A 71,471-nucleotide genomic window follows, 5' to 3' on the forward strand; every position below is an offset into this window, starting at 1 on the left:
TTAATTTAAAGAAAAGTTTATCATTAATTTGTAATCTCATAATCAACTATCATATAATTTAATCAACCTTAATATATTTCATATCTTTTATAAATATTTTTATTATATTGTTATATTGTTTATTATTTTTTATTATGAAATATTTGTTAAAAAATTTGAGAGATAAAAAGTATAGTCTATATAAAAAGTTATAAAAATAAAATATAGATATTTAAATTATTTATAATTAGTATGTATTAATTTTGATGTTAATAATTTAATATTATTTTTATTTTTTTTAATATTAATTAATGCTTATTATTATTATCATTATTGCTAACTTATGACTATTGAATTGAAATGGTCAAATAATTGAAAAACATCTTACTATTATAAAATTTGAATTTAAATTCTTTTGTTATCGTTTTTTCAATTAAATAATATTTATAAAATTAAATTTTTATTTGAATAGTTTCCATTTGTTTGTCCATTTGTAGTATGTCATATGAGACATTTATATATATATAAAGTAAAGAGGTTATTGGACCTAGGGGTTTTAATATGTGTTTTGATGATAATAAATAATTAGTATGTTACTAATCTACCTTGAAAATATTTGTGTTAAAATTGTAGGTCCCAATTTTAAAATTAAAAAATTGCTTCAAATTAATATTGGGAGAGAGCAAGAATTTGAAACAAAGGTCAAGGAGACACTACAATATAAATTTTTTTTTTTTTTGAATCTTTTGAATCTCTATTGATTGGTTATGTTGGCTCAAGTCTAGGTTTTTCTAAATTTTTTAATGTCTCTATTTTTAACTTTTTCTTGACTAAGGGAGAGTAAAATGAAATTTTCACTTACGAGAAATACAAATTTTTTTTTGAAAGTGTTTTCATTGAAAAGTTTATCAAATTAGTTTTCCAACAGTTTAAACGGATCAAAAATCTGAATTCTGATAAAAAAGTTATGAGTTTTTAAAATGTAAGTGCTATTTTGTGCATTTTTATCCAGAGAGCACTTCAGTAGCTGAAGTTCACTTTTTAAATGATGTTTTTTGAGTTTTTAAAGTCTAAGTGTTCTTTTTGTCCAAAGAACACTTCAGTAATTGAAGTTCACTTTTTAAATGATGTTTTTTGGCGCCCCAATCTTTGGCAGCCGAATTTGAGTTTATGCAACTCGATAAAACATAATTTTGGGTAGTTGAACGGCTATATTTATATTTAATTCAACCCTAATAGTTATTTTCTTGTCAAAACTATAAATAGAGACAATTTATTACCGAAGAGAATGGATAATAACTATTTTTTGAGAATTTATTATGTTTAAAAGATTTTCTTCTTCTCTCTCTCCAGAACTTAAGCTATCATAATTGATTGTTAAGAGTTTGATAGTTTGAGCTGTAATTTCTTAGTTCTGAGAGTTAGTTCAAGGTTGTTGTGAACATTTATTGCTACTTGAATATAATAGGGCATTAAATTGCTCTTGAGTGTAAAAGGATTTATAAAAAAGTAAGGGTTTGCTCTTGTGGTGACTGTAAGGGATTTATTCTTCATCCAAAGAAAAATTTTAGTGGAGTTAACTCTCAAGGAGGGCCTTGAGGAGAGGACGTAGATAGCCGAACCTCTATAAATTTTTTGTGTTCATTGTTCTTCTCTCTCTTCATTGTGCTTATTCTCAAAATTCCCTCTTAGCCTTCAAAATTTTTAATTAATACTCAATTCAACCCCCCCCCTCCCCCCTTCTTAGGTTGCTATAAGGGATAACAAGTGGTATCAGAGTAAGGCTCCATTCAACAATGATTTAAATATCTTGGAGCAAAGATCAATGGCAGCCTTCAATGCACAAGAAGGTCAATCGGTGGTAAGACCTCCCTTCTTTCATGGGAATGACTTCTTATATTGAAAAAGTAGAATGTTTTATTTTCTTAAATCAGAAGGAGTTAACTTGTGGGATGTTATAGAGAATGGGCCATTCACCCCAACTAAAATTATAGATGCTATGCATGTAGCTAAGTCAAAGGGTGAATAGAGTGAGCAAGAGAAAGAAGAGTAACTCTAAATGATAAAACTATTCATGTTTTATTTTATACACTAAGTAGAAGTGAATATAATAAAGTGTGTATGAAGTCTACCGCAAAAGAAATTTGGAATACTTTAGTGATTACTCATGAGGGTACTAGTCAAGTAAAGGAGAATAAGATAGATTCTCTCATCTATCAATATGAGTTGTTCAAGATAAAGTTAGATTAAACCATAAGTCAAATGTATAATAGATTTGTGGAAATCATAGGGATAATCAAATCTCTTGGAAAGACATTCACAAATGAGGAGCTAGTTATTGTATATACTAGATCATTAAAAGATAGTACTTCCTAGATATAAATTCAATTTTTTTCTTAATTTTAAAATGGTGGTATTCATGTATTTACAAAAGAGTGATTCATACCTACAATTGAATATATACACCTTTAATTAACCATGGTAGGTTTCATTTAAAAATACATATATGTGATTTTTTTTTGGTTAACCCCATTTAAAAATTATAATTATAAGGCTTGCAATATAATTCTATCTTTGGAATACACACACACACTAGGGTTGTGCACAGTTCTTAGGGGTCTCGAATCGAATCGAAAAATCGTATTAAACTGACAAGAATCGTACCAAATCAAAATTATTTTGATACTTTAGTTCAATTTTGATTATTCACTAAGAATCAAATTGAAACCGTATCGAAAATGTGCTAGGCAAATTGAGCTTATTTCCTTTAAAACATGACGCACGTATATTAATTGAGCTAATTTGAACTTAAACAAAAAATAGAAGGGCTAAATTAGATCAAAAGTTAAAAATATGTTAAATTAGACATCCCTAAAAAGTACAAAAGGCAAATTGAGCTTATTTCCAAAACACAAAAAACCAATTCACGCACCAAATGATGAATGAGTTGCATATAGGGCTAATTATAAATTAAATAGAAAGTAGAATGGTTAAATTGAACTAAAAATTAAAAATGAGTTAAATTAGACATTCCTAAAAAGTATAGGAAGCAAATTGAGCTTATTTCCTCCAAATAAATGAGACAACAAAACTTTCCAATTAATAATTATGATTTTCTTATTGTTGCATCAAGTATTTGGCGGATCAAAGACTGATGTTTTACTCTACTCAATTCAATTCTAAAGGATAATTTAAGAGGAAAAAAAATTCATTTATTAAGTTAAGATGATAAATTAAATTAATTATGTAAGAAAATAATTACTAAAATTTGAATTAAAATATTTAAATTTAATATAAATTATTAATTAATTTTAAATTTTAAATAATACTATTTTATTTATTAAAAACTATTTTAAATGGATTTCAAATAATATCATTTTATAAGGCATCCTAAAATTCTCGCTCACATAAAATATTTTTCATATTTATAAGTTTAATATAAATTTAATCAATTGAAAAAATTTATAATTTTATTAAATTTAAATCCCACATTTTTAAACTTGTCGTCTGAATACAAAGGAAGTGCTCATAAATACTATTTTTGTTAATTTCTAATCAAGATGCCACACTTTTATTTGTTAGTTCATTATTTCCTTAACAACAAACGTATAATGACAATAAATAAGCAATTTTGGGACAATTATACCAGCATTAAATACGATTAATTGCTTATATTTTAATATATTATTCTATAATCTGTATTATTCAGATATTGGTGAAATATATTTGAATAAAAAATTTGAATGAGGAAATTGAAAGAAGAGGATGTTCTTCAGATCTCACGTCCATGGTGAATGAGCATATGTATGAATTTATAAAAATTAGTGCATTTTGATAAAATTGTCATAATCTTATTAAAAATTATGGCTTTTCCTTAAATCAGTATAGTGTATATCTATTTTCTATAAAAAAAAAACAAAATAATGAGGGATGAGTCAATGTACACGCATTCGTAGCAAAAACACTTAGGTTCCCATCCATCAATGGACTAGTTTTTTAAGATTTGGCACATTGTTTGTAGATAAGTATGTGCAGGTGGGGATGAGCAATCGGTTCAAACCGAATCGAATTGAATTAAATTATAAAAATCGAATCGTCAATTTTAGAAATCGAACCGAGTCGAAATTGGTGAAAAATTAAATCGAATCAAACCGTTTTATTTTGATTCGGTTAGGTTTAAACTGATCGGTTTGATTTTTTTATTATTTTTTAATTTAGACTTAATTTTCAAGTTATTTGATCTAATTTTAACTTTGGTTTAAACCTAATAACTATTAATCAATGAAATTAAATAATTAATATATATATAATTAAATATAATTCATAAATTTTTCATAAAAATAAATTAATTTAAAAATTGATTCGGTTCAATTTGACTATATAAATTACTATTCAGATCGGTTTGGTTGAACCGATTTTTTTCTTCAAAACCTAACTGAACCAAAATAACTGAAATTTTTATAAATTAAAATCGAACCGAACAGATTAAACTTTAAAACCGAACTGATTGAACCGAATTGACTCGGTTCGGTTTGATTTTTCGATTTGAACCAAATTCTACTCAACCCTATGTGCAGGGAATTATAAGGGTTTAGGCCCATGTGTATATAACTACGTTCGATAAAGAAAAAATTGAATGATTCTATGGAAGTTATCACTCTCTTGTATTAAAAAATAGTATTTTCTTATATATAAAAATTTATTTTTTCTTTAATTTTAAAATGGTGGTATTAATGTATTTAGAAAGGAGTAAAACCTATCTACATTTGAGGGTATATACCTTTAATTAAAATCATGGTAAATTTATCAACAGGGATTCTGTATCCCTTAAATAAAACTGAGTGTTTAATCCTTATAATGGAGAAAATTTTCATTGAGAGTACGTTACCCCTCCTCAACGCGAGTAGAATTGGGTCTAGTTCAATATACTAAAAGATACCCATAAATATATAAAAATAAATATGTAATTTTTTATTGGATGATAATTTAAAAATCACAATTGCAGGGCTTCCAATATAATTCTATCTTTGAAAAAAAAAAAAAACCCAACATGGATACGGACGTAATTTGTTTCTCTTAAAGAAATGTTGGGCTAATAGCAATGGCAATAATTACAATTAGGTTTCTGTCACATTGTATATAGAAGAGCAGGAATTTAAATATATTTCTTAAGAAATCAATGATATAATATTAATTAATTATCACTAATCACTTATCTAGATTAATAAACTAAACATTCCAATGTTGCAGCTGGGCTCAGAGGCTGCCTGTTGTTGGGTTGATTAATTGATCAATTCTTTCTTGGATTATTATTATTATTTTTCCTTTATTTTCTTCAATGATTAAACAAAGGAGAAAGGGACAGCAAGCAAATTTGGAGGTATATGTGGAAATAATTAATGCCATTATTGCAGGGCTAAAATAATATTAAATTTAATTTATTATAAATTTAAAATATAAATATATATAATTTATATATTTAATAAATAAATTTTATTTTATATTTTAATTTATAATAAATTAAATTTAAATAAAAAATTTTTAAGCAAAAGAAGTCCAATTGACATGAGGGCTGCCATGCGTAAAAGTAAACGATGGAATTGGAAGTTGGAGTTAAATCACCAATAGCATCTCCGCGTTTTCTATTTCAAACTGCTTAGCTGTATGGTTGACAACGTTGAAAATTATATTTTTTTATTATTTTTTGATATTAAAGGACAACAAAATCTTAAAAATAAATTATATATTACACCATTCCCATCATGAAAATAGCAAGCAAAGAATCAAATTATGAGTGCCTATAGAAATGAAATGTAAAATTAGCTTGTCTTTTTTTTAAGATAAAAAAAATTTAGCAATTCATTAACAAATTTTATAATATAAATAATATATATCTTTTTTTAAAAGAAAAAAAATATAATCATAAATAATTAAACATTTTTATTCCAAGATGATACGAGCTAGAAGAATAATCTTCTTATTAATTTTTTTTTAATTTTATACTATTAAAAAAAAATTATAACACTATTTTTTTATAAATTTATTATTTTTTGAGCCGTAAAAGAGATTAAATTAATAAACATTAATAAAAGAATAAACCGCACTATTAAATTCTATTGATAAAAGGTTAGTGCTTGAAGATTTCTCAATTAAAAAAAGTCAATGATATACAGACACTGTATTTTAAACTTCTAAAGAACACGTTAAATATAGCAAGAAATAAATAAAATTTGCTAAAAGAGAGAAAATAGAACCTTAAGAGAATAGAATCCCAATATTAAAAAAGAGAATTTCAAATCTATTCATAACAAAAACAGTTTAAAATAAATAAATTCAAAATTGTTTTAAATGGACATAAATTCTGAGAATTTATTGAAAAAAGAAAACTCAATATTAATGGGGAAATCTAAAGGAGAAAAAGAAAAGAGAAAAAATGGTGTGAACAATGAAGAAGAAGAAGAAAGAAAGGGTTTTAATGATACAGAATATTTATTTTTATTTTTAAAGATATGAAAAACTTAATTTTTTTTTTTTTTAACTACAAAACAAGTATCTGTGTCTAATAAAAATCACAAGAGATCAAAAGCTATGTGAATGATTATCACTATCATTAATTAAGGCTTCCACACAAGAGCTATCACATTCTAAAATAAGACGATGCAAGTTCAAATTTCATGCTAGTTTAAAGCCTTCATTAATTGCCCACAATTTACTCCAATAATAACTAATCAATGCCCTGAAGTGGCGACACAATCATCACACCATTGAAAAAATCTGCCAATTGTACCATAAAAAATATATATAATTTTGTATAATATGCAAATTTTTCAACAAGTCACCAAAAATAAATTGAACTCCCATCCATGCCAAATTGCCCAGGCAAGATGAGATTATACAAGTCAAAACGTTTGAAAGAAAGAACAAATCCAAGTAAAACTAGTCCTTCCACAAGAATAATTCTTACACTTCTTCTTCTTCTTGTGCCTAACTTGTGTTGTCACAATATGCAAATTCAAGGATAACAGAAGAAAAGAGTTTGTATTTACATTAACTTAATTACAGTTTTGGCATTTAATTTCTATGCTCCCTTGGCTTCTGGGTGCAGGGGAGAATCAAACCCATTTCTGTGATTTTGGCGTAGAGCAGTTTCTGAGTGAATGGCTGGGGACCTTGCCGATTTGTGGTGATGCCGCCTATGGCCATGGTGGAGTGGATGCTTTTGGTGGTGATGGCCATTTTCTTTCTTCACATCTTTCTTGGGTTCAGTGCATTTTTTAACATCTTCTTTAGGATTGTCAGCTTCGGTTGGAACTGTGTACACGAAGGGTCCACATGGGATATCATCAAAATCCTTGAGTGGTTCTAGGATCTTCACAACTGTGCTCATTGTTGGTCTCTGTTTTGGCCTGTGGCTCAGGCATTGATAAGCCAATGCAGCGGCCTTTCGAGCCCCTGTTTCCGAGTACTGGCCTTCGAGTCTTGGGTCCATTATCCTCCCAAGTTTTCGAGCTTCATTCAACATGGGTCTTGCCCACTCTGCCAGGTTCTGTTCTCTTTGAGGGCGGCTCTTGTCCACAGACCTTCTCCCGGTAAGAAGCTCCAGGAGCACTACTCCAAAACTATACACATCGCTCATTGCCGTCAAGTGACCTGAAAATAATCCATGTCATGTTAATTTTCAAAACCCTCAGTAGAGTTATAAAAGCAGGGGAAATTATGGGTTTGTTTAATACTTCGATAAATTATAGTTACCTGTCATGATATATTCAGGAGCAGCATAGCCTTGCGTTCCCATAACTCGGGTGGAAACATGCGTATCAGATCCTTCAGGACCATCCTTTGCTAGCCCAAAATCTGAAAGTTTAGGTGTATAATCCTGCAGCCATTAATGAAACCGCAGCATATAATTAGTCAAACAATAATGAAGAAGATTAATTAAGTTGATTATGAAGAGATGCTTACCGAGTCTAACAAGATGTTGGAGGCTTTGAAATCCCTGTATATAACAGGTTTTTCTGATTCATGGAGGAAGGCAAGACCCTTTGCAGCTCCAAGAGCAATTTTCATTCTGCTCGACCATGGTAGTGATGCAGAATATCCTGAACATCAAGAAAATATCATGGGTTAATTAGTACGTTCTTAATATTTTGTTAGTGTGTCTAATGAGTATGGAAAGATTATAATAATAAACTTGTAATCTGCAGAAAGAACATACTTCTAAACAACTGATTCTCTAAGCTGCCTCGTGGCATATATTCATAAACTAAAAGCCTATGTTCCTCTTCGCAACAATAGCCAATTAGCTTCACCAGATGTGGATGCCTCAACTGCCCAAGAAAGATCACTTCCGTCTGCCAGAATCACAAATTAAAATATTTAAGTTTATCAAAACCCAAAATTGAAAGCTACTTCAATTGCCTCAAAGGAAGAGTATAATAATTAATTAATGAATTAATATCGTGCAAGGCGCTCACCAACCACTCCCTATGACCTTGTAAGCCTTCCAGGTCTAAGAGCTTGACCGCAACAGGCTGAGCCTCCAAGCCAGGCTTGACCTTGTCATCAATGAAGCCCTTGTGCACTGGTCCAAATCCTCCTTCACCAATAAAGTTGCTTGACGAGAAGCCCTGTGTGATCACCTTAAGCTCGGCGAGAGTAAAAACGTGAAGGTTTGAACCAGCAAGAGAAATAGAAAGATCCTCGGAGAGTGAACTGGGATTGCTCAAATCAGAGAGTGAAATCCTCTGGAATGAAGTTTGTTTAGTGACCTCCTTCTTGGGTTTCGATGATGATGGTTTCTCTTTCTCCTGTGACTTGAAACAACTGGAAAGCATTGATATCCACGTAACCTTCTCCACAGTCATTGTTATTGATGAATGATTCTGGAAACTCTCGACAAGGAGAGAGTTGAGGAGGAGGAGGAGGAGGAGGAAGAGAAGGTTTGGTGTAAATGAGGTGAAGGAGGCTTGCAAGGCTTAAATAGGAGAGGCTAAAGGCCTAATAATATTCAAATCTCCAACAGTTATCCAAACGCGGAAAAAGAAGGCAGAGGTTTCCAACTATTCCCACCACACCCTTTGATTTTTTATTTGTTTTGGCTTAAATTTAATTGCACTTTTAGCTTTTTTTTTTCACTTTTTATTCAATTTAATCCAGAGATTTCAATTTAATTTTAATTTAATTTAAAAATTAAACTTCTTAATTTTTTAATTTAAATTAAGAAATTAAAAGATTAATTTTAAAATTTATGATCTAAATTTCTTAATTTTTGAGTTAAATTGAAAATTTTTAACTAATTTAGATAAAAAAATAAAAATAAATTAAATTAAATTTCTTCCATAAATATATGAACTAAATTGAATATTTTATCATTTTTTTTATATTTCATTTGTCATCTTTGTATTATTTTATTTTTCTATACAATTAATTTTAATTTAGATTAATTCAGTAGCTAAAACATATCACTCATAAGGTAAAATAAATTTTAAATCTCTACAATTCCACTCTTCCAACTCTAATTCAGATAACTAAGGACCTTCAGTTTACAATACACTAAATTAAAAGGAAAGTGTGATCCAAAGATACTAAATAATGGCTGTGATATTAAGTATTTTTAGAATATTTGATTAATGGGCTATGAATCATAGGTCTACCCAGTTGGTTGAAGGAGGATGATACGGACGGCTACCCCTTCTTGACTTTTGCCTGATTATTAGAAAAAACTAAAAAAGCAAAGAAGGAGACATCACTTCTTTTCATCTCTGGAAGCTTTCCTGTATATATGAAAACAAATTCTATCTACAATAGAGGAATTGGTTCCCAAGCAGTAACAATCCCATCTTGTCTTGTCTCAGTGATCTTAAAATTATTTTAAAATATATTTAAATTTCAATAAAAAAAAAACTAATCTTTATATCAATCAATAAGTGTACGATATAGTGATAATTCCTTAAAAAAAAACCTCAAATTTGATCTTATTATAATTAGAAGTAATTATAAATTTTAAAAGAATTAATTTTGTATAGATAGTAAAATAAATATAAAAAAATATTTTTTTTTATTAGGTAAAATATATATACACCGACTTAGTAATGAAAATTGATAGCGGTTAATTTTAATAAAATTTTTATTTTTATATAAAAAAATATATTTTTTTTAATTTTTATATAAGTAAATTTACTCTTATTTATTTTTTTGAGTTTCAAAAATATATTTAAAAAAAAAAAAAAATATATATATATATAATTGATGAAAAAGACTTTTTTTTTTTTTTGTAATGTTACGTGGACTTTCTAAAAAAACAAAAAAAGAGGTAGGTGTGAGTTTCTAGAGAATATGTCCTAGAAGCTAAAAGTGAAGTAGCCTCTATGCAATGCATGAGTCCATGAGCTAATAATGTGATCACAACCGCAAGCTCTGTGGACTTTTTGTACTCGAGGTGGGGATCAGATGGCCATGAAGCATGAATCCCCCATGCAGTTGACAATTTAAAAATTGGAAAGTGGGGGCAACGGGACATCTAAACATATTGTTCTATCTTGCCCTTACTGTACATGCATGTATACAATCTTATCTCAATCGAAAGAATGAGCTTGGAAATTTAAAACTCTAAAAAAAAATAAAAATAAAAATAAAAATCTTACGCGCATATTTTGTAATTTTGTAAACGAGGGGGTAGGTAAATGGTCCCATTTTGTCAATGTCTCATTCTTAAAACATTCGTACATACACCCATATATATATATTTATCTACTCATAAGTTAATAAATAATTTAAAATTATGATGAATTCTATTTAAAAAAATATAGACTTATTATATATATAAAATTATAATTTTTTTTAACTCAGTATATAATTAATTTATACACTGAGAAGTATATAAAAAAATTACACTGAGAAGTATATAAAAAAATTTTATCTCTCTCTATTTTTATATTTTTTAAAGTTCTGAATAAACGACAATTTCAAAATGTTGAAAGAGATAGTATAGAATTCTCTCAATTTTTTCAAGAAGAGAAACTATACCATACAGGAATAAAAAATGGCCAAAATTATTGAAGAACTTAGACAATCTTCAAAACTTGTAAGAAGAAGGAGGCTTAACAATCCCATCTTATCTTATCTTAGTGACGTTAAAATTATTTTAAAAGATATTTAAATTTCAATAAAATTAAATGAAGAGAAAGAAAAATTAACTAATCTTTATATCAATCAATAAGTGTTTACTCCAATAGTAATTCTTCCAGAGAAAACTCAAATTTGATTTATAGATAAAATATTATTGAGAAGAGTAATTATAAACTTTAAAAGAATTAATTTTTTGTGGACTATAAAATATATATAGAAAGATTTTAATAAATAAAAAAAATATATTTTTTATTTTTATATACGTACATTTACTCTCATTTATTTTTTAGTTTTAAAAATGTATTTTAAAATAATATATATATAATTGATGAAAAAGACCCTTTAAGATTTTTTTTTTTAATTTTTTTATGTTATGTGGACTTTCTAACGGAAAAAAAAACAAAAATAAAAGGTAGGTATGAGCTTCTGGAGAATAAGTCCTAGAAGCTAAAAGTGCAGTAGCCTCTATGCAAGGCATGAGTCCATGAGCTAATAATGTGATCACAACCGCCATTTCTGTGGACTTTTGGGGGTTGTGAGGGTGAAGGGATCAGATGGCTATGAATCTCCCATGCAGTTGAAAATTTAAAAAATGGTAAGTGGGGCCAAAGCGACATCTAAAGATCTTGTTTTATCTTGCCCTTAATGTACATGTATGTATACAATCTTAACCCAATCGAAAGAATTTTAATGAGAAAATGAACTTGGAAATTTGAAAACTCTCAAAAAAAAAAATAAAAATAAAAATCTAACGATAATACGCGCCATGCATTTTGTAATTTTGTAAACGAGGGAGTAGGTAAATGGGTCCCATTTTGTCCATGTCGTCCTCGTCTCCTAACGAAAGCGAGTCAAAGGGCGTTTTTGTCATTTCAAGAAAAACAAGATAACAATCATTGCGTTCAACACGAATATCTTTTAAATAATAATAATAATAATAATAATAATTTGTAAATAATAATTAGGAATTAATAAATAATTTAACAATATGACGAGCCCTATTTAAAAAAAATGTTAAGATTTATTATATATATAGGATTATAATTTTTTATTAATTAAATATATAAATTAATTTATACACTCGAAAATATATAATAAATTTTAAATAAAAATAAAAAAAATAAAAAAAGAAGAAGAAGAAAACTGCTTAAGAGTTGAGACATGATAATCCGAGCAAGATTAAGACATAAAGATTTAATCCCTGTACTAGACATTCCAATCCAATCTGATTAAGACATCATCAACATCGAAGCATGATATAATTCATCATTTGTAATTCGCCCTAACCCAGCCTAAATATGTATTTTTTTTAAATTAATTTCAAAAAAAATTTATTGTACAAACTTACGTCTTCAAGTAATTATTGATTTTAAAATAGTTATGCATACACTTGTATACCATATACATACACATTACTTAGACGATATGAAATTCAAGACTAGAAGTAAGAACATCACGAAAGCACTCATCTATCCACATCATAACTGTATTTTTTTTTTTGAAATTAATTATAAAAAAATGCACACCTATATTTTTTAAAAATAAATTAATTAAATAATATTAAAAATAATTTAATTTAATAAATTTTAATTATAAAATATTAAACTAATAAAATAATTTTTTTAAATTACTTTTTTTTAACTGTTTCTAAAATGATGTTTTTAATGCTCCAACATCGTATGAAAAAACACTTAATAGTTTCATTTAATGTTTAACAAAACCCTTAACACCATTCAAAATGTTAACGTGGTATATTAAAAAATTATTTTTTTAATATTTTTTAGTGGGTTCTCACACTTAATTTTTTTTTTTCTTTTTTAAATCTCTTTCCATGAAACTCACATCATATAAAAATCTCTAACCACTTGAATTTAGCCCCAATTTGTATTTTTCCTTAATCGCAGCTTAATTTAGCCCTAATTTATAGTCTTCACTCTCTGCCTGTAACCCCCACGGTAAAAAAAAAACCCACGGTAAATTTCTAAATTCACTCACCAACAAAGTTAAAAAGAGGCAGTCAACGATTCTCTTTACTAAATCAAACTTGGACCAAGCGCTCCCCCACCTTACTAAAAATAAAAATAAAAATAATTTATTTTTATATATAAATGTATTTAAATATTATAATTTAAAAAAAAATATAAACATGTTATTAAAATTATATTTAAATCTAATATTTTAACTTATATTTTATTTTTTATAAACAAATTTATATTATATAATAATAAATTAAAATAAATAAAAATTTTCGTAAGAAATTCATTCATTTTGATCTCGAACTTCTATACGACAAGGACGAGAAGAGCGAGTCCTCCCTTTCGATCCATCCATTGCCATTTCTACTTTAAAATCTTTTATTGCATGAAAGCTACTAATTTATGTATAATTTGATTGAGAGGATTTGAAGTTTTCTTCCTTACAATCTCTAATGTAATATGAGTTTTAAGAGAAAAATGAATTTTATTTTTTTATTAATTTTTGTCAATATTGGTAGTGTTAAGTGATGAAAGTATTGCCACGCCGCCTCCATGTGCCAAAAGTGAGTGGTTAGTATAACCAAGTAGACATAATGTAAATACAGAACATAGAGAAGGAAAAAAGGAAAAAATATAGGAAAGATAATATAGAGAGGGGAAAAAGAAGATAGGAGAAGGAGGAAGGAGAAAAGGAGTGTGGGAATTGGGAAGGGAGGGTTAGAAACTTGGAGGGGGAGATAAATGCTGGGAAGAATGGAGTGGCTTGAAATGGGAGAGGGAAGAGGAAAGGAGAGAGAAAGAGAGAGTGGTAAAAAGAAAAAGAAATGGAGAGAGGTAAGAGAAGAGAAAGGAAGAGAAGAAAGATGAAAACATTGAAAAAGGTTAGAATAATGAAGAAAGATAAGATAGAGAGAGAAATATAGATAGAAGAAATAGAAGAAAACTAATAAACTAAAGAAAATAATAATAAAATATAAATACTAATAAGACTACAAATAGGAATAGAGAATAGACAAAAAACAAGAGTTTATGGAAAATAAGAAAATAAAAAGAAAAGAAGAGAAAATGAGATGAAAAGATATTAATAGAAAGCATTGAAATTCATTTAGAATGTAGTTGATGGGAGAATGAATTTTTGAACATTGGTTTTGAATATTGAAAAATGGAGAAGCTTTAACAGGGAATGGAAACTGAGGAGGAAAAAAAAATGCTTTATAAAAAATGATATACTAAAAAAAAAAAAAAGCAAATAATATATAAAACAAAAGAAAAAAAAATTAAAGCCAAAGAAGACAAAAAGAAAAAAAGAAAACAGAAAACAAAAAGAAGAAGGAGAAGGCCAGAAAGTAGGATTGTTTGGGTTCTTTACAAGAAAGTTTAAACACAAGTTAAGGTAGTCAAGAAGAGAAAGTAAGAATGTCAAGTCAAATAGGGTATCAAAAAGGAAGGTCAAGTAAGTAAAGTTCAAAAGAAAAAAAAGAGAAAAAAAATGAGCTTCAAAAAAGAGTATGGGAGAAAAATGATATGAAGAGTGATGATATAATGAGTATGAGAGTAGAGAGGAGAAAAGAGGAAGAGAAGAAAAAAAGGCAGAGACCAAGGAGAAAAGTGTATGAATGAGGAGAAGGAAAAAGAAAAGAAAAAAGAAGAGAAAAGAGAATGGTAAGAAAAAAAAAAAAAAATAATAAATAATGAAAAAATAAAATATAGAAATATAAAATAAAAAAGAAAAAAAAAAAAATAAAAAAAAAAATAAGAAAAAAATTTGAAAAAAATATGAAAAAAAAAGAAAGAAAAAAAAGAAAGAGAGATATTTAAAGATTAGAAGGAGGAGAGAAAGAAGAGAAAAGGAGGAGAAGGATTTAAGAGATATTAAGAAGATAAAGAAGGAAGAAGAAAGAAGAAGAAGAAAAGAAGAAAAGAAGAGAAAGAATTAAAGAATGATAGAGAAATAATTAATAAAAAAATTAAAATAGCGTGAATATATATAAAAAAATAATGAAAAAGAAAATGAATGAACTAGAAAAGAAGAGAGATAGAATTGAGAAAGGAAAATAATTAGATTTGAGAAAAATGAAAAACTTAAGAAAGAGATGGAAAAGAAAGTGTGGTGTGTGGAATGAAGTGGGAATGTGAGTGTAATGACAAGATATATTAAATAATGGTTAAGTAAATTATTTTAAAAAAAAATAAAATAAAAGAAAAGATTTTTTTTTTTAATTTTTTTTTTTTTTTAATCTTTAAAAAGAAAAAAAATAAAGATAGAAATCAAACTATAGAGTCAAGAAAGAGAGTTGTCATAGAGGATAGTTGAGCGAGAGGAGAGATGGATCAGCTATCTCTCTCATCTTTTCTCTCTTCATATCAATCAATCAACATCAATCTTTCTTCAAGAACTTGGAATTGGAATATAGAAGAAGAGAGAAAGAAAGGAAATATAGAGAGATGAGAGAAGATATACATTGATTTTTTTTTTTTAGATGTCTTATTTTTATGTTGAGAGAAGAAAGATATGGAATAGAATAAAAGATCTAAATAGTTATAGATATTAGTGAAAAGAACACTATATAATATATAACTAACTAGGAAGGGAATGAAGGGAAGGGGAGGGGAGAGAGATTTCATAGATCTCAATTGGATTAATACATTTTTATTTTTACATTTTTTTATTTTTTTTATTTTTTATAGAAAGATTATTATACAAAGACATATGAATTATGCATGATATGAGAATGATGGATTGAGATGATGAGATAGATGAGAAATGCTAGAATAGTAGAGAGAGGGAGAAGAGAGAGCTTGAGAGTTTTTTAGAGAAAGTTTAAAAGAGTTAATACATGCATTGCAAGCAAAAAAAAGCAAGGAGATGAGGGAGAAGATAAGGAAGTGTTTAGTGAATGAGAGTTGTCCAAAAAAAGTTTCAAAAGTAATCACTTAATCTCCCAAGTATATGGGGTTTCAGAGGAGGGAGGAGGTCATAGGATGGGTTGATTATGGAAAGAAATGAGATGTGTGGTGTGTGATTGATGTGGAGATGTTGAATAAGTAAAATAAAATAAATTTAAAGAAAAAAATTTTTTTTATACAAACCTATATATATTATAGTATATAGCAGAGTGAGTTGCAATCATTGAAACAATATAAGAAGTTTAAGATAAGAGAGAATTATATGAGAATAAAGATGGATATACTAACTATACTATACTAGATATAATGAGAGAGTAGAAAAAGAGAGAGGTAGGAGAAGAATTAAAAGATAAGAGAAGAGAAAGAAGATTGAGGGTTTTTGGTCATGTAGGGTGAAGGACAGTGAGGGCTTAGCTAAGTAAGTAGAGCACATTTAGTTAGAGGAGAGAAAAAAAAAAAAAGAAAAAAATTGACTTGGAGAGGAGAGTAGACTGACCTGACCTACATTATATATATTTCGAGGGTTTTTAATTAAAAAAAAAAAGTTAATCCATATAGCTAATTCTAAATTTTTAAGATAAAAGCTTAGTTGAGTTGAGTTGAGTTGAGTATTAATTTTTGTCAATAAAATTCACTTGAAAATATGTGAAAAAAATTAAAATTTTAATTTGTTATTCACCATTTTAAATAGCTTTAAGAATTTAGCTAAAAATTCTTAATAAAATACATTTTTTTATAGTTCTCATTGATGAAAATAAAATAGAAGGTAATTAATTATTAATAGAATATTTCAAAAATCCAGTGTGTGCATGCAGAACATTCTATAAAGATTGTTATACAAAGGAAGCATACACTATTTAAAGACTTTGTAAGCAGGTCAAAGTCTATACTTCGTCAGCCTGTTTTCTCTGAAAATTTTGGCCCTCTGATCGATTACTTCTCGTTGGGGTGTCAGCTTCATGCCACCAAGCGCCCATAATATATATATATATATAATTTTGATTTCATTTCATTATTGATACACATGGAAATCAACTCCCTATTACATTCCCATGCAGCGCCTTGCAGCCCTCGAAGTTGCTCACAGTCCAGGGGCCAGACCCAGACCCAGACCCAACTTGATCGAACATGGAAGTGGAGACCAGAGAGATCTTTCTACTGACAACCCAAGTTTCAAATCGAAAAGGCCTAAAAGCCCATTCAATGATAATACATTATTCTTTGACATTTATCGCAAAATCAGTAATGTGGGGAGGGTTTCGTAGTGGGTGTCACAGCGCCAAGTCGAACAAATTATGCTGAAAGAGTTATTTTCAAGCCAACTTGCTGGTGACATAGACAGGGCATTCATTCTCCACGGATATTTATGAGCACAACTAGAATCTGGTGGCAGTCATGTCTCCAATTTCATCATTTTCGTTGCAGAGACTGTTACGTTTAAGATTCAGCTGTCATTAGATGACGACAAATTTATCAAACAATTGGAATCTTGACAATTCCATGGGATGGGCTCCCCCTTCTCTCTTTTTTAACTTTTTTTATTTTTTATTTTTTCAGACAAAAATTCCTTTTAAACTTCTGATAAGTATCATTAAAGTTAAATAAATTTTTATTAATTTACTTTATTTTTTTAGTATCTAATAATTAATTTTAAAAATAAATAAATTATTATTAATTTAATTTATCATTTTAAACTTTTCACGATTATTTTTAGAGTAAAATAATATTTAATAATTTAATTAATTTATTTAATTTTTTATAAATTAAAATAGAAAAATTAAATTACATAATGGAGATTAAGCATTTTTTATTTAATTTTTTAACATTTGAACTCTAAGAAAAATTATTAGAGATTTAAAAAGATTAACTAAATTAAGAATTTATTTAACTCTAATAATAATTGTCATGAGTTTTAAATAGATCAATTAAATTGATAAGTATTTATTTAGCATTATAAATAATTATTAAAAATTTAAATGAATCAATTAAATTAATAAAAATTTATTTAACTTTAAAAATAATTAACAAATTAAAAAAGTCTTTTTGCTTTTTTTTAAAAAGAAAAAAAAAAAGAGATTTTATTGTGCGTTAATAGAGACTGATACGTATTTGTTCATAAGGGAATGGCCCACACATCTGTGTCACTGTGACATGGTGCATTTTTGACAAATTTTGTTGTTATTTTCCCCCTAAATAATGCATGCTCAGCCAATGTTCATGTTACGTATTGCTTGATATTGATGCGTATGAGGACGGCCAAACATTAAAAAAAAATGATAATTTATGAAAGAATATAAAGGCAGGTCAGCGACGGTGATTGGTGAAGAATTAATGGGCAAAAATGAACAACATTTTCACGACCTCAAATTGGGAGACGGGCAAGAAAGAGCCGCCGGGGTTGTCGTTAGTATGTTACAACGACGAGCCGGTATGCCACGTCACCGCGTACGTCAATAGAAGTGGTAGTATAATACACGGCTCTCCTACAGTTACTGATTTTTTTAGTACTGGTTATTTTGCTACAATACAAATGTTACTCGGGAATCTTCAACTGTCCTGACCTATTGAAGGCCCACACCCCTCAGATTCTCCGTCCTCAACCCCACAAGTGCCCCTTGATATAATTGGATATCACTCCCCCGCCCGCTCCAAACACACTCCACTTTAGCCTGCTAGGCAGAGGTATGGCTTTCGTTCGCGTTGCCTTCGTTTCTTCGATCCTGCTTCTGCTCTTCTGCGTCGCTGCTGCTGGATCAACCTTTGACGACTCTAATCCTATCAGACTTGTGTCAGATCGTCTTCGTGACTTCGAAGCTTCTGTCGTCAAAGTTATCGGTCACACCCGCCGCGCTCTTTCCTTCGCCCGTTTTGCTCACAGGTGTTTGATCGATCATCACATGGTTATGGATTCCTTTCTTTTTTTTTTTTTTTTATCCTTTTCATTTCATTAATGGTTTTTCGTTGAAAATTTTTAGGTATGGGAAGAGTTATGAGACTGAGGAGGAGATGAAGCTGAGGTTCGCCATTTTCTCGGAGAATTTGGATTTGATCAGATCCATCAACAAAAAGGGCCTGCCTTACGCTCTTGCCATTAACGGTAAAATTAATTTATTTTCTTAAAAAATTGTAGCCCTTTCATTATTTTGATCTAAGACCATGAATGCAAAATTATGGCGCCTAACGCTCTGTTTGGGAAAATTTTTTAGGGGGAGGGAAATAAAGTGTGAGAAATAGAAAACATTTTTTTTATTATTTTTTTACTCTTATTTAAATAAAAAGATAAGAAAATAGAGAGAGAAAAAGAAAATATGGTAAATTTATAATTTTATTTTACATATTTATAGAAAAAAAAACCTTTAAAATAAGGTAATTTTATAATTATAATATAAATATTTTTTAAAATTTTTATTATTTTTTCTTTAAATTTAAAAAATAACAAAAAATATAAATTATTTTTCATCCTCCCTTTATTATACTTTTTTTTCCAAATAAAAAGAAAATATCAATAATTCTTTATTTTCCTTTGCTTATTTTCCTTTCCCTCTGTTTCCACGCATCCAAACTAGGGCTAACTGTCCGTTGACGGTTCAGCTGTGTTGAAGAACTGGCAAGAGTTCAGCTAACAGTCATACTCTTGACCATTTCATGTCTTCAAGTAAATATACTATTATATTTGTTAAATTGGTTTTTTTGATTGCACAGATTTCGCTGATTGGACCTGGCAAGAGTTCCAAAAGCACAGATTGGGAGCTGCACAGAACTGCTCTGCCACCACAAAGGGCAATCACAAGCTTACTGACGCTGTCGTTCCTGAAACGGTGCCTATCCTGTTGAAGCTCTTAATTGTTTAGCTGAAAACTTTTCAGTTTCTTTACTTTTAGAAAAAAGAACCAATTTTTAAATGGTATTTAAATGCCTTGCATAAATAACGTGGAGTTATGGACCCATGAGCCAAAACTTCAATTACGTACGCTAGCATCTATATCATTCGATGGAAAGTTTTTGCCTACACCCAGTAGGCCATGTACCCAAAAACATGTGGAGAGTCGAGTCCATGATGTATGGGTCCAAGCAAGAAATATCCATCATTCGTATATACTTTGTCACTGCTGGAGTAACTATAATTGGTCCCCAGGGCTTCATGCCGCCATTATGTAATGATATTGAAACAGCTCTGATGTTTTCAAGTTAGATGATGACTTAACCTTTGCCATCATCGCTCTATGATATATGGCAAGATACTTTAAGAAACTGGCTATGTTTATAATAAAATTGTTTTGAACTAAAACTATGAGATTGTAGATAAATTATTTGCTTAAAAAATGGTGGTTGAATCCCCTACTTATGCATAGAAAGATCAGGTCTTTAACAGATACTGGGTATGCATCATCTGAATTCTGACCTTGTAAAACTGTAATCTGATGTCTGTATTCTGATGCTGTGGGTATAGAAAGACTGGAGGGAAGAAGGCATCGTCAGCCCAGTTAAGAATCAAGGCCATTGTGGTTCTTGCTGGACTTTCAGGTGAGCGCTGCAACTTATCAAGAAAATGGTGTTTAATTATCCTACTGTGTTTCTAACCATTTGTTGCTGTTTGCAGCACCACTGGAGCTCTTGAGGCAGCCTATCATCAGGCTTTTGGAAAGGGAATCTCTTTGTCTGAGCAGCAGCTTGTGGATTGTGCTGGAGCTTTTAATAACTTTGGATGCAATGGTGGATTGCCATCGCAAGCTTTTCAATACATCAAATACAATGGTGGTCTTGAAACCGAGGAAGCATATCCCTACACTGGAAAAGATGATACATGCAAATTCTCATCGGAAAATGTTGGTGTTCGGGTGCTTGATTCTGTCAACATTACCCTTGTACGTTACATGCACAATTCTCCCAAATAATTTTGTGTTAATTCTGGTGTTTGATGTGGGGGGAAATATCTCATTGAGTTGAGTCGAGTGTGGGTGGAATATGCAATTTCAGAATTAAATGTGGCTGAAATTTCTGATGCATATGGGCTATTTTTATTCTGCTTAGGCTATGTCACCATTGGTGTAGCTTAAGAACTGGATTAAGGCTAACACGTGATACGTTTGTGCTGTCTACTGCTCATTCCTAATGATCTAATGTCATACAACTTGCTCTATAGCACCCTCCTCCACTATTCTTAAAACCACTTTTGAAGCTCCAATGGGCTGGACGCCTTCTATTCTCATCTTTTAGCTGAGCCAGTTCATTCTAATTCGCTTGATAGATCTCATAAATGGATTAACCTTAATTTTTTACTCTGATAAAATATTAAAATTTATTATCCTTTATAGATTCCTTTTAAGTTTGCTTAATGCTGAATTTACATGCAGGGTGCTGAAGATGAATTAAAGCATGCAGTTGCATTTGTTCGTCCTGTGAGTGTGGCTTTTGAAGTTGTAAGTGGTTTCCGTTTTTACAAGGATGGAGTTTACACCAGTGATACTTGTGGCAAAACTCCGATGGTGAGTTCTTTTATTTATTTATTTATAATGGAAATGAAATTTTATTCAGATGAGAATAACCGGAACACTTTATTTAAAAGCTTTTTGAGATCAAATTTTGAGGATGTACATAGTTTGTACTCGAGTTTTGTAGAGGGTATGCTCAAGAACCATACATCCATATCTGATCAGAAGTGACACCTCTAATATGATATATCAGTTCAGATGTTTTTCATGGCAACATTTAGGCGTTGAGATTCATGCTTGTTAACTATTAATCACATTGGATATCTTGGTTATTTTTCTTAACAGTGTGCAAAGGCGCAAATCCTTCTATGATGCATTAGATCTTTTCTAACATTCTCCAAGTTCTATGGCAGGATGTGAACCATGCAGTTCTGGCAGTTGGGTATGGAGTCGAAAATGGTGTTCCATATTGGCTAATTAAGAACTCATGGGGAGATGACTGGGGAGATAATGGCTATTTTAAGATGGAGTTTGGGAAAAACATGTGTGGTAAGTTCCCAAGCCCTCTATTTTGACTATTTTCACTTGAAATACTGAAATCACGTGAGGAAATGAGCCATGCATTATTTTTGTTGCAAATTTTTTACACTTAAATCTTGTCCTGATTTTGATGATTTCACTGTAGGTGTTGCAACATGTGCATCATACCCTGTTGTAGCATAATATAACTGTGAAGAAATATGAAGTCTTTGATGATTAATTTGTGGTGTAAGAATCATGTTTCAGTAGCACATGAAGTTAGACTCCGTATCCGAGGTGAAAATTTATGGTGTGGTGTTGATTGTGTTTGCTTAATGTATAAAATAAGACCCTGGATGCAATCTAATGTACACAAGAAAGACTTTGTAAATTCTGAATTTTAATGATGTCATTGTAGTCCTATATCAATGCATAATAAGAAATTCATACCTCATACTCTTTTATATATATATATAATGATTGTATTTCTTGGTGAAATTCATACCAAAAAGATTGTATTTCTTGGTGAAAAAATGAAGATCATTGCAATGTACTTAAAGCTATAAGGGTTTCGTTTAAATGGGAGAAACCAAAAGGATGCTTAGATGATTTACTTTTATATGAAATTACTACAGATGATTGTACGTAGATTGCCAAACAACTCTCTTGCCATCAGCTATGTTAACTCTTGTTTTGAATTTCTACATTACGACTTTTCACTTTCTTTTTTTTTCTACTTTTCCTAATCCTATTTAGAATTTCTTGGGAAGAATGTGATTCTAAACTTGAAATTAGTATTTGACCAAGAATCCTAAACTCTTAGAGTCTCAGTTTATGAAATTAAAATTTGAAATAGCTATAGTCGCAATGAATGTTTTAAATGGAGACAAAAATAAATTTGTCTAATAATCTTTCAATGAATAAAAGTTTATAGCGTAAAATTTTACTTAATAAATTACAGCACACAATTTTTCAATATTCCTAATGACAGATGAGAAGTTTGATTCTTGAAGTGCATAATTCCCTATTGTTTTTATATTTTTAAAATTAATTAAACACTTTAATAATAAAGAAAATTTTGCAACAACTTTGGGTTATCAAAATTATGAAAAGCAATGTTGCATTATCATCAATGTAAAGAATTTTTATATTATTTATCACTTCTATTATAGGAAAATGTTACTTTTTTTTATATGAAAATATTTTTGAGGTCTAAATTTTTCCTGCTCATGAATTCATAAATTTTAAACCTATTTTTCTACTTTTAAGTATTTTAGGTTTTTTTTTTATTTTTCTATGTCTTGATGGATAAATTAATATATTTTTTTAATTTAAAAATTAATATTTATTTATAATTAAAATAATATCTAAAATAAATAAAAATATCATTATCAATATAATTATTTATATATATAAAATAAATTAAATTATTAATAATTTAGACATGCGGTGCGAGCATTCGACTAGTAGCTTATATAAAATGGTAAGTGAAAGATGAGTGCATATGATATGTTAGAGCAATTATTTTATATAGAATAACCAACGTAGAATAGTAAATCAATGGGAGATTAATATGCATACATATATCTAACAAATTTATAATTATCAGGTAGTTTTAAAAAAAAATTAAATAATATGGCTTTTTCTTAATGACTTATCATTTCATATAACATGGCTATATGACATGGTAGGAGTAGCATATAATTTCTCCCACTAATGGATAAAAAAAAAAAATACCACTTAGCAATTTTTTGATGAAATATTCAATTTAGCCCATATATTTATTGAAAAAGTTTAATTTAGCTTATTTTTAAGTTTTTGTTCAATATAGCTCAGAATTATCAATTTAAGCTCAATTAGCCCAAAATTAAAATGTATGGGCTAAATTCCTTTATTTTTTTTATTTAAATTAAAAAGTTTAATTTCTTTATTTTTAAATTTAAATCCAAAAATTAAGAAATTGAATTTCTTTAGTTTTGGGTTAGATTGAGTTTAAATTGAAATTTCTGAATTAAATTGGATAAAAAGTTGAAAATGGGTTAAAATCACATAATATAGAACCCTAAATTTCATACCTTATTTATCATCTTAATATTTAACCATAGCTATTAGCTAACAACATCTATTTGGAATGTCTATCCCTTTGAATAGTTGTTAATGAAATTTTGTTCAGCAGATTTGAATAAAATTTAAAAATATACCTTCAAAATAGCTTAAGATTTGAATCTAGTGTAATTCAATAGTATTTTGGTTTTGATTTTAATTTTAATTTTTGAAGGGTTCGATCCAATTCAATTTATATGGCTTATTCCTAACCAGAATCAAATCATCAAAATAAATTACCAATTCTAATTGAAAGAGAAATAAAAAAATTAATTCTATATAAAATTCAGGATATCAATTCAAACTCTTGAACCATTAATCCTGACTAATTTAAATTTAACCCAAACCGATTGAAGACCTAAACCGACCCCAGCCAGGCATATGCTTAGCCATGTTCTTCATGCTTAATAAACCAATTTCTTCATGCTATTTATGAATTGGTAGAAAGTAATCACCATGAATGGGGCTTATTAAAGCAAGTTTCGAGCTTGTTAAGTAAAAGAAAAGGGAAAAAGAATCTGCAATTTTCAAGCCTTTTGCTGTCAGCATTCTTCATAAGTCGTCAAAAAGTTTAATGACTTGTGCCTGTGAATGGGCCTTCTCGTTTGTGCATTTATTTATTACCCAAACATCAAAACGGCAGTGGATTATGCAGTGATTTTTTTTTTTTCCATTTTTTATTCAATATTTACTGAATTGAAAAATATTTTTTACTAATTTCATTGTTAAAAAAAAATGGATTGATTGATGCATTGAGTGGATATTACGGCTTAGAGCTTAATTACATTCTTTTATTTATTAGGAAAGTTTAATTTAACTTATTTTTAATTTTTTATCTAATTTAGCTTAGAAATTTTAATATAAACTCAATTTAACCTAAAAATTAAGAATTAAAAACAAAATCAAGAAATTTAACTTCTTAATTTTTAAGTTTAAATTAAAAAAATCAATAAATTTAGTCACAAAATCAAAAAAATTAAACTTTTTGATTTTTTATTTAAATAAAAAAATCAAAAAATTTAGTTCAGAAATTTTAATTTTTAAATTAAATTGAGTTTAAATTAAAATTTGTAGGCTAAATTAGACAAAAGGTTGAAAATGAGTTAAATCAAACTTTCCCAATAAATACATGGACTAAATTAAATATTTTACCATAATATTATTATTTAACAAATTTGATTTTATTATTATTTATACATTTATTAGTTTTTTTTCTTAATATGCGTTGCACGTTATTTTCTTCATTATATAAATTCATGATTTAAATTTTTTATATATAATTTATTATATATAATATAACATATGAAAATTCTATTAAGTTCATAATATTGTAGAGTTTTTTTTTATTTTTTATTTAATTTTATGAAATTTTTATTATAAAAAAATATTAATTTTTACATTAAATATACTATGTATTTTTTATTAATATATAAAAAATTACATATATTTATAAATTATAGAAAATTTTGAAGAATTTATATTATTAACTATAAAAATTCTTATACATATATGATTTAATTTCAAAGAAATAAAAAAAAATGAATTTGCTAAGAAAAAAAAATTAAATTAAATATATCATTAAGTGTACAATTATTAAAATTTTTTAATATTTTACTTTAATTAGTTTTCAATTAACTAAATAATAACATAATGATGTAATTAATAAAAAGAATACATAAAATAGATTTTATTATATATTTTTATTTATATAAATATAATTTCTCATTATTAATCATCTAACTTAAAAAATTTATGAGATAACTATTTTACAATTAAATTTATAACTTTTAATCTTAGATTAAATTTTAAATAAATTCACTTATTAAATCAACTAAAAATTGTTAATATAATAGAATTTAGATTTAAATAAAAAACTAATTCAACCAATCAAATTAAAATTGTGAAAGCCAATTGTTATTTTTAGGATGAATGCTTAATCTCCAAAATTAAAATACAAGTCACATTTTTTTTGAACTGCAACTTGGCTCACTTGATAAATATCTACTACAACTTACATTTTATAGTTATTATTATTAAATACTTTACTTCAATTATTATATAATTCTTAGAGTATTTATGGTAGATGAAATTAGATTATAAAAAAAACTTAAAAAATAAATGCTAGTGGAATTAAGAAATTTAATTTATATAAATTATAAACTTAATTTAAATAATAAAAAAATATTATTATAAATAATATAATTAAACATTCATAAAATTTCATTAAAATTTAATATTAATATGAATAAATATGTTATCACTAATAGATGATATGACTATATTTAGCTAAGTACATTAAAATTTATAATTAAAAAAAAGGCCTTTATAACACTTTCAATTTCAATCCAAATTAGATATTTATTTTTTTTAACATAAAACTTATGATTTCTTAAAAAATATATAAATTTATGATTTTTTAGTTAATTATTTTCATAAAATTAAATTTTTTTTAAGAAACTTTAATACAATTTTTTTTAAACATGATTTTTTTTAATATAATTAATTATTTTTTTATAAAATTTTATTTTAAATTAAATAGAACGATTATAATATAAATCCATAGTTATAACGAGTGTGCATACCTAGTACTAATAAGATTTCTCGTCCATATATATAAAATTCTTTTTATAATAAAATTCTAGATTAAAATTTGAATTTATATATTTTAATAAAATAATAAATTTTAATAATTAATTAAATATCAACCTTTATAGCCCTTTCAATTTCGATCCAAACGGGATATATATATATATATTACTATTTTTATTTTAAAAAAAGATTTTATAAATTTTTTAGTTAATTATTTTTCATAAAATTATTTTTTTTTTTAAAACTTCCATTGCGAATTGTTCTTTTAAAAAGATAAATTTTTATTTTAATTAACTCTTTTTATAAAATTTTGTTTTGACTTAAGAAGGAATTAATATAAGTCGGTTATAAATTTTAAATTTATAATTACACTAAAATAATTTAATAATAAAAATTATATAATTATAATTTATAAATAATATAAATAATGAAGAATATTTTAAATAAATCAAATGTTTTTTTTTCATATTTATATATTCCCATATTTATATACTATATATATAAATATATAGATTATTATATAATAAAAATATAATTTATAAAATAAGAATAAGATAGTAATTTTAATTATTTTATTTCTAATCCTTTTAATCCCAATTAATAGGTAATAATTTTAGCTAGTCTTTAGATAATTGAGATTTCAACATTTATATTATTTTTTTTTGGTACAATGCATTTAGTAATTAAAAAAAAAAAGATAAAGTCAAACATTTATAATTAAATAAAGAAGAATTATTACAGCGACTGCTAGCAACTGATGACTCTGCAACCAAACCCGTCACTATCAACCAATACTTAATAGCAAATCTTGCAAGACGAAGGCGATGATATAAACCCAAACTCATTTAAGAAAAATCTACGAAAACCCTAGAAGACGAAGAAACAAAATGTCCTTAGAGAGACGCAGTAATTCGGCCTCCACATCTCCTGAAGAAAACGCTCTGTAAGATTTCAGTTATTCTTCAAATGCCTTCAATTTTCCCTACCAACTTTTCATTTTGAATCGCACTTGCTTAGGCTATAATAATAAATCTGCTTATTACTTTCAAATTTCGATTTCCGCCGCTGAATTCTGATTGTTTTTGCCTTTGCAGGTTCCTCGATATACTTAATGAGGCTCCTTTGTGTGGTCACCGGAAACGGAGGAGCATTTTTGGAGCCGTTGTCTACTGTGTTCTACTGGCAAGTTCAAAATTATCAATCTTTTGATCTTCATTCCATGATCAGGCAATTCGGTTTTTTTCTCCTTGCTTTGTTTTGCCATGTCTTTTGCTTAAATTGATAACTGAAGGTCTGATTCTTTTTTAATTTTAGGCAGGTTATGCTGTTTTGGGTGCGATAGCTCCCTTTGTGTTTCATCACAAATTGGTCCCTTCATTGCTTTGTAGTTGTGGTGTTGCTCTTCTGTTAGTCACAGGTCTGTTTTACTTGAGCTTTTGAATGCCTTCCTTTCCGTTTCTTGCCATTGCAATGTCTGAATTATTGATCAGATCAATTATTTTTCCTGTTTTGAATTACTATGTCGTACCGTATCACTTTTGGAAGTCTTGATTAGAGTTGCTTATTGAAAGGAGGAAGTCGTATGTTAATACTGAATGATTGTCCTTTATTTCTCTTTAAACCATTGAAACTTTGTGTGGCAATGACACCTTAGAAATTGTGAATTCAATGGTCAATATTGGAGCTAGAAATGATGATCTCCAAATGGAGTATTGCATTCAATCTTTGCTAGCTGCATCCTCAAGTTATATTATTCCTGCTGTGCAATTTTTTACCATTTGGTTAATTATGTTGCTCGCAATAGTAATCCCATTTGACAACATGTTTGTACTGGCATGAAATGTCCACTGGACCATGTAATTTAACTTGTGCAACTGATTTCTGAGATGGGATATCCTTCATATATATTTTTCTCTGTTCTGGTTTTCTGTTACTTTATTTTGTTTCTACCATAATTTAGGCTCCGTTTGTTTTGCGGAAAATATTTTTCGCATTTTCTAGTGTTTGGGGTGCTCAAAAAAATGGGTCAACATAAAATATTTTCCTGATCAAAGGAAAAATTAAGTCATTTTTAAGAAATTAAAATTTTTTATGAAAATTGTTTCATCTTTTTAAAAGGAGGAAGTCATTACCCAGACTTTGACAATTTTATTAAAATGTCAAAACATTTATGCATGATATCAACACATACCATTAGTTTAATGTTGCAATCAAATAATAGAAAATATTTTCATGGAAAACATTTTCTTAGAACGCAATTTCCATGGAAAATATTTTTCATTACAAGTTATTTTCCGCGAAACAAACGGAGCCTTAGTCTCTCCACTTTGTCTTGCATAGTATACATTCATGTTCAAGTGTTAGGTCTTCATCTACCATAGCTTTGTGATGAGCAAGTTGCTGCAACTATAATGAGTTTATTTCAATCTTTCAGGCATCTTCCAACAATATTTCGTTTCTCAAGTCCAGAAAATACGTTTGCAGGTAATATTCATTAAAAAAGGAGTAAAAATGCTAATTTAACAAGTTTTATGATAAATGCAACTAGTTTATCCTTCCAAAAACCAGTTTCCTGCACTTATTTGGAATCATTGCTTATTTAATTTTGAATTGAAGGCTCAGATTATATTCCTCAAACATGTATTGGATGTGAATTCCATCCACCTTAATGTAACTCTTAATGAGGGATTGAAGAAATTGCCAAAAAAGTTGGGGCGCTATACTGCTATCCTTTGATGTCTCTATTTAATTCTAGTGCTATTGGAATGTTAAATCATCTGGTTTATTAATTTACCCTTTATCTGGTGTAGAAATTACCCACTGACATGCTCATTCATTTTGTAGGGTTATTATAGTTTCAGCCAGAAATTGAAGCATATTGTTCGCTTACCATTTGCCATTACTGCCTATGGTAAGCACATGCTCTTAATTTCTTGACTTTCCTTCTCTCTCTCTCTCTCTCACACACACACACACACACACACAAACACACACACTCACACATTATATGATTTTAACATACACATTATATGATTTTAATCTTCTGTTAGGTACTCTCTGTTTTTTTACTATATGTCCAATGTTTGGCAAGAAATCATATTCTTTTAGTTTCTTTTTTTTCCCCTAACACTGTAATAGATTTACTTATTGCAACTAGAGTTGGGCTTTGCATCATTGCTCTTTATATTTTCATATACAAAATGCAATTTTCTAATTTACAAAAATTCCATTATTTACCGTTGAAATTATTACTGTCATCATTTTATTGAATGTTTAGATAAATTATAGGAATTGCTGCGATGTTGCTTGTCGTGGTATGGAAACCCCAAATCAGCTTTCTTTCAATCCCAGCATTACTAAGGTACATATTTACTGGTGTTTAATGCTAAGCATCAATTGTTCTGTTTGAAGCTATACTCTCATGAAATTTAGCTCTTTCTTATCTTTTTTATATTTCTATTTATTGTCTGCATTTTGCCTAATATTTTCGAGTAGGTTAAGAATGAAAACAGGGTGCTATTTGCCATTTCAAACTGTATACTGTTGGCAATTTCTTAGCTTAATGAAATATGCAGGATTATTGCGTTGACTGAAGCTGTATGTGCTGTATCCTTTATGAGCGTCTATATTGGTGAGTTGATTTGTATATCTTGAGATGTTTTACTGCAATATCATTTTTGTGGCAGTGGACCTAGACAGGTAGATTGCCTTAATAATTTTCTAATTTTATAGGGCTGTTGGATAAGATTTTCTCCATTCAGATCCAATGATAAATACTGTAAATAACTCTATCCATATTCCACATGCATCATCACTCCATGTCTTTGATTGTATAGCCTGTTCCTATGCGTAATGAGTGCTACCGACTCTTCAGAAATTCTTGATTTCCAAAGAGTGTGTCATGCAAAATGGAAGCATCCATTTCAATGATGGCTTGTGTTTTCCGTTTTCATGTGACAAAATATTTTTCACAAGCAATTATGTAATAATATGAGTAATTGAGAACATAAGACAAGTTTCTTCTTCTACATGAACGCACATAATCTTGAAGCTACTGTTGTCTTGCAAAATCCAGAATTCTACAAGGTTCACCTGTTTATCAGATTTGAGCGCATAGATCAATGTATTGGACATGATATAATCTGTTGCATTTTTTTCTATTAATGTCTTTGTGCATGTATCTTGGAGCCTGCAGGTTATTTGCACCAGTATAATTCATTAGATTCTCAGCCTGATATTTTGAAGTCTTTATATTCTCCACTCCAACAATCAAGTTCTTTAGAAGGATTGAGGTAGTTGTACATTCTTTTATACATATATATATATATATATATAGTGCATGAAGAACACTCCTTTGTAAAGATTTGTTGTGCGCCATGGTAGTATCCATAATTGTCTGCCATGTTACTTGGACTCGAGTACGGGTGTCAGAAATGGTTATATATTCATGTGTCAGACTTGTGAACTTTCTAAATAGAAAATACGGGGATATGGATCTAAATTTTGCTCAGTTACGATATGCAGGTCGAAAAGGTTGAGGTAATCTATCCAAAAGGGGCCAACTACAATTAAAATTTTTATATGCATCCATTGGATTCTCGAAATATTCAATATTTTTTTAACTTGTTTTCTATCTATCCTTTAATTTAAAGTTGCATTCTCTTTTTGAACTTGTTTTTACCTATATTTTAATTCAATATGCTTTTCATCTTGAGAGATTTCTGTCACTCGAGTGTCCAACTCCAACTGCATGAATATGTGTCAAACATATTCCATATTGTGTCATGTCAACATAGATATGGCAGGGCAAAATGAAGAGCCGGAGTATCAAAGATTTTCTGTATGCTGATTGGTGGCTATTGTGTCTGTTGTAGTTGCTGCTAAAACTTTCATGGGACTAACATCAATAGAAATGTTGATTAAATATGCATGAAACAGTGTGATGCGACATTGAGGAATCTTTTGTGCAACAGGTATCATGATGGTGGTCGACTTTCTGATCAGCAAATGGCTTTGCTTCAATACCAGCGTGAGAACCTTCATTTTTTGAGTGAGGAGGTATATGGCCACTAAAATCATGATTGGATCACTTTTCTTGCTGCACCTTTAAGTTTGTTGCCTATTGATTTGGTACCGAAATGCTATGGACAATGAACAATTCTAAGTGCCATAGATTGTTTGCGTACTTTTGCCATCGCGAGTATTGTCCTTGTTTCTTAGCAAATGCCCATAAACATATGTTTGTGCAGATTCTTCGTTTGCAAGAGAGCCTAAGCAAATATGAGCGGTCTAATGATGGGAACACACCTCCGGTAACTATCTTCCTGGCTAACTTGAACTTATTTTATATTGGAACTACGCGGAACTATTAAGTGAATGGACATACGTTGATTTTGAAGGATCAAAAACTAAGAAAAATGAAAGAGATTTTTGCTGGAATGTGGATTGATTTCTTGCTTTTCTTCCATACTCTGCTTTCTGCAGTGCAAGCTTATTTATAGAGCAAAATGTGACATGAATTCTACCTAGTCTACTAAGATAGGAATGGAGCACCTGACTTTGAAGACTAGCCTTACATGTTTACCGAAATCAAATCTACATTTTCAGCTACATTTTAGGATTTTAATTCAAACCAAACACATAAACTAAATTCTTGATACTTATTGATATTTGGAGTATGAAGCAGAGTATCATATTCTCCAACACTCCTTGATAATTTTTCTGAATCCAAATTAAGTTATCTTGGAGCATCATCTCTCCAATTTTTCTAATTTGTCTTGTTGTTGGTGGAGCACACCTCTCCAACTCTTTCATGGAGCACATTTCTCTAACATTCTTGATTTATTTTCTGGTGAATTTTCTTACCATTTTTCTCATATTCCATTGTCTCACCATTTTTTGTTGCTTTTTTTTTTGGCGCACTTCTCACCAGCAAATTTCTTGTTCCTTGGAACATAAATTCTTCTTTTGTTTCCTGTGCTACATTTGATGTGTTTGATGTGCTTTCTTCTTTGAATCTACAAGCTTTTCCACATGCCCAAACCTTTTACATTTTAAGCATTGTGGGTTCCCCTCTTGCCGGAAATATTTTTCTTCATGGCTGGTTTTCTTACAAATGCCACATGGAGGTTACTTCCTTAACTGGAACTTACTTCCTTTAGAGGACAAGTTTTTGAACTTGTACTTTGCTTTGTTGGTTGATGGGCGTAGGGTTCAGAATGGTATCAATCAGACCCTGTGACTCTTGCTTGAAACGCACCTTCAGCTGATTTTTCAGATTTGAGATTGAATCTCTGCTCTTAAGCTTGTAGAGATCCAATGAGTTCATTGACAGATAGCTTGCTGAGATCTTTTGATCCCTTAATTTCTGTTATTCTTGACTGGTAATTTTCAATCATACTTACCCACACCTTGTTCACAATCTTTCGATTTGAATTATCATCTCCATAAATTTCATTTGATTAACAGCCTTAACTAGCTTTGAAATATAATCTTTGATAGTATCTTCTTCATTCATCTTTAACAACTCAAACTTCTCAAATTTAACAACTCAGCAACCCTTACTTTTTTTTGAACCTTGGGACTCCTGAAGAATAACCCATGCTAATTTTGCTGTTATTGCTTCCATAATCCTTGAAAATATTGAATCATCTACTGCTGAATGAAGAAATGAGAGTACTTTGAATTCTTTTGTTGATTGGCTATGCTTCGTCATTTCAGCAACAGTTGGTTTGTCTGGAAGTGATGTTGGCTCATAGCCATTCTCAGTCGCCTCCTATAAATCATATTCCATGAGAAAAGCTTTCATTTTGATATACCAGAAGTTGTACCTCTCTCTGAATACTGCTGGTTCTCGCAGTGCAGCATTGCATCCATGTTTCTTCAGTTGTTGAATACACTCTTTCTTGGTCCCTTGAGATCAAGAGAGTTCTGATACCATTTGTTGGGTTTGAAGGAAGAAAAACTGAGAAAAATGAGAGATTTCTACTTGTGCTTAGATTGATTTCTTGCTTTTCTTCCATACTCTGCAGTGCAAACCTATTTATAGAGCAAAATGTGACTTGAGTTCTACCTAATCTGCTAAGATAGAAATTGAGCACCTTATTTTGAAGACTAGCCTTACAAGTTACAGAGGAATCAAATCTATTTTTTGAGTTACATTTCATGATTTTAATTCAAACCAAACACATAAACTAAATTCTTGGAACTTGTATAAATTTGGAGTATGGGGCAAAGTATCATATGCTTCAACAATAAAAGAACTGCAATTTTCTAATGTTCAGAGCTACCTTTTTAGCTTAAATTAGTAATTTGGATGGACCAATATGATTGAAATGGATCTAACGAGGACCCTGAAAGCTTTGTCCCTTCTGTTCGAACAGAAGTGAAGCTGTTATGTGAGATGGTCAAAATAATGATACTGGTATGTGCTTTACAGGTTGATCTTCCTCACATGTTAGCAGCTCGTGAACAGGAATTACGGATGCTTTCTGCTGAGGTAATATGTGGTTTATGATAATGTTCTTGCTTTGGCGACCTTATTGTGTCTGTACATGCATGTCATCATAAACACATATATAGGCTTAAATTTATTATATGCTTCAACTTCTTTGGTGCTCTTGCTGGTTTCAGTTTCTGCTGCACCTTATTTGTAGCTATAGCCTATAGATAGTGAGTTGTATTTATGCATATATCTGGTATGTAAACATCTGTCTAAATCAATCGAAGGGAATTTTTTTTTCCCTCTCCGCTGAGTTCATACTCTCAAACTTATAGTTCATACTCTGAAGATCATTAAAATAATTGGCACTGGGATGGGCTTATTTATGTTACAGATGAATCAACTGCAAACTGAGCTAAGGCTTGCTCGGTCTTTGATAGCTGAGAGGGACTCTGAGATACAGCAAGTCTGCACTACAAACAATCAGGTATCTCAATTTAATGTATTTGAGGCTTATTATGTATTTTATCCTATCAGTATCAGTAACGCTGTTAAATGATTGATGCTTTACTAAGAGGACACAGTTAATACTTTCTTATTTGCTGCTCTATTTGTGCATCTCTCTGTTTGGTGGTTCACTTTCTGTTTGGATTTTGGGCTTTATTGCTCTCTCTCTCTCTCTCTCTCTCTCTCTTTCTTGCTAGTAATGGTTCTACAATATTAGGTATGGTGGTTGTTTAGGGCTGCAAGAAACCTGATACAGCCTTCAGTCATCATGAGCATACTTTATGCAAAGATTGTATATGATTTGTATGTGTTATGAATATGAATTACAAAACATATTTTTTCTAATTTCGTTGGTGAAATGATGGAATAGTATGTGGAAGAGAATGAAAGACTAAGAGCTATTTTAGGGGAATGGAGTGCACGAGCAGCAAAGGTACTAATTTATTTTTTTATTCCATTTATCCTGTTCTAGAATTATATCGGCATGAATGACTGGAGCCATCTTCCATTGAAGTGGTTTACTCATAAATTGAAATTTGATGTGCTGAAGCTTGAGCGAGCATTGGAGGTAGAGCGGTTGTCAAATCTTGACCTGCAAAGGAGGCTTCCAACAAGAAATCAATCAAATGCATCACCTGAACAAAGTGGGCAGCGTACAGCTTAGTTCCCTTTTGGAACTTTTTTGCCATTTCTCCGGAAATTTTGGTTACATTGGGGGAGTTGATGGTAATGTATATTACAGTACCTCGAGGAAACCAGTTGAGGAAGCATTTGATTTAACGATTGCATATCTTTTTTGATGCTTTCTCTTATTTTTCTCTTTAAAATTATTAGAAAAAAAAATAGGGGTGAGTATCGATTGATTCCATTCAGTTTTCAAAAAAATAAAAAATAAAAAATCGAATAAATTGAAGTTTTTAATAGACCAAATCAAATCAAATAAATTGAAATTTTCAACAGATCAAATTGAACTAGTTTGGTTTGGTTAGGTATAGTTCAGTTCATTCTAAACTTCATCTTAGGCTTTTTTGGTTAGACTTTATCATTATATTTTCTATTTTAACTCTAATTTGATATCTAATAATAATTAATTAAAAAACTTTGATATTTTTTAGGTGCCATTCTTTTCTAGTTAGTTTTTTTTTTCTTTGAAAAATTAGTCTTTTTTACCTAAATTTTGCTCTTAAGATTACATCACTTGCATTTTATTTTCAACATATGTTAAATAACTTCACAATTTAAAATCTTAAATATTTGTCCCATTTACTACTCAACATTTGCTGAAATTAAAAATTAATACAACTTAATTTAATTAAATTTTTATCCTAAAAATTTGGAGTCGGCTATATGGATTCGCTTTCTCCACTCTAAACGATTTTTGGTTAAATCCTCAGAAATTTATAATGTTTCTAGGTCATGTTATATACTTTTTTAAGTCAATTTAGGTATATTACTTTTTTTCTTTCTATCCTCTAATCTAATGTGCTCTACTTGTCTAACTGGAGCCTCCATATGTCTACGCTTCACATGACTAAACCATTTCAATCTCGCTTCTCTCAACTTATTCTCAATTAGCATCACTCCTAGCTTTTCTCTAATACTCTCATTACGGACTTTATTTAATTTAGTATGGTTAATCATCCATCTTAACATTCTCATTTCTGCAACTTTTATCTTAGACGCATACGACTGTTTTAGTACCCAACACTCACTACCATATAACATACGACTGTACAATAAAATTAATAAATTTTTAAAAAAAATTAATTTTTTTATCATTAAACGTATAACTTTTTTTCTTGCTATTTAAAAAAAAGATGAAATTTCAAAAAAGATAGAAATTGTTAGGATTTAAGTCACACCTCTGCACCGTGAAATATATGCTTGGCTACTAATTATTAGAAATTAGACTTGATAGTTAAAAATTTTAAATTTTTACGAATAATCCAACTTTTGATTCTTTATAATTTTAACCTTAAAAATTTAATCATTTTTATAGCCTAAATTCAAAATTGAAAAAAAATTAAATGGTTAAAGTTGTCACATAAGCTAATTTAAAATCAAATTTAATTGAGATATAAAAATAATTAATTTTTAAATTTAAGTTAAAATAACAAAAAAAATAACTATAATTATAAAAGTCTAAAAAGTAATATTACCATTAATTCTTATAGGACATAAAATAATATTTCACGTAGGATAGAAAATTTAAATTAAAATAATATAATAAATGTGCGGGTAAAACGACTAATTAAATATAAAATACAGGCCACACCTACCGTGTGTAAATCGTGTTCATTGAGGTCTCAACAACAGTAACATTTTAGAACAGCCGCATCGTGCAAATACTAAATTGATGTATTCAATTGTCTCCTCACATTTTAGCCTACATAACTCGGTTACAGGGGGCTTACATTGGTAGTTTCATCCAAAAATAGACAACCAAACACGTAATTGATGAAATCTTGGCCCTTGATTATTTCTCCGTCTCCTAAAATAGACCGTGTATCATACTTGCATGCTCTTGTACAGTCAGGACAGTAAGTTACCTACATATGCAGATAATGTAATAATCAGAAAGCCAACGAAAAACTACCTTAAAGTTCATATCAGCCAATGACCATGCAACACTAAGAAAGGAGCGCCAGAGAAGGGAAGCATTTGGCAGCTACAAACCTCCAATAACTTTGGCCGAAATGAGCGATCAAGCATTACATCCACACCATACATTGCCCTCGATGTTGGACTATGCATTTCTGGATGTACTTGAGCAGCTGCTTCAAAAACAGATCGAATCATAGCTTTCACTCTCTCATGGATATCCAACCATTTAACTGCAATATAAATAAGAACCTACATCAGTCATACATTCGATGGTAACATAGACACATAATAAGATTTCCAATCATCACCACTCGTAAAGAAAACAGCAGAATAAGTGGCAGAGATGTTGCTACCTTGATGTTCTTGTTCAAATTCACTAACAAACTCTGGCGTGTTCTTGTGATTCAGTCGCCCACGATAGTTCTGAAAGCAATTCAAGTTAACACATTGTGTCAAAGTGAAGAAACAAATTAATTTTACTTTCCTCTGCATTTCAGTTTCAATCTCCATGCAGCGTCCAGAAATATATAGCTTCCCTAAAGATTTACATGGAAAAACTTTAATGCAGGACTGCTGAACACATACCATAACAGTGAAGTGAGTCTCGTACTCAAAAAGGCTGTGCTTGTCTAGAGTGTATTGGTTATTTGCCAATCTCACCTGAAAATAAAAATGTAAAGAACTAATTGAGTTGTGGATAAACAATATGTCCAAAGATATTTGCTTGTGCATAATATTGGCAATTTGGCATAACAGAAAATCAACATTGCAGATAACGAACATACCCAGAAAGTATCTGCAATAAATATTTCCAAAGGCTTCATACTCCGAACTAGCACTATATAACGGAGATCAAATTTCTTCCCTTGAAACAATGCAGGGTGCTCAATATATTTCTGGCATATTTTTGGACCAGTCTCCATCAGGCGGATTATAGCAGACAAATTATCAATTACAGTTGTATCAATAGTACGCGCCATGTTCCAAGGTTTTAAGATCCATAGGTTGTTCATTCCATCTCTTTTACGTATGGAATAGTCACCAATAAATGGAGATAGATGTGTCTCTAGATTATAAGTAGGTTGCAACCATTCAGGAGACCCATAGGCCTGTTGGAACAACAATAATCAAAATTAACTAACTTCTTGCAGGACATTTTCACATTCAGGTGGAGTCCATGTATATACCAGGCATAACCACTGCAAGAATAGTTAAAAATAACAACACTCTGAAAGAAGAATATTATTTTTGTTTCATAATAGAATAGGAAGAATATTATTTTATTGCTTTACCTTCTGAACAGTATCTGCCAAATGATGTTTCATAACAAGACAAGCCTCAAAAGGAAATTGGTTTACATATTGCTGATCTGTAATTCCAGTAGCCTTTTTCATTTCATCATCCACCTGCATACTTGTCCATATGATATCTGCATCCTTGGGTTCAGTTGCTGCAACAACAATTACAAGAGAAAAAGACCGCATAAAGGAAACATTGAATTCAAACAGAACTAAAATTTCAAAAAATCATGCAAGTCTTTTTCACACTAACTCAACTCAACTCAACTCAACTAAGCCTTTATCCCAAAAAATTTGGGGTCGGCTATATGGATTCGCTTTTTCCACTCTAAACGATTTTGGGTTAAATCCTCAGAAATGTGTAATGCTTCTAAGTCATGTTGTACTACTCTCCTCCAAGTCAATTTAGGTCTACCCCTTTTTTTCTTTCTATCCTCTAACCTAATGTGCTCTACTTGTCTAACTGGAGCCTCCGTATGTCTACGCTTCACATGACCAAACCACCTTAATCTCCCTTCTCTCAACTTATCTTCAATTGGCACCACTCCTACCTTTTCTCTAATACTTTCATTACGGACTTTATCTAATCTAGTATGGCCACTCATCCACCTTAACATTCTCATCTCTGCAACTCTTATCTTAGATGCATACGACTCTTTCAGTGCCCAACACTCACTACCATATAACATAACCGGTCGTATGACTGTACGGTAAAATTTTCCTTTTAATTTATTGGGAATCTTACGATCACATAAAACTCCCGTGGCACGTCTCCATTTCAACCATCCGGCTTTAATCCTATGACTAACATCCTCCTCACATCCCCCATCTACTTGAAGGACTGAGCCTAGATATTTAAAGTGATTACTTTGGGACAGTACCACTCCATTCAAACTAACTCCTTCCCTATCACCAGTTTGGCCTTCACTGAACTTGCAATGCATGTATTCTGTCTTCGTTCTACTTAACTTAAAACCCTTTGACTCTAGAGTACTTCTCCAAAGTTCTAGCTTCCTATTGATTCCTTCTCGTGTCTCATCTATCAGAACAATATCATCCGCAAACATCATGCACCAAGGAATACTCTCTTGTATATGTTTCGTCAGTTCATCTAAAACTAATGTAAAAAGGTAAGGGCTTATGGCTGATCCTTGGTGTAATCCAATTGAGATCGGAAAATCTCTTGTGTCCCCTCCCACTGTGTGCACAATAGTAGTTGCTCCTTCATACATATCTTTCAATACTTGTATGTACCTAATAGATACCCTCTTTTGTTCTAACACATTCCATAAGACTTCTCTTGGAACACTATCATAAGCCTTCTCCAAATCAATAAAAACCATGTGTAGATCTTTCTTCACATCTCTATATTTCTCCATCAAGCTTCTAATGAGAAAGATCGCTTCCATAGTTGAACGACCGGGCATGAAACCAAATTGATTGAGAGAGATAGAAGTATCATGACGTAGTCGATGCTCCACAACTCTCTCCCACAACTTCATAGTATGGCTCATGAGTTTAATTCCCCGATAGTTTGAGCAACTTTGTACGTCTCCCTTATTTTTAAAAATAGGTACTAAAATACTCTTCCTCCATTCATCAGGCATTTTCTTTGAGTTTAGAATCTTATTAAATAATTTAGTTAACCATGCCACTCCCATATCTCCCAAATACTTCCACACTTCAATTGGTATTTTATCGGGTCCACAAGCCTTTTTCACACTAAAGGGAGAAAATACAAGTGAAAAAGAAATCCTCTACTCAATTAAGGTTCATGATTAGATGGATTTATTACAAGAATCCTGCTACGCCTTCGATCCATGTTAACAAAAAAAAAAAAAAAGAAAAGAAAAGAAAACAATGCCAATCAACTCTGGTGAATTTGATTCAAATCACACAACTGAAATAATATAGGAAATGAAAATTATAGCTAATACAATACAATATATCATAGTTAGAAGAATATTTTGTTGGCATGATTCATTTATCATCGAATAGATGTTGTAGGATGTATAATTGTTATACTATTAGATGGAAGTTATTATATTAACAGAGACTTGAACAAAGGGAGAATGGTCTATGACACATACTGATTACAAATTCAGGACGTGTTAAAAATTCTTCAACTTGAGGTATATCAGTGTAAACATGTAAAGGGCGTCCATCACTGCAACACAAATGTCTAGTTGAAGAAGACTTCACTGGCAAAGGAGTTAAATTTTTTATTTGCAACTTCTGATAGAATTTCTCATACTCCTGAAGGAAATTATGTTGATTAGTACCAAACCAAGGGTTAACTCACACTCATATTCAAAATTTCAGTGAATCTACAAACATAATTAATACTTGAATAAAATAGCTTTGTGGTGTATGGAAATATGCAGTCAGCCTGGCAGAACGTTGTTTGTCTTCCCCAATACCATAAAGGAAATCACGAGTGCACTCATCTCCATTATGAACATTCCGGATGGGCCATAATATGGAATAGCTGACAAAAAAAAAAAAAGAACAAAAAGAAAAGTATTTATTTTCATGAACTAGGATTACATTTGTCTAAAACATGTAAACCTTTTTTGTGTGCCCTTGTCTGAAGAACACAAGCTTGTGTATATTTAATTATTTATTTTAATTCAAAAAGGTCACTACATCATATAACATGAATACACTTTATGTGCAGTTACTTCCAAGAGGAATGTGAAGTTCAGGGAAGATTAGCAAACAGGTGCACAAATCAGGAAAAAAAAAAGGCCCAAGGACAACCTCACAGCCGATTCCAGCTTCCCCTCTGGCATGAAGAGAAAAAGTATTTATTTTCATGAACTAGGATTACATTTGTCTAAAACATGTAAACCTTTTTTGTGTGCCCTTGTCTGAAGAACACAAGCTTGTGTATATTTATTTATTTTAATTCAAAAAGGTCACTACATCATATAACATGAATACACTTTATGTGCAGTTACTTCCAAGAGGAATGTGAAGTTCAGGGAAGATTAGCAAACAGGTGCACAAATCAGGAAAAAAAAAAGGCCCAAGGACAACCTCACAGCCGATTCCAGCTTCCCCTCTGGCATGAAGAGAAAAGGAGCTACCCTGAAATTTGGCTCATCACTGTGCCATAAAGCTGAACCAAGTTCATCCATCACATACCTGCAGGGAACTCCAAAATAAAGTGGTTAACTATTCTACCATTCAGTAGACTTTTGCATGCATGTGTTTGCGCGTGCACCCATTAGAGAGAGAGAGAGAGAGAGAGAGAGAGAGAGAGAGAGAGAGAGATCATTATGACACAAATTAATCCAGTGTGGTTGAAGGCAGTGGTCTCACTTTGAATTATAAAAATAAAGGTGGCAATTTCAGAAGAAGACTTAATCAAGCAGAATTGACTAAAACAATTGGCAGGTATTCACTGCAATTAAGCTTTTCCACTTAGATTGCATTGACAAGTAAGCAGCAAAACAAATGTAATAGGGAAGGGGATTGAACACATTTAACACACATTACTCGTAGACAATTATTCATTACTCACAACTTCATGACTGCTATACATTCCATCATCATCATTCGCATCATAAGTTTAAGTGAAAAAAATTCATGTCTTGATGATTCTCATATTTCAAAAGTTCCAATTCCAATTAAATAATGACAAACTTTAATTTATTAAAAGCATACTGATGTAGGACCACAAAGAACAATCAAAAGGGAAGATAAACAATTCTCAAATTTTCTATTAATTCTCAACTGTCAAAATCAATAATAATAAACTCTTTACGAAAATACCTTAATTGCATAGGCATTTATAGATTAATAACTATTCCTACAACTACTGGGATTAGGAACCAAAAAAATAAGAAATCACTAAACCAGTCTAACTAGGAATATAAAACCAGCACTAACTAGGAAAATACTAAAACTAGTAGAACTTTTTAAATATTTCTAAATAATAATAGAATTCCTAAATAACAGAAACCTAAACTTCTTAATTTTACAATGAAAAATTAAATCAAAATAATTCCTAAATCTAGTCTTCCTTGACTGCATCACATACCCTTACTAGTTCACACATATTTACTACTCAAAAACTGCTTTACTTTCAAGTTCCTCTCTATCCTTGCCTTAGAATAATTTTCCTCATTTGCAATGCACTTAAGAAGAGTCTACATAATATTCCCTAATCTCATCCACAGCACTCTATATTCCCCGAGTAAGGATTAGTAGGCAGGCAATATTCTAAATCCATTCATCATAGGACACCAATGTTCCAATTTCATATCTAAAAGGATCATATTATAAAAAGTCATTTAGAAAGAAACCACATTAGCTCAAATTTTGCAACACTTAATAATTTAGTTTACGAGTTGTATCCAAACTTATGTGTCTTCATTTATGATAACCATGAGCGCAAAACTCTCTTCTAATTCAAACTTTTGAACATCATAAGCTTTTCTGAATGTGCATGCCAATTTTAGATACTGTCTGCCAAACATAGATATTTATTGGATTTATGCAATTAATGCTAATAGCTTCTCAGCAATAAAGGATGAATAAATACATATTACTCAATCAATCAACCCACAAATGCATACCAGACAGAGGTTTCATCAATTTTTTCCTCATCTGCAAGTCTATATGTCATTATATATAACCACATTGCATTAACAACACGATCAGCAAGAGGCTCATTGGCCGTCCATTCAGGAAGACGGGGCTTAAGTATTGAATCAATCACATGGTTGCCAGTCTCCAATATTTTTGATGCATCAACACCATTCAGCAAAGTAAGTTTGGGAAGAGATTCAACAATTTCTATGGCACTATCTCCAAGGGAACCAGGAATATCCACCTGCAAAAAATGGATATAAAGACAAAAATTACCACATTTATTTTCTTTCTTTTGAATATTAGAAATATAAAGCAAAGGGCAGCTTTTAAAAAGAGTACCTCCAAAGCTTGTAAACAAGGAAATCCCTTCAAAACTTCCAATAGTTCATGAACTGAATTCTGCTCCAATGGATTTCCCCGAATATTCAAATGTGAAAGAGATGGCATCTCAACAGGAGAAAATGCCTGAAGGAAAGCAGAACTACAGTAAATCAGTAATGAAGTTATATAATAAATACGAGTTACACAATACTACAAGCTGTACTGATCATGACCAACAATATTCATGAGTTATAGAATACACATTCTTTGAATAGATAATATGCGTTGTGAAGTTTGCAATGATGAGCTATAAAAATCAAAAGGAAAAAGTATGAAACAAAGATTTAGTGGAAAAAGAGAGTTTTGACCTTGTTAACCAAAGAACGAATACATCTGTTTGAAAGGTCAAGAGATGTCACACTCTGCAATTGAAAGTCACTCTGATTGACACAGCCGGGATTATCCTTGTCATACACTCCTCCACAAAATCCCAAGGCCCACCCACCAAAATTGCTGGTGAAATGTGAGTTGTAGATTTCCAATCTTGGACAACCTTGGACAATTGCTTCTTCCATATGACTATTACTGAAGCAGAATAGACAAAGTTATCTTTAAAGAATTATCACTAACAACAACCTCAAAACGGGTTATTCTTTCCATAGTTCAGCAAGCATACCAGTTTCTTAAAAGTGGATTGTTATTCAGCCAGAGAGCCCTTAGATTTTTGAACTTGGTAACTTCTTGCACAACTATTTCTACACTCTCAAGCTTGTTTTCACACAGGCTAAGTGCTAGCAAATCCTAATAAAACAAAATGGAGGATAAATTGAGGTTTACATAATAATAGTCTAAACATTACAAACACCAAATTGAAAGAAAAATCTATAGAAAGCATTGGCACCTCCTCCACTATTATAAAAGGGTCTTACCAAAAACAAAGATTATTTAATCTAATGTATGCCTTTAAACGAGAGATATTGGTTCTGAAGCAATTTCAGTAACTAAAAACTCTGTTTTCATGCTTTAGGAAGTTACGAAAAATTACTTAGAATGAATAATATTAGTAACAACAGACCGGAAATTTACTCGACAAATCAAGAGAAAGCAGCATATCATCATCAACGTCCAGCTCCTCAAGCTCCACCCACCTAACAGCATCACAGCCTTTCACTTTCGCATCATTAATTTCGTTCTCAATCACATCCATGGCATTCAATTTGGAATTGTTTTCTTGTGAAACTCCATCCCCGTCTTCAGCATCAGAATTCAAATCAATATCTACACACATTAAAGAAGCCATTCTCTGAGCCAACCCTGGGACTTCTTGTAGCTGCAACAGCTCAAAGATTCCAAATTTTCAGTACACAAGAGCCAGCCAAAAATTACAACATTACACGAAAACAAGAAAATGCCCTTTGCCAGATAAAATAATTGCCACAAATTTCGGTTGCATCCATCAAAATAGAACCTTTTATGAAGAAAGTATCGTTTGGCGAAGGAACCATTGCCAGTGAATAACTAAAGGTACCTGTTTGTAAGCATCGGCGAGACGAAAAGTCCAGGCATGGTCGACGAGAAAAACGTTGGACACTTCGGGCATAGAGTCGGAGGTGAGGACGAGCCGCCTCTGACGGCCCTCCTCGCACGGCTCGACTTGGAAGTAGGCGCCGCCATCGAAGGTCTCTGCAGCAAGTTTCTCGAACAGTTTGTAGTGCAGCGATCGAGGTAGTCCGGAGGCAGCCAATAGCAGACCGTGAACTTTGACGAAATCCTCGTAGGTCTGTATTCTTGTACCAGTGACAGACATCTTACGAGGATACTATTGTCGTCTCCGTGTTATTCGCGGTTGGGAAGCGAGTGAGGAAGAGGGGTTTGAGAGGGCTTTGGTCGCATTATCGCGCGGCCGGTGAGAAACGTGGTAGGGTAAATTACCTTCGGGTCCCTGTAATTTATTAAAATTAACTACCTAATCTTTTTTTTTTTTAATTCAATTAAAACTTTTATTTGTTTTGTAGAATAAACTCTTCGATCATTTTACAAACAACACTTATTTTATTTTTAAATATTTATATTATTTAGTTCTTATAATTTTAATTATTAACTAATTATTTTAAATGTGTTTTACATATAAGTATTTATAATTTAATATTTTTATATATAATTTTTTTATATGATGTAATATAATTATAATATATTGATTATTATTATGATAATATAATAATTTTTTTATTTTTTAAGATATATATATTGTATTTGTATTTATCAATTTTAGATTAAATTAATAAAAAGTAAAAATATATTAATGAAAAAAAAATTATAATGGTGAATTTTATTATAAAAAATTTATTATTATAATATAATTTTATAATTGTAAGTACAAATATATAAATTTAACTATTTATTATTTAATTGATTCATATAATTTCATGTTAAATTTTTTCAATAATAAAATGTTAAGTTTATAAGATTAATTAACTTTTAGTATTTTATAATTTTTATAAAATATATATAATTAATGTAAAAAATTTTAATATAAATTTTTAAAATTTTTTAAAAGTTTATACATGTAAAGGTAAAACAAATTCAATTTGATGTAGCTTAACTTAATGTTGATTTTTTTATTTTTATTTATTTTTAATTTAATTTTTAATTTATTTAATAAAATTAATTGTTCATATTTATTTGATATATAATATTTTACATAATTTCATATTTTCTTATTATATGAAGAAAATTTTAAAAATAAGATTAACACACATATTAATCCTAATAAATTATAAATTAATAATTAATTTTTCTTTTTATATAAAAAATAAAAAATAATGCTAATAGAATAAAAAATATTAACATCAGTATATTGTTATTTTTAATTAAAATAATTATAATAAAAAATATATAAATAATTATTCGATTTAAAATTTATATATATAATAATTTCTCCTCGCACAACTTATAGCAGTGAAAGTTACTAAATCCTTAATAATATCAATTTCATTACATATACTTTATTGTGCTAATATTTTTTAGTAACAGAATATCCCTCATTAAATATCTAATAATTTTAATTTTTAATATTATAATAATTAATGTAAATTAAATTTTTAATATTATTTTAATAATAATTAAAAAATATATTATAATTCTTAATAATTTTAATCAAATATTAATAATTTTATTCAAATAAGTATTATTAATTTATTAAAAAATATTTAAATTATTTTAATAAAATTAATAAAAACATTAAACATTATCTTACTAATTTATTTTCTAATTGTTTTAAATATTCATAAAATTATAATATTAAATAAATTTTATTTAATATATATATATAAGTGGCAGGAATAATTAGAGAAACAAATATATCCTTCACATTATTAAAAAAATTACTATTTAATTAACATAATTACAAATTTATTATTAAAAATCAAATATTTAATTAATTAAAATTTAAATTTAATTAAATATTAAAATTAAGAATTTGAATTTTTAATATTAAAATTAAGAATTTGAATTTTTAATTTAATTCAAGTAGAATAACAACTTCACCGGTCACAAATTTATAGATTTTTTTTTTAATTGTTGATATGGATAAAAATGTAACTTTAGTAAACTTAAAATTTATATATATAAAAAAATTTTCATTTATTTCATTTTTATTAAAAGTAAAAAATAAAATATTTTTATATTATTAAATTATTGTTCAATATAAAAAAATTAAAAATAATTTTATTAAAAATTTTAATGAAATTATTATAATTGTATTTCAATTTTGACTAATTTAGGTAAATAGAACGAAGCTAATACTAATTTTATAATTTTGATAAAATTAATTAAAATTTTAAATAAAATTAAAAAAGTGCTTAGAATTTTTTATTAATTAGTTTTATTTTCAAATTAATTTTATTTTGTATGTCAATAAAATATTATATTATAAATTTATTAAAAATTTTAAAAAATACGATTCTTAAAAATTATTTAGACTTTATTTGAATAATTAAAATAAAAAATTCATATCATATTTATGGTATTTTATTTCTAATAATTTAATAACTAAAGTAATATATATTAAAAATTTTATTTCATTTGTTTTTTATAATATTTTAATTGACTAAAATAATGTAACTTATTAACTTTTTTTTATAATTTTTTTATCCAATTTTAATTAGTAGTAAAATATAGTCATATTAATAAATGACTAAATTTAATTGATTTTTGAAAATAATATATAATGATAATATTATATTATATAAAAAAATTAAAAAAAATTATATAAAAAATTTTTAAATCATGAATTTATATAATGAGTAAATTAACGAACAGAGCACACGTTAAGATAAAATCTAATTAATTAAATATAGGTAAAAAATAAAAATTAAAGTAGTTAATAAGTTTAATTAAAAGTTTAGATGCCACCAATATGTATTGAGTGCAGTGATAAAACTTCAAAGAAAAAATTCATGTTAAATTATTAGAGAAAACATTATTAAAAGTAATAGCTATGAATCTCAAAGAGATTAACCTTTTATATACATAGAAAATAGCCTAATAAAAAAAAATTTTAGATGAAAACTATGGGAGATAACTTGTGTATTTGACCTAAGTATAGTATAAATCTTAAAAATTTTGATTTTATAAAATATAATATTGCTTTAATTTAATTTGAAAAAATAATTAATTAATTTTAATAATTATCGATCAGCTTAGACTTCAATTTTAATTTGTATCGAATATTAATAAAATCTTTATTACTAGAATATTATTGTATTTTCAACGAGATACTAACCTGGAACCCATATCAGCATATTTTACATTAATACATTTTCTTACTTTTTATAAATTTATTTTCTCTTTTCTCTCTCCTTATTCCACTTTTCCTTTTTGTCTTTGTCTTCTATCCTTTCAGTCTCCTTTGTCTCTCTACTTCCTCTCTGTTTTCCTCTTTCCTATGTTCATCTTTTTCATGTAAGTATGGTGGAGGGGACATTTTCTCTCTCCTCAATTTCAATGTCAAAAGAGGAAGGATCCCGTCATACAGGGCTGCATTAGAATTAGGCAATTATGGAAATTATAATCATATTTAATATCTAAACACATTAATTAAAATATTGCTTCTTGTTTAATTTTTTTTTCCATGTGACACAAGAAACATTTTCATTTAAGTTCTTACCTGCATTTTTCCCATAGTGTATTATTCTGTCTATTAATACTTTTATATTTTATTTATTTATACTTTGCTGTAATACTAACTGTATATGTTTTGGTTAAAGATGACCATGGTTATGAAAGGATTAAGGTGGGCTCTCCGTATATAAATGTATATGCATTAGGCTGAAGTTGGGTTCTTCCAGTTGTTTTGTAATGTTACAGGGTTAAGTTGAGTTCTAAAAACTATTTTATTTTGTATTACGTATGTTTAGACCTAATTATGAGTTTTTAAAATAGTAAAACTGACTAAGGACTTTACGACCTTGATCTGGCCTTGTAATGGAGTCATGACAAATAGGATGATCTTCATTCCATTTTATCTACTTGTAAGACTCCTTCTCCCGTTAGGAAAGAATATGGGCATGCTTGCTAAAAGAGGGCTTACAACACCCAAAGAGCCTAAATGCTTCATGACTCTTATCCCATAATTTAGGTGAGTGTCATTGAGTCACTTAATTAGTCGACTTTTACTCCATAAGGTTGAGCCATTGATGCTTAGTGAAGTATTTGACCCCAAATATGCTTGGTCTCTTTTATGGTGCAATTGTCCTAGAGCCATATCCTTTGAGTACTCAAGCATCATTAGTCACATAGAACACCCTCAAAAAGGCCAATCAATTATGACCAACCCATTCCCCTCTTAAGATGCTTCAAGGTTCTATTCACCCTTCATAAGTCGGCCTAAATGGTTTATGGTTGTGCATGCTTAGAGCTTCTAAGCCTTGCTCATGCTTTCTCACGTCAAATGTAGACATGGTGCCCCAACTCTCACTTTTTGAACAAAGTGTCCCAACGAGGTCATTTAGTTAAGAAAAGCGTCTACTTGAAGCCACTTCATTTTTACATCTATTTTTGTGAAGTCAGTTTAACTCTTAAATGGTGCAAGGTGGAGACTAGTTTAGTCATAGCCTTGTCTAGCGGCTAAGAGACATTTTCTATCTTTCTTCTAAGGCCATTCCTTACCATAAGGAATTCTAATTACTCGCTCCTAAACAATCAAGGCTGTCAATCAATCATTCCGCTTTCTTAAGGCATAAGGGTTGGCTATGAGACCTTCTTCTGACTCTGATATTTAAGACATGTTCACTAGTGGAAAATAGTTTCTTTTTTTTTTTTTTCATTTTCAAATTTTTAAGAAAATTCTAATTTTTATTTTTCATGAAAAATAAGAGAATAAGAGAAAGTATGGACAATAAATTGTTATAAAATATATTTAGAAACTTATTTTACGCTTAAATTTTTTTAAATATATGTCATTCATTAATTTTATAATAATATGATTAATTTTTATATTATAAATAAATAATTTCCTAAATAATTATACAATTTTTTTTATGAAATAATTATAATATATTTTTTAATAAAAACCTCATTATTTTCTAATTAAAAAAAAGAGTTTTGTTATAAAAGAAAATAATAAAAAAACAATTTAAAGTTATTTTTCAAATCTTAGTTAAATTTTAGAAAACTGAAATACTAATTTTCTAAATCTTCATTCGAAAAAAAAGACATATATGAACACAAAACTCTATTTTTCCATTTTCCTATGAAACTTTTATAAAAAACTATTTCAGTTTTTCATAAATAAACAAGTTCTAAGGAACTCTAATCGCTCACTTTGGAGCCTTTCCATTTTTTTTAAGCCAATCGCCTGCTTCTCACTCAGCATGACTTTCTTGAACACTTTTAAGTATTATTAAGGGTTTTAGGCCTTGCTGCTCCTTCTTATCGATCTCCAACTGCTCCAATCTCTTAACCCTAGTTTCTTCACATCCACAGGTTCCTCCCATATGTCACTCACCCGCTTCAGTCTTGCCTTTCATGGGAATTGCCCATTGTTTTTGTGAGAGATTCATTCGTTACTTTAAGGCACTTTTAAGGGTTTCATGACTTCATACCTTTAAGCTCCATTGTCTTATTGGCATGAGTTTTTAACCCCTTAAACCTAAATGACCAGGGGAAATCGAAACCTTCTTTTTATGGACCTCACTAAATAGAAAGGTGGTGTCTGTAAACTTATTCAATTGTTGGAATCAACCAAGGCCTCATTCTTTCACCGTAGAGTCAGTCGGGGTGTATTTAGGATTTCAAAATGTTTTCTTGAGGCTCCATATGTTCTTCAACTACTTACTTTGCTATCCTTGTATTTACTTATCTCAAGCTTGAATTTAAGCCAAGTATCAATAAGTTTACATGTTCATTAAATTAAAGCTAAAGAGTTTTCAATGTTATAATTTTGAAATTAAGAGACAATAAAATTAACATAATAGCCATATTGCAATACTTTGGTACAAATATATTTAGAGCTTACGTCTTAATGCTGTTAAAAAAATAATTTGGAAATTTTATTTAAATATTTGAAATTTTTATAATTAAAATATATCAAATATGAATAAATTTTAGTGGATTCTAATTAATATACTTAAAATAGTAATTATTTTGATAACAATTCAAATAATAATATTAAATGAATCCTTATTAAACTATAATAATAGAATAATTGTATAGGAATTATTTTACGCATACATTAGCTATATAAATGTAATTATGTGGCTTGAACTTCATAAGAATTTACATAAATTATCATATAATAAGTAATATAATAGAAATGAAAAAGGAAAGATAAAAAGAATTAATTTTCTTAAAATAGAATCATGGATGCATAGCCTAGATGATCACTTGCATGGCTCATGGCTAAGAACTCAGGGATACAATTTATTTTAATTTTACTCTATATTTATTGAAAAAGTTTAATTTAATTAATTTTTAATTTTTTATTTAAATTATTTTATAAATTTTAATTTAAGTTTAATTTAATTAAAAAAATTTAACTCATAAATTTTAAATTTTAAATTAAATTAAATTTAAATTTTTAGATTAATTTAAGTAAAAATATAAAAATAAATTAAATGGATGAAATTGACATTTAAGCCGTTGATTTGGGCCATAAGCAGTGTAGTGGCTCTCCAGTTCTCCTCCACCAGGGCTTCCTTCAAAGGATTGGTGGGCCAAACATGTGATCCCAAGAACGAGGATACAACTGTGATTAAATGTAAAAGCAAGGGCATCTTAGGCAAGTTGATTGCATGCCGAGCAAGTCCCTTTCCAAAACCAGAGCTCCCTCAGTTTCGTCGGCCTTCACTCTCTCGTGGCTACCTTGTCCCTTTGCTGCTGTAGCAATACCCCTTCTGCATAGGGGTATGTATATACTCGAGAAATACCCCAATCACACTCAATACTTTGGCTGCTAAAAGGTACGTTTGCTTTGCCATTCTCTTTCAATTTTGTATGAACAGTGTAGCGCGAGGCGAGAGGCTGCCACTTTGTTCAACCCAAAGCCTGCAGAAAAGCTTTGTTATTATGGATAAAGTTGGAGATGAAATGTTGGGTACTATTTTATGGCCAAGAAGTGAAGGAATTATATATATATATATATAAAGAGAGAGAGAGAGAGAGAGAGAGCATATGCGTTCAGCGGGTTTGATTTTTTTTCTTGATCTTTTGCCATTTAGATTGCTAGGAACATGGAGTCTGCTTCTAATGGGGAGGAACCCACTTCGTGGGAAGAGCTTTACAATATCAATTTGATGCCATCTGAGCTGTTTTTCAAGTTTAGAAAGGAAATTGAGGGGCTTCGACTTGGTGTAAATTTAGAGGTATCTTTCTTCCTCTGTCTCTAGTCTTCTATAAGATTTTCTATACTTCATTGGAAAATTGAAGCATAACATCATTGAAGTTTTTGTGGTGCCGTATATTTTTGTGATGTAGAATAATGGACTATGATTAAACCTAATGTGAAGATTGAATGATGGATTTCATATGGCTAGCTATTTTATAATGTGATTTTTTTTTTCAGTTATTGCTGTACGTTTGGTCATTTTACTGCACTGTGTGTAGTTGGCATCTATGGCACATAGTGTAGTTGGCATCTATGGCACATATTCTTTATGTAGGTCATGCTGTGTCTGACATAGGCACTTCACCTTCGATTGAGGACAACATGTAACAAACAGAGAATATTTGAATGGAGCCTAATCTTCCATGACGTGTGCTGATTGGATCTCACATAAGATGAGAATGAAGGAGGGTAGTGCCTTGAAAAAGGAAATACCTAACGGCTTCATGGCTTCTATCAGATGTATATAGGAGATTGAAAAATGAAGTGGGTATAAACAAGTCTTTCACTTGATTTTAACCTGTTTCTACAACATGGATTTTGATCGATGTCGAAGCATCAATTCTAGAAATGCCAATAGTGAACGCTTGAAAAAATACAGATAAGCCTGTACGATTTATGACTTGTGTGGGATGTATGCAACTTCTTGACAAACACTCAACCTACTTATATATGTGACAATCAAAAGCTTCTCAAATCCTGTTGAAACTTTGCTGGTATTTTATAAAAAGACATGTTAAGTATGTGCATATCTCATATCAAAGTCCATTTGAGTTGTGATTTTGGACCCTTTGATTTTGATTCAGTTCTATAATGCTCCCATCAATGATCTCCAAGCCAAGCTTGTTCTGAAACCTTTATCCCCTGACCGGCGGTGGAAGTTCATATATGAGCCTATACGTCAGGATGTGCGTATTCTTTCCAAGAAGATTCCCATAACCAAATTCCTAAATCTCCAGGTGTGATTCAATGCTTTTTCATGTTTTATGGCTTAAACATGATTAACTCATTGTCTTGATAGTACAAGGTAATATTTTACTGCACTTCATCCACACATTAGTGTATTATGGGTGATGTACAATTTAGATAATATGTAGGTGGTTCAATCCAAGTCCACACAACTACATAGTTCTTACTCATAACACTTTGAAATACAGGTTGGTATTGGCCATAATTTTCAGTTGCATGCTACTGGTTGGAAATGGAAGCTTACTACATGCTTAGGTGGTGATGGCATATCTCGCATTCGGAATAAGACATCACTAGGGTTGTTCCCTGGCATGGATTTACGGTTTGCTTGGAGGGCAGATTATGTTCTTCCAGAAGTTACAGGGTAAGTTCTGGATCTTCTATAAATTCACTATTGAAGGAAGTAGGAGCTATAAGTTTGAATTAGAATTGTTAATGGAATGCTTGTAATTGCTTAATAGTTATTTCTTTTTAGTTTAATTCATATCTTATAGATTATCCATGAAATATTGGATTCAACAGGGCTTTGGGTACCGGAGAGCCATTGTTCAACTTGAGTACCGGACGATTGCAAGCGTCTCTGGATAGAGTGGAAACCATTGTAACGCACACATCATGACTAGAGCTAGATCAAAAGGCAGTATACCTATCAATTGTGCTAATTGTTTGAATTTTCTTAGATCATGAAATACTTCATTTATGATCTCTCCCTACATTAATGAACATAACTCTTGTTCTATGGTCTCTCTCTCTCTTCCAGTGTTTTATTTATAATATGAGCTATTTAGAAGTTAAGTAAAGATGTTAATTTGTTTCACTTATTGTATTTCTGTTCAAATCTCATTTACATGCTAATGTGTATCTATTTTCATCTGTTGTGCTTTTTGATATTCTCATTATTCTGTTGTTTCCAATTTCCTCTCTTAATCTAAAATTCTTGTAAATTTTTTTTCTAAGGGACTCCAGATGATAATAAATTGGACAATTTATAGGTTCAGTTTCTGAATAATTTCATAACACTCCACTTACAAATTTTTGTTGCCAAACTTTGTATTCCACAGGTCTGGCAGGAAAAACGCATGCAAATTTGAAACACTATGATGGGAAAGACCACCATCATACTGGCCTATGGGAGGTGGGATATTTGAAATCTTGTGGTCCTTCAATTTCAATATTAGGATCAGATGGCTATCATGGGAACGTATGGGTGCAACAGCCTTATTAGAACAGTTCATAATTTGATTTGCATATGCGACTGGACTTGTCTAAGGTTATGTCTTATTATTTTGCAGCCTTAAATCCGGGATGATTCTTTAATTGTAAAAAAAAAAAAATGTTGTGCCCTCTTCTGTTGCATTTATAGGACAAATATAAACTTGAATTGTGCCAATATGTGGCAAGGCCAAGGTGGAATTGGTGTGTTTTTCATATGATCTTGGACACTCCTTCCCCTTTGAGTTAGCTTTTAGGGATGAGTTAGACTCGGTTTATTTAATTAGGACGGTGTTCTTTTTTTTCTTAATTTTAATAACTAAAAGCGACTCTATAATCTTTATAAATTGAAAATTTCTTACTTACCAGTCAATAGATGAGTATTAAATATAAATAAGTTAAAAACATAACAATTATTCATTAATAAAGTGTAGAACACTTAGGCTACACCAGTGGTCTTGGTGAATGACACAGCACTTGTTGACACACTAATCAAAGCTTTGATGGTCGTGCTATGCTGTTATACTTCCACTGCCAAGTAAACCTATCATTTTTAAACAAAAGGAAATGCTACGTGATTTGGACAAATTTTGAGGCTTTGTTTGGGTGAAAACTTTTCCTTCTCTTTTTAATGGTCAATGCTTCACGAAAAGTGATCAACATTTTGCCCTCTTTGTACTCTCCTTCGCTTCTTTTGCTCCCATTATTCTCCTAAAAGCGCCACCAACTTCACTAGGCTTGGCATTATATCTATTCTCTGCTTCTTTGTGGACTTGTACTCTTATCTGAGTAATTTCTGTTTCATAACCCATATTTCGCTTCACTTTGCCTATTTGATCGGACAAGTACTAAGCATATTAGTCTTATTTAATAGAGAAAATCAAGCCTTTCAATGCTCAACTCCCCAAGAGACCCAACGAGGCAAAGTTTGGAATGTGGGCCAATGTATGTACTGCAGGTAATGGTGTTAGCTTTGAGCTGCGCTGTGGATAAATGCTGGGTCAGAGATTTTGAAGGGTTTGGGTTACAGAGAAAAGAAGCAGAAGGATTGCAAGAGTACAACAGAAGTCAATGGCAATGAAGCTAAAATTGCAGAGATAAAAGCCAAGGAATTTGATGAGAAGATGATGAGCAATATGAGCAATGGATGAAAAGTGATTTGGAAGGATAAATTATAACATATTAGGATAATATTGCGTTAGATAAGGTAAAATCTGACAAGATAATGGAAGATTATAGTTGGGGTAGTCCTTAATCCTCGACTTTTATCCATTTCCTTTCTGATAATAGAAAGGGTTTAAATTTAATTGGATGGGAATATTAGTGCAGCAGATGGATCATGGATGTAGTGATGCACTGATTTTTCCTGTCGCACAGTTAAAGAAATAAGCATTAATTAAGAACAAAGCCAGAGGAGAAAGCGGTGCTAATTGCTATGGCAGAAGCTGCAGCAAATACGTGGTTTTGTGTCTTATCCACTATTTCATCATCGTATTCTGGCCCACCACTAGACAGGTAAGCAGACGTTGTTACTTGCAACTGCTGCATCCAATGACCAACCCCTTTTTTTTCCCTATCCTTTTCTCCCAATCGCCACCCTGCAACTATTTCCAGATTTTTCAGACCCAAAAAGAACCTTTTTTTTTTTAATCTCTTTTGTTGTATAAAAAGATTGAAACGTTTAGCTGAAACAATCTGGAGTGGAAGCAGACGGCCTCTGATGTCGAATATTTCCATTCACAGACCTGACTTCTCTAGCTTTTCAAATGATGGATTCAGAAATCATCCAAAATTTAACAGGATAGCTGCTTCTTTGACAACGTAAGTCTTACTTACTTTCTTGTTTCTTTCTTCATTTAATTTTGGAAACCATTGGATTCATGGAGGTGTAATTTTCCTTTTTTGATTTTTGGACCTATAGGGCCATGGATTCTAGTTCTTCTCAAACGAGGAAGAAGGAAGAGCTATCGATGCAACTTCGAGCACCAGCACCAGCACCAGCACAGCACCAGCACCAGCACCAGCACCAGCACCAGCATCAGCACCATCTATTCCTCAATTTGAGACCTCGAGGCTACCTGATCTGCGATTTGACCGCCTTCAAATACCTGAAAAAGATTTGGTACATGAGGACAAGTTCGAATTTGGGCAATTTGTGGCACGGGAAGCTATAATTGATGAAGACTTCTTAGTAGACTATCGATCTCCTTTGTCACATACAAACTGGTTTTTTCATGAAAATTCTATATGGGTTTTGTTGCTTTTGCAGTGAAATTATGTTAATATGTTCTGTTTTTGTTCCTTTCCCTCCAAATATTACCAGCCATACCAAACAGGAAAAAGAATTTCTGATTTTCTAGTTTTTTTTTTCTTTTAATTCATGTTATTAAACCTAATATGAAGTTTTACTGGACAAAGAAATCATAAATAAGTCAGTGATCAATAGTTGACCAGTGAGTCATTAAAAATTAATTAAATATAAAGCATATTAATATTAATAAATAAATATAATTAATTAAATTTTAATTATTTAAAATAAAACTTTAATATTTATTAAGTTATACTCAACTCAACTAAATTTTTATCTCAAAAATTTGAGGTCGGCTATATGGATTTGTTTTTTCTACTCTAAATGATTTTGGGTTAAATCCTCAGAAATGTGTAATGTTTGTAGGTTGTGTTGTACTTCTCTCCTCCAAATCAATTTAGGTATACCATTTTTTTTTTCTTTCTATACACTAACCTAATGTGTTCTACTTGTCTAACTGGAGCTTTCGTATGTCTACGCTTTACATGATTAAACTACCTCAATTTCCCTTCTCTCAACTTATTCTCAATTGGCACCACTCTTATATTTTCTCTAATACTCTCATTACGGACTTTATCTAGTCTAGTATGGCCACTCATCCACCTTAACATTCTCATCTCTACAACTCTTATCTTAGACGTATACGATTCTTTCAGTGTCCAACACTCACTACCATTTAATATAGCCGGTCGTATGGTTATACAATAAAATTTTCCTTTCGACTTATAGGGAATCTTGCGATCACATAAAACTCCCGTGTCACGTCTCCACTTCAACCATCCGGTTTTAATCCTATGACTAACATCCTCCTCACATCCCCCATCTACTTGAAGGACTGAGCCGAGATATTTAAAGTGATTACTCTGGGACAGTACCATTTCTTCCAAACTAACTCCTTCCCTATCACCAATTTGGCCTTCACTGAACTTGCAATGCATGTATTCTGTTTTCATTCTGTTTAACTTAAAACCTTTTGACTCTAGAGTACTTCTCCAAAACTCTAGCTTTCTATTGACTCATTTTCGCGTCTCATCTATCAGAACAATATCATTCGCAAGCATCATGCACTAAGGAATACTCTCTTGTATATGTTTCGTCAATTCATCTAAAACTAATGTAAAAAGGTAAGGGCTTATAGCTGATCCTTGGTGTAATCCAATTGAGATCGAAAAATCTCGTGTTGCCTCCCACTGTACTCACAATAGTAGTTGCTCCTTCATACATATCTTTCAACACTTGCATGTACCTAATAGATATCCTCTTTTATTCTAACACATTCCATAAGACATCTCTTGGAACACTATCATTAGCCTTCTCTAAATCAATAAAAACCATGTGTAGATATTTCTTCACATCTCTATATTTCTCCATCAAGCTTGTAATGAGAAAGATCGCTTCCATTGTTGAACGACCGGGCATGAAGCCAAATTGATTGAGAGAGATAAAAGTATCATGACGTAGTCAATGCTCCACAACTCTCTCCCACAACTTCATAGTATGGCTCATGAGTTTAATTCCCCTATAGTTTGAACAACTCTATATGTCTCCCTTATTTTTAAAAATAGGTACTAAAATACTCCTCCTCCATTCATCATGCATTTTCTTTGAGTTTATAATCTTATTAAATAATTTAGTTAACCATTCCACTCCCATATCTCCCAAACACTTTCACACTTCAATTGGTATTCCATCGGGTCCACAGGCTTTACCTACTTTCATTCTCTTAAGTGTTTCATTTATTTTTAAATATCTAATACTTTTAGTATAATTCACATTTTTTTCTATTGTTCTATAGTCTATATTCACGCTATTACCATTTTGACTATTATTAAAGAGATCATTAAAATAATTTCTCCATATTTATTTAATGTTCTCATCTTTCACCAATATTTTTCCTTCTTTATCCTTAATGCACCTAACTTGATTAAGATCTTGACATTTCCTTTCTCTCCTCCTTGCTAATCTATAAAAATATTTCTCCTCTTCTTTAGTTTCAAGTTTCTCATATAACTTTTCAAATGCCTGTGCTCTTACTTGACTAATTGTCTTTTTTGCCTCTTTCTTTGCTATATTGTACTGTTTATATGCCTTATTATTATCACATTTAGATAATTTTTTATACCATTCCCTTTTTCTCTTCACTGCCTTTTGTACTTCCTCATTCCACCACCATCTCTCTTTTGAGGGTGGTCCATGTCTTTTAGACTCTCCAAGCACTTTTCTAACTACTTCTCTAATATTTAATGCCATCTGTATTCACATATCATTGGCCTCCATATCCAGCTTCTATGCTTCGGACTCGAGAAGCTCATTTTTGAACTTCAATTGTTTTACTCCTTTGAACTCTCACCACTTTGTTCAAGCCACACTATTTCTTCTGACCTTATTTGAATTGTTCCTAAACTTGACATCCAAGACCACTAACCGATATTGACTTGTTAAAGCCTCTCCTGAAATGACCTTGCAATCCTTGCATAGAGCTCTATTTGTCTTCCTGATTAAGAGAAAGTTGATTTGGCTTCTATGTTACCCACTTTTGAAAGTCATTAAATGTGACTCTCTTTTTATAAAGTAGGTATTTGCTAGTATTAGGTCGTATGCCATAGCAAAATCCAGGATGCTTTTTCCCTCCTCATTTCGACTGCCAAAACCAAAACCTCCATGAACATTCTCATAACCTTGCCTATCACTTCCTACATGTCCATTCAAATCTCCACTAATGAAAACATTCTCTTCATTCGATATGCTTTGCATTAAATCATTCATATCTTCCCAAAACCTTTGTTTACTCTCACTATCTAGTCTTATTTTGTGGGGCATAAGCACTAACTATATTTATTGTTTCTCCTTCTAGTACTAGCTTTACTAGTATAATTCTATCTCCTACTCTTTTCACAGCTATTACAACATCTTTCAATGTCCTGTCTATGATTATGCCCACTCCATTCTTGTTTCTCTCCTTTTTGGCAAACCACATTTTGTACCCTGAATTACCCACTTCCTTGCTTTTCTCTCCTACCCATTTAGTCTCCTGAATGCAAGTAATATTCACCCTTCTCCTTTCCAAGGTATCCACAAGCTCCATTAATTTTTCTGTAAGTGATCTAACATTCCAAGTACCAACCCTGATCCTCCTCCTATCCTGTTCCTTCCTAATTGGTCTCCTTCTATAATATCTTCTATTGTTTTCTATGTCTATCTTGTGCTCTATTCCACTATCTGTTCTACTATCTTTCCTATGGACTAACTTCTTTACCCACATCCATCCATGATGTGGGAACCCTTACTCATTTAACACCACACTCAGGCGCCGGCATGACGTGTCGCTTTCGGTGAATGCCCTACACCCTTGCATATTTCTCACTATACTCGGGCTTCAATGTAGTACGTCGTAAGTAGAGGACGCCCCAACATTTATATAATTTGAATCCATATCATAAGGTGTGATAAAATTTTTACGCTAGTTGTCACTTACGGCAACCCTCCTCCTTTATCCGGGCTTGGGACTGGCTAAACGCAAACTATTTAGGCAAAGTTAATATTTATTAAGTTATATTTAATAGTTTTTAATAATGTTTTTAAATTTTATATAAAAGTATTCAAATAATATAATGCATAAAATTTTTTATAAATATATAATTTTTTTAATATTTATAAAATATTAAGTATATATTGAAAAATAAATATATTCAAATAAAAAATATATAGCCATCAAGTTAACTTAATTTAAGGAATTTTTATGAAATTTTTAAGTTCAATTTTCTTAAAAAAAAAGAAATTCTATTAAACAATTGAACTAACGGAGTCACATCAGTTCAACAGTCAGATCACACTAAGTCGTTTCCTTATCTAATTTAATTACTTGCCTAAATCGATTTGAGGACCGATTAGCTAGTTCATGATTAATTTAATTTTGTTGTAGACAGCAGCTTGGCTGCGAGCAGAAAGTCAGTGGGAAGATCGAACAAATGTGCATGTACATAGAAACAATAGACCTGCAAAGGATCTGTAAGAAAAGACGGGCTTTGAGGTAATGCCATTGCAATTGCTCATTTGTGCTTCTGAATTTTTGATAGACAAGATGGGTTAATACAGAATTTACATCCTTAATCAGATAGTTGAAGCTGCAAGCTCTCAAATACTAGAAGAGAAGATTTACATACTTTGTTGGAGGGTCTAAAAATTTTTCCAATACAAATTCCTGGCCAGGAAATGTAGAAAGCATCATATACAACACAAGAACTGTAAAATACTTGTATGTTTGCAACTGATCGGAAAGTGTTTGGCAAGATAAGCTCAACCATTTAGCCATACTACTAATCATAAACTTTGCAGCAACTATTATTTCCAAAAACCTCATTTAACCAAGCTGCTAATATGTGTCATCAAGTTATAGTTCCATTACGCTTCGTATTAGTCAACATGGACTTAAAAGGCCAAGCGCCAGGGGCCACACTTGTCAATTTGAATTTGTTATAAAAAAAATGGGCTTTAATTTAGATAATGTCCATGCTAAATGTCATTTATCAGATGGATGTCAACTCATGTGCACAAGTCCATAAATGATAGTTGCAGATTTGTTTACAAAAATAGACCTTCAAGCGCTCAGTTGCATAACTTGTAAATGCATTTGGCTATAGAAAAACATTCTAACTTGTTCAACCATCGAACCACTCTTAACATCATAACTACTTCATGCTACATAGAAGAGTTCATCGAGGAATATCGCAACAAAAATTCTTGTGAATCAGGTGCCCAAATATGTTCCAATACCGGTGACATCTTCAAACCAATGATTTCTAATTCTGGATTCGAATGACCATCTAGGAACACATTTGTGATCTGCAAAGAAAGTACCATGACAACTTAGAACTCCCAGGTCCAGCAAGGACTCATAAAATATCGTATGAAAATTGAGAGCTACATAGAAATTTTCTAGGAGACCTAATGTTAACAAAGTACATCACCTGGCTACATCCAAAAAGTTTAAGCACCCTCAATGATAAACAGCTATCCACAATCAAACCCACTGCCTCATCTGCTAAGTTCCGGCACCAAGATAAATCCAAACTTAACAAGTTTCTTGAATGTCTGGCAAGTGATAAGGCTGTGTTGTTGCCAACCTGGAAATAGGCCACAGATGTCCCCCATAAGTTACTATCACATAATTTAAGAATTAATTCACCTATGTACCAACCAAAAATCTCAACAGGACCCTTCAAACCAATCAAAAATACTAATGCCAATACTAATACTAATACTAATAATATAAACAAAAAAGAATAGCATGTTTGAAAATTGGCAGCCAAAAATAAGAATTGTGCCAGAACAACAATATTGCAGCACCCAACCAAAGCACAAGTAATTCTCCTCTAAGTCCAACCTCCAAACTGATTGAAGCAATTTAAGATGGGCATTGCATGAAGGAAACTCTCAAAGCAACCCCTGAACGAAAATTTTCTCCCACAAAAGGAGAAGAGAGAGAGAGAGAGAGAGAGAGAGAGAGAGAGAGAGAGAGAGAGAGAGGGTGGAGGGTTATCGAGGGGTACCTTCTTGACATTGTTCAGTGAAAGTTCTTTTAAAAGCTCCCCAGCGGTCTCCACAAATGCAGCAATAGCTTCATCACTGTAGCAAAAAGATAAAATCGTAAAAAGATGATAACATTTTTGTAAAGACTACAATGTACAAACAGCATAACACATAACAGTATAAACACTGAAAAACAGGCTAATGATATTTACTTTAACATGGCTAGAATGATTTGCAACTGGCATGCTTGAGAGTGCATGGAAGAAGATGCCCCTATCCTATAACCTTAAATATAGGGCAGCAATTTGATAAATGACTATTAAAGATAACCCCAGTTTCAGCTGAGTTCATACTCAGCAAGGCAATGAAGAAAAAAAAATTGTGAAAGGGCTGCCAAAGAATTCCTTCAATACAACCAAATAAAGCAGTATTAGAAAATCATCAAGAAATCAGCATCTTCTCAAGAATTAACAATTTGGCATGATCTACCAACAGAGATGGGAACCTCACTCAGAGTGCTAAAAGGGAAATAAAAATTCTTCTCCTTGTATTGGCAAATACTTTAAATGAAAGGGGAAAATGAAATAGAATGATAGTTTCTCTTGGTGCCTCAATTGGCTACGAGAAATTAAAGAACAGTTTAAATAGTGTCTGTCTGTCCCATTCACTCATCCATGAGGACTCTTCATACATACAGAATATTAGTTTTAGAACAATATTGACTCTTGAAAACAATTTTCCTCACGAAAAGAGTAGTTTGGAACATCTCTCTGCTCCATTCATTCATTGGTGAGGACATATGGTTAAACTCATGCATAAAACACAAGCAATAGAAGCGGGATGTGCATTGCAGAGGAGTAATCACAAAAATATTATATGAAACCTGAATGCATTGAGACACAGTTTTAAAGTTTGAATTCCTCGGCAACCATTTGCAAGATATCCTAAACCAGAATCTGTCAATTTCCTCAAGTTATCAAGGTGAAGCGCACATAACCCAGGACAGGTTTCAGCTATAATCTTCATGGAAGAATCAGTCAATTTCCTGCATCAAATTATTAACATCCAGAATAATCATCCTTAAACACCAAGCAAATATGACAAACATCACAAATAAAAATGTCTAAGAAGCTTACACACAATTCGCCAAAACAAGCTCCTTCATATTATGACCACATGCAACAACAAATTGCCTCACAAAATCATCGCAAACAGTTGGATTTCCAGCCAGAGATAACACCTCCAGATGTTCAAACTTCTTCAGTGCCGGCAAAATAAGCATAGGATCCAGGCTTTGGCAATCATCAATATATAATTCCCGCAGAACTGATCCCAGTGAGTCTGCTAAAGTGTCAATACTAGTGGAAGTAAGGAGGGAGCACTGACTAAGATTTATAGATCTTATTGTAGGCGCAGAAGAAACAAGTAAACTAAGCCCAACATCAGAAAGCCGACATGCACCAGCCAGGGATAAAGTAATTAGCACAGGCAAGCTTCTTGATGACCTAGCTAATGTAGCAGGTAAAACATAATCGGGCATGCAGCGCCCACATTGATCAAGTTGTAAAACCTGATTACAAAAAACCATGAAAATCAGATTATGTGCAATTTCTGCATAATGAAAAGCAATAAAACTAAGTCACACAAGACAAGAAAATGACAGGCTTAAAGATATAAGCAGTTAACAAAGTAAGATCTGGCAATTTGCAGTTATGGCCAACTGTTCTTTCCCCCCTGTGAAAATGGATTTTGCAAGATCTTGTATTGAGTTCATTAACTTGATAAGGGTTTGATTTCTTGACTGTTATTTAACTTGCCTTGAGTTTATTTTGAGTTTTCTCTTGCACGCTGTGCATCCCATTTGTTTTGACATCTTTTTTATAAATCTTTTAACACCTCTAAATCACTGTTAATCAGTTTCAGGTGTTAGTTACAATATCTGTATATTACTCCACTAAAATATGCTAGTGCCCTAGAAGACGAAACCCACGGCAAGATTTTAACATAGGCAAATAATTCCTAGCTAGATTGACCACATTATGAATTCAAGGGCTCTATGCAAACTCACACCACTGTAATTATCATCAGAACTTCATTTCAGATATTACTATGAAAGGATGTAATATACAAATTGAAGCTTTCATATGAATACCGTTAAATTGCTGGTGTCACAGTCCTCAAAACATTTCACAAATTCTTCCTCTGTCAGCCATGAACAATCCTTAACGCGTATCTCTGTAGGGGATCCACGGACAAGAAGATCCAAAAAATGACAATTCATTTTCCGACAATCACAGAGCAACCGACAAAGTCTATGTCTCAAAGCATCTGGGATATGCTCAAGTGAAGTGACTGCCTCGTAATTCTTCACAAGAACATTCATGCATAGTTCTTGCAGCGAAGGAACAACAAATGCTCTTGAGCGATTAGAGCCCTGGCTGTTTCTAGGAATCCATGTTATTGGCATAGATTTTGCTTTTTCTAAAGTGGAGGGACACTGCTGTGAGTTATGCTTATTTGTTCTATCCCTAATAATCTTCATAGCCGTAGAGAAAGGACCTGGCCAGTCTTCAATTTGCTGATTCTCTTCCACAGATGTCATTTCTACACCAACCTGAGGAGACAAAGGTTCCTCTTCCTCTTGAAGATCAAAATGAGCAAATCGAGAAGCATTTTTCCTGGCTATATCCCGAAATTGCTCCATTCTTGATTCATTTATCCTTGTGTTTGAATTCCTAGTCTGCCTTTCATTTTCCAACACCAATTTATCCCCTAAACTATCAACAAACTCCTTAACCTTAGATTTCAATTCCAATTCCAGTGCATCCTTACCATTTGATACTGAAGCATCGTCAATCAATTTCTCTTTTCCTTTCTCTTCTCTGCTATAGGTCCTCCTTCCCCTTGAATTGCTGCTCTGATTTTGGGTTTTCCCCAATTGCTCAGTGACAACAGCATCTTCGCCTTTGTTCCTTATTTCTTCTCTTCCACATCCCTTCCTTCCCCTTGAATTACTACCCTCATCAATGTTTTTCTTTTCCTCCAATTTCTCATTAGCAACATCCACTTTACTCCTCTTCCCTCTCTCGAGGTCTCCCACCATCTGTTTAATCCCATTGTCAATTAAATTCTCCCCAACTTGCCCAACATGGGATTTCTCTTCCTTACGTAATTTGCCCTTTCCTTTCCCTTCAGTGACATATTGTCCGCTCGACCGCTTAGCACTCCCATTCTCCTCAAAATTCAAACCCTTGTCTTCACATTCTGTTCCTGTCTCAACACCCGAATTATCACCTCTAAATCTCTTAGTAGCCCGTTTCCCAGACCTCAAGTTCAAAATCCCAGGCAAACTCATTCCAGCCCCATTATCTTTCACACTACCTTCATTAGCAATTTGATCCGCCACATACGCCGCATTTTGCTCCTCAATCCCTTCGTTCTCTTCAATCGAGCGCTTGCTGGTGGAACCCTTCGTCTTGGGGGACCCATTTTGAATGCAACCATCAACTGGAATTGATTTATAAGCGAGACGGAGGCTCCGTCTCCGGTAGGACTCGGTGATGGAAGCGGACTCGGAAGTCAATTGGTGATTTTGGAGGTTCGGGGTGAGAGAAGGCGATGACTGGCGGATGGAGGGTTCGCGTAATTGGACAGGAGTGACAGGCTCCGAAGAGACCCGATTCGTTTGGGGTTTGGGAGCAGGGTCAGCAAGGAGTACTTCGCGAGACCTAAGCACAACCATGGCTGCTCCTGCAGGACGAAGATAGATGATGAAGATACAAGAAATGGCGGGAATGAAGTTAGAGCGAGCAAGTGGAAGAAGCAAGCTTTAGCGCCTTTCGGGGTACTGTTTTAGGCGATATTTTATCTTTAGGGTTTCCGTCCCTCAGGCGACGCTTGGGATTTCCCGCCAAATTCGACTAAAACATATATCTTATTGGGGAAGATTTACATACTTTTAATTTATAACATAAAAACTTTTATATTTTCGCACATAAATTTTAATAATCGTCTTTACGTTTTAAAAATCAAAATAGGGCGTAAAATTTTTTAAATTTTAAAATTTTTTAAATTTTAAAATTTTATATAAATATAAATAATTTAAAATAATGATAATATAAATAATAATAATTATTTTTTAAAATAAAATCTTTTTAATTAATTGCTATCACATACAAGCGATAAAATTATACACATTATTGATATTGTAAATTGCATAAATGAATTATTAAGAATTAAAATAATTTTATTGTATATTATATTTTTAAATTTAGAATAATTTTGTTATAATATCTAAAATTCAAGAATAATTTTAAATATTTATCCTATTTTCTCAATTCTGTATAGATAAACTTTAATCGTTGATTATAATAATAATCACATAAAATTTATTATAATTAATTATTATAATAAAATATTATACATACAACTGTTATATTTATAATTACCATAATATTCATGACATACACAATGGTAATATATAAGTTTTATATTTTTAATTTAATATATTAATTATAACTTAGATTTTCTTTTTTAATTAATTTAATCTTTTAAATAATGATAAATTATTATTACTATTATATTAATTTTCATTCAAATTTTTTTCTAAATTAATTTAATTTAAATAATTCAGTTGTTTTAGTAGTAATTTTTAATTAAAATTTGATGAAAATTTTATTTAATTTTTTATTATTTTATTGATCCAACTAGTCAAATCATTAAGTCATATCAATCAATCTTAATGTGATATTTTAGAATTAGGTTGAATATATGATTTCACTCTTTAAGTTTACATAAAAACGTTTTATAAGACATCTTAACTTATTTAAAGTGGAATTAAGTCACCCTCACGATCTGAGGCAGCATCACACGTGAACAAATGCGTGATGGAGAGATTGAGATACTTGACCAATATTGACATGGAAAATTAAAAAAAAAAAAGTATAACAGTAAAAAATTTATAACAGCTCAGTTCTCTCCTAGGGATTTAAATGGGATTTGGATTTGGTGATTTAACTTCATTTGCTTTCTATTTTTCTTCTACCCATTTTTGTTATTCTACAACAATCAAGAGCAAAGGAAGCAACTTGTAAGGTCATCGATGGAAGATTCTTGAAGCAATTTGAATCCAAAAGATTTTACAATTCATGTTTGTCATTGTGGGGAAAGTAGTGTGCTAAAACATTCTTGGACTAATTTGAATCCAAGGAGGAGATTCTTTAGGTGTAGGAAATATGGAGTGAGTTTTATTTTTCACAATTTTAATATTATAATGGCTATTAGTTGATCGACCAAAATGTGTTTGCAGCAATTTGGGGCTTACGGCTTTTTCATGTTGCTAAACCTGTCAGTGCCAATGCATGCTTAGCATGTAATTATGGGACTATTGACGAGGGTAAGGATATATGAATTTGAGACAAAGAGGGCTAAGAAGAAAGAAGTGCAATGGAGGCGGATTACAATCTGTGTTGTGGTGCTTCGGGTGCTAACTTACTATTGTGCTAGACAATCAAGAGCAAAGGAAGCAACTTGTAAGGTCATCGATGGAAGATTCTTGAAGCAATTTGAATCCAAAAGATTTTACAATTCCTGTTTGTCATTGTGGGGAAAGTAGTGTGCTAAAACATTCTTGGACTAATTTGAATCCAAGGAGGAGATTCTTTAGGTGTAGGAAATATGGAGTGAGTTTTATTTTTTCACAATTTTAATATTATAATGGCTATTAGTTGATCGACCAAAATGTGTTTGCAGCAATTTGGGGCTTACGGCTTTTTCATGTTGCTAAACCTGTCAGTGCCAATGCATGCTTAGCATGTAATTATGGGACTATTGACGAGGGTAAGGATATATGAATTTGAGACAAAGAGGGCTAAGAAGAAAGAAGTGCAATGGAGGCGGATTACAATCTGTGTTGTGGTGCTTCGGGTGCTAACTTACTATTGTGCTAGAAAATAACAGTAGCAGTAGTAGTAGGACTATAGTTTTAAATTAACTTTTTGTAAATGTAAATGAGTTTGAAAATTATGTTTCAAATTCAAAAATTGAAGTATGTAATGAATTGGGTTTATTAATGAAATGTGATTATGATTTTATGTATAAGCTGTGTGTGATGTGAATAGTGAATGGCAATTGTGTTGCTGTATAATTCTCAGTAGAATTGAAATTATTTTATGACTGCAAAATTTGGACCACAACATTTTCATTTGCTTCCAATTGGTTTGAAGCTAAAATCAAAATTTGAATGAATAAATCACTACTAAAATAATAGTAGTTCTTTCATATAATTGTAAAATGCAAAATGTAAAATGCAAAATATAACAAAAAGGCGTAAAATGCCTAAACCATTATATATAACTGAATTTTACTTTAATACAAACCAAAAAGATCCCAAACAGAAAAAAAAAGGCTGCATTACTTGAATATACAACCTTAGCATAAAGGTTATAAACAATCCAACATAACCACAAAGTTTTAAACCATAAACTATTTACATAACCAAAGGCATGTTATGTCATCTACAATTTACAAGACCAAAAAGCCACATAGTTCCAAACTCTCACAAAATTATAACATCCTTTTTGTCAAGTAATAGGTCTATCAAGTGGATTGTTTGTTGAAACACTGGTGGATTGGGATGCTTGTGTTCCTTGTGTAAGTTGAGATGCCTATGACTACTGCATTGCTTGGTGTCTCTTGTTTACCTATTGCTGTTGCAGTTGCCTTGGTGTGACTGCATTTTTCCCTTTCCATTTGAGCCCTCTTGCTTTAAAGCCTAAATCCCCAATTCTAATAGAAGCATCCTTCATACCAAATGGTATGGTGATGACCCCCTCCAAATTTACTCTTCCATACTTTATACATTCCAAAGTACCCAATTAAACATTCATTAATAAATGTCAGCCACAAAAATATGTTAAATTTGTTTTAGTGGTCAAAATATTTATGAACTTTGGTCAAAATATTTATGAACTTACATTTCCAATGGTTTCTCCTGTGTTTTCATTAATATGAACTCCATAACCTCTGTTTTTAACTCTTTTTGCTTGACTTTATACTGTTTGCCTCGTATACGTTGCTCTTTTAATGCTAGCAGTATAGTAGCTTCACCCCTGCCTCTTCCTTTTCCTTCTCCCTCTATTAACTTCCACACTTGATTGAACTGAAATATCTACACTAACATTTACACTGCGGGCTTAACTAAGTCCAATGGACACCCCATTTCCAGTTGATTGTATGCCTCTGCCTCTACCCCTCCCTGCACTATTTTCCCCAATTGCTTTTATAGCTTGAGTTATAGGTCCCTGTCTAACAAAAGTGGCATCTATGAAATGACTTTCATTTGATACAGGTTGTTGGGAGGTCCTACTCTTAGTATCTAAGTTTCTAGTTGACATCTATGAAATCACAAAAGTATTAAATAATGAAAAAACATTAACAAGTATAATATATTATATTTTATTATGATATAACTCATAGATTACCTCATTTGCTGCATGACTTTGCCTCTTTGAGCAACTTGCCTTATTATGGCTTACTCTCTTACAAATTCCACAAGTCATCTGTACCCCTATTCTGCTTAACTTCCAAATTTGCCTCTCTTCAGTTCATCTTTATCTCTCCTCTTCCATTTTTTTGGCCTACCAGGAAGTTTCTTGATCTCAGGTAGCTCAATGACAGGGTAATCTGATTCATGCCATAATTTCATCCCTCTAACAGGTTTTAAAACTTGTCCACATACCTTCATAAATGTTTCCTTATAATACCAATAACTAATGTAGTCTTCAAGTTGGTATTGCCTATGGTACATTGCACATATTGAATGTGCACAAGGAATTCCATTCAGCTGCCAAGCTCTACATGTGCAAGTCCTTAACCTCAGATTAATAGTACGTTGATACTCTCCCTTAATAACTTTAAAACCATGTTTACCATTCTAATAAATTTGACATTCCATCGACCTATGCTTATTTTTTTCAAGCTTTCCCATTGCTGTAGGAGAAATATCACATATCCATGTGTTTGCAAACTCTCTCATCATCCTAATCTTGTTCATTACTTGTAGCTTAATTTCTTCAAGCATACTAATAATTAATTTAAATTTAGCTTTCAAAATCCACCCATTGAAGTCTCAGACATGTTATTTTCTACTACATCTAAGCAGCTTCCTAATTTTATGAAGGCCCTATAAAAGGTGTTATGGTTATATCCTAAGAAATCTTCTACAATACCTACCCTAAGTTTATTGAGTTCCTTCAACTTAACTTCAAAAGTTCCAGAACTTTTTCCTTCTCCTGCGCCTCTCCATTTCTTGGCCCAATTTGACCAAATATGCGTAGCACACATTCTATGCTCAACATCTGGAAGAACCTTATGTATGGTAGGAATTAATCCCTTGTAACAAACAACAAAAACAAAATTATAAGTTTGTATATTGAGAATGTAAAATAATTAAAGTGATAAGCATGTGGAAATGGCTTACCTTTTACATGTCAGTCATAAGTGTCCACCCTTCTCCAGTTCCCATGCCAAGGTCTTCCTTTAATTGCATTACAAACTATTTCCAAGTAACCTTGTCCTCAATTTGGACCACTGCCCATGTGAGAGGAAACATCTAATTATTACTATCCTTAGAAACTGCAACCAATAATAGTCCTTTTCATACTCCTTTCAAAAAAGTCCCATTTAACCTAATAACTTTTCTGCAGCCTGTTAGCATCCCTTGTTTAAGTGCATTGAAGCACACATAGAAGTGTGTAAATTGTTGCTTCCCATTTGCCAGCTCCTTGCATCTGACATAACAAGTAGTTCCAGGGTTACTTCTTTTTATTTCATTCACATAATCTTGCAACTTTGCAAATTCCAACCTAAAATCCCTTGCAGCCCTTGACAATACTTTCATTTTGACCCTTGTACAAACAGTCCTTCCGACATATACCTTTAATTCCTCTCTACATAAATTTTACAGTTCAGAAACCTTGATTCCTAGTTGAGAGATTATTCTATTCTTGAAAACCCTGATAATGTATTATGAATTAACCAATTTATTCTTGTTGGTCATAAAACACTTGTGGCAAGGGTTATATGTCTTGACAATAAAATTCTCACTCTTCTTATTAATACTTCCAAACAATAACCATGGACAACCTTTTTTATACTTCACTCTAACCCTT

General features: G+C 30.9%; 6 protein-coding genes across 11 annotated transcripts; 3 read left to right on the forward strand and 3 right to left on the reverse strand.

Moving 5' to 3' along the window:
* Window positions 1-6,760: 6,760 nt before the first annotated feature.
* LOC110631563 (serine/threonine-protein kinase RIPK) lies at window positions 6,761-8,936 on the reverse strand. Its single transcript, XM_058145925.1, has 5 exons — window positions 8,454-8,936; window positions 8,195-8,330; window positions 7,942-8,078; window positions 7,732-7,855; window positions 6,761-7,629 (listed from the first exon to the last, which is right to left on the reverse strand). The coding sequence occupies exons 1-5, from the start codon at window positions 8,841-8,843 to the stop codon at window positions 7,058-7,060; spliced, it is 1,359 nt and encodes a 452-aa protein (XP_058001908.1). The 5' UTR covers window positions 8,844-8,936; the 3' UTR covers window positions 6,761-7,057.
* A 9,561-nt stretch (window positions 8,937-18,497) lies between these two features.
* LOC110631569 (thiol protease aleurain-like) lies at window positions 18,498-22,389 on the forward strand. Its single transcript, XM_021779439.2, has 8 exons — window positions 18,498-18,867; window positions 18,965-19,086; window positions 19,692-19,807; window positions 20,440-20,513; window positions 20,590-20,854; window positions 21,344-21,475; window positions 21,835-21,970; window positions 22,107-22,389. The coding sequence occupies exons 1-8, from the start codon at window positions 18,674-18,676 to the stop codon at window positions 22,142-22,144; spliced, it is 1,077 nt and encodes a 358-aa protein (XP_021635131.2). The 5' UTR covers window positions 18,498-18,673; the 3' UTR covers window positions 22,145-22,389.
* A 4,989-nt stretch (window positions 22,390-27,378) lies between these two features.
* On the forward strand, window positions 27,379-35,368 carry LOC110640437 (protein FIP1). 2 transcript variants are annotated; one of them, XM_058145927.1, is made up of 14 exons: window positions 27,383-27,575; window positions 27,727-27,818; window positions 27,951-28,049; window positions 29,067-29,116; window positions 29,477-29,543; window positions 29,921-29,993; window positions 30,208-30,263; window positions 30,828-30,924; window positions 31,606-31,690; window positions 31,882-31,944; window positions 34,071-34,130; window positions 34,468-34,560; window positions 34,951-35,013; window positions 35,131-35,368. In XM_058145927.1, exons 1-14 carry the CDS (start codon window positions 27,520-27,522, stop codon window positions 35,242-35,244), a joined length of 1,068 nt encoding a protein of 355 aa, XP_058001910.1. In that variant the 5' UTR covers window positions 27,383-27,519; the 3' UTR covers window positions 35,245-35,368. The 2 variants fall into 2 exon arrangements, with proteins under 2 accessions (XP_058001909.1, XP_058001910.1); XM_058145926.1 differs by lacking the exon at window positions 34,951-35,013 and having other exon boundaries at window positions 27,379-27,575; window positions 35,053-35,368.
* Window positions 35,369-36,813: 1,445 nt separating this feature from the next.
* LOC110640426 (uncharacterized) lies at window positions 36,814-45,308 on the reverse strand. 3 transcript variants are annotated; one of them, XM_058145929.1, is made up of 15 exons: window positions 44,931-45,308; window positions 44,478-44,732; window positions 44,079-44,203; window positions 43,771-43,987; window positions 43,421-43,546; window positions 43,066-43,322; window positions 41,522-41,629; window positions 40,829-40,970; window positions 40,573-40,738; window positions 38,477-38,631; window positions 37,970-38,293; window positions 37,770-37,844; window positions 37,538-37,607; window positions 37,257-37,414; window positions 36,814-37,129 (listed from the first exon to the last, which is right to left on the reverse strand). In XM_058145929.1, exons 1-15 carry the CDS (start codon window positions 45,207-45,209, stop codon window positions 36,980-36,982), a joined length of 2,607 nt encoding a protein of 868 aa, XP_058001912.1. In that variant the 5' UTR covers window positions 45,210-45,308; the 3' UTR covers window positions 36,814-36,979. The 3 variants fall into 3 exon arrangements, with proteins under 3 accessions (XP_058001912.1, XP_058001911.1, XP_058001913.1); XM_058145928.1 differs by having other exon boundaries at window positions 38,477-38,634; window positions 44,931-45,307; XM_058145930.1 differs by lacking the exon at window positions 44,931-45,308 and having other exon boundaries at window positions 38,477-38,634; window positions 44,489-44,714.
* Window positions 45,309-51,687: 6,379 nt separating this feature from the next.
* LOC110640440 (uncharacterized) lies at window positions 51,688-54,682 on the forward strand. 3 transcript variants are annotated; one of them, XM_021791748.2, is made up of 6 exons: window positions 51,688-51,861; window positions 52,120-52,263; window positions 53,090-53,242; window positions 53,441-53,616; window positions 53,775-53,889; window positions 54,314-54,682. In XM_021791748.2, exons 2-5 carry the CDS (start codon window positions 52,132-52,134, stop codon window positions 53,869-53,871), a joined length of 558 nt encoding a protein of 185 aa, XP_021647440.2. In that variant the 5' UTR covers window positions 51,688-51,861; window positions 52,120-52,131; the 3' UTR covers window positions 53,872-53,889; window positions 54,314-54,682. The 3 variants fall into 3 exon arrangements, with proteins under 3 accessions (XP_021647440.2, XP_058001914.1, XP_058001915.1); XM_058145932.1 differs by lacking the exon at window positions 51,688-51,861 and adding an exon at window positions 51,973-51,995; XM_058145931.1 differs by lacking the exon at window positions 51,688-51,861 and adding an exon at window positions 51,972-51,995 and having other exon boundaries at window positions 53,775-54,682.
* A 6,621-nt stretch (window positions 54,683-61,303) lies between these two features.
* Window positions 61,304-66,218, reverse strand: LOC110640430 (uncharacterized). The gene is made up of 6 exons (XM_021791734.2): window positions 64,454-66,218; window positions 63,438-63,871; window positions 63,185-63,346; window positions 62,322-62,397; window positions 61,740-61,895; window positions 61,304-61,614 (listed from the first exon to the last, which is right to left on the reverse strand). Exons 1-6 carry the CDS (start codon window positions 66,041-66,043, stop codon window positions 61,471-61,473), a joined length of 2,562 nt encoding a protein of 853 aa, XP_021647426.2. The 5' UTR covers window positions 66,044-66,218; the 3' UTR covers window positions 61,304-61,470.
* Window positions 66,219-71,471: the final 5,253 nt, after the last annotated feature.

The sequence above is a fragment of the Hevea brasiliensis genome, chromosome 4, assembly GCF_030052815.1.
Source record: "Hevea brasiliensis isolate MT/VB/25A 57/8 chromosome 4, ASM3005281v1, whole genome shotgun sequence".
NCBI classification, from domain to species: domain Eukaryota; kingdom Viridiplantae; phylum Streptophyta; class Magnoliopsida; order Malpighiales; family Euphorbiaceae; genus Hevea; species Hevea brasiliensis.

Bases quoted from the DNA above. Each gene is read 5' to 3' on its own strand.
- LOC110640440 (XM_058145931.1), top strand. The intron at 52,264-53,089 runs GTATCTTTCTTC...ATTTTGATTCAG, and splicing joins GACTTGGTGTAAATTTAGAG to TTCTATAATGCTCCCATCAA. The intron at 53,617-53,774 runs GTAAGTTCTGGA...TGGATTCAACAG, and splicing joins GTTCTTCCAGAAGTTACAGG to GGCTTTGGGTACCGGAGAGC.
- LOC110640430 (XM_021791734.2), bottom strand. From the start codon at position 66,043: ATGGTTGTGCTTAGGTCTCGCGAAGTACTCCTTGCTGACCCTGCTCCC. The intron at 61,896-62,321 runs GTACCCCTCGAT...GCCTATTTCCAG, and splicing joins CACTGAACAATGTCAAGAAG to GTTGGCAACAACACAGCCTT. The intron at 61,615-61,739 runs GTGATGTACTTT...CTTTCTTTGCAG, and splicing joins AACTTTTTGGATGTAGCCAG to ATCACAAATGTGTTCCTAGA.
- LOC110640437 (XM_058145926.1), top strand. From the start codon at position 27,520: ATGTCCTTAGAGAGACGCAGTAATTCGGCCTCCACATCTCCTGAAGAA. The intron at 30,925-31,605 runs GTAGTTGTACAT...TTTGTGCAACAG, and splicing joins AGTTCTTTAGAAGGATTGAG to GTATCATGATGGTGGTCGAC. The intron at 34,131-34,467 runs GTAATATGTGGT...TTTATGTTACAG, and splicing joins TACGGATGCTTTCTGCTGAG to ATGAATCAACTGCAAACTGA.
- LOC110640426 (XM_058145928.1), bottom strand. From the start codon at position 45,209: ATGTCTGTCACTGGTACAAGAATACAGACCTACGAGGATTTCGTCAAA. The intron at 44,733-44,930 runs GTACCTTTAGTT...GAGCTGTTGCAG, and splicing joins TCGCCGATGCTTACAAACAG to CTACAAGAAGTCCCAGGGTT. The intron at 37,130-37,256 runs GTTTGTAGCTGC...CTGCATATGTAG, and splicing joins TTCGGCCAAAGTTATTGGAG to GTAACTTACTGTCCTGACTG.
- LOC110631569 (XM_021779439.2), top strand. From the start codon at position 18,674: ATGGCTTTCGTTCGCGTTGCCTTCGTTTCTTCGATCCTGCTTCTGCTC. The intron at 21,476-21,834 runs GTGAGTTCTTTT...GTTCTATGGCAG, and splicing joins CTTGTGGCAAAACTCCGATG to GATGTGAACCATGCAGTTCT. The intron at 21,971-22,106 runs GTAAGTTCCCAA...ATTTCACTGTAG, and splicing joins GTTTGGGAAAAACATGTGTG to GTGTTGCAACATGTGCATCA.
- LOC110631563 (XM_058145925.1), bottom strand. From the start codon at position 8,843: ATGACTGTGGAGAAGGTTACGTGGATATCAATGCTTTCCAGTTGTTTC. The intron at 8,079-8,194 runs GTATGTTCTTTC...CTTGATGTTCAG, and splicing joins AGAGAATCAGTTGTTTAGAA to GATATTCTGCATCACTACCA. The intron at 7,856-7,941 runs GTAAGCATCTCT...TAATGGCTGCAG, and splicing joins CCAACATCTTGTTAGACTCG to GATTATACACCTAAACTTTC.